The 72089-nt window shown below is 45.6% G+C and overlaps 2 protein-coding genes and 1 long non-coding RNA gene across 12 annotated transcripts in view; all 3 read right to left on the reverse strand.

Annotated features, from left to right (window-relative positions):
• Positions 1–4436: 4436 nt before the first annotated feature.
• On the reverse strand, positions 4437–47736 carry LOC139046634 (uncharacterized). 5 transcript variants are annotated; one of them, XM_070526262.1, is made up of 9 exons: positions 47153–47736; positions 46053–46305; positions 37177–37283; positions 25163–25334; positions 18666–19364; positions 17267–17457; positions 16224–16430; positions 8082–8271; positions 4437–6340 (listed from the first exon to the last, which is right to left on the reverse strand). In XM_070526262.1, exons 6-8 carry the CDS (start codon positions 17408–17410, stop codon positions 8242–8244), a joined length of 381 nt encoding a protein of 126 aa, XP_070382363.1. In that variant the 5' UTR covers positions 17411–17457; positions 18666–19364; positions 25163–25334; positions 37177–37283; positions 46053–46305; positions 47153–47736; the 3' UTR covers positions 4437–6340; positions 8082–8241. The 5 variants fall into 5 exon arrangements, 3 of the variants coding, with proteins under 3 accessions (XP_070382363.1, XP_070382364.1, XP_070382365.1); XR_011508776.1 differs by lacking the exons at positions 46053–46305; positions 47153–47736 and having other exon boundaries at positions 18666–18717; positions 19224–19364; positions 37177–37939; XM_070526263.1 differs by lacking the exon at positions 25163–25334 and having other exon boundaries at positions 18666–18717.
• A 3472-nt stretch (positions 47737–51208) lies between these two features.
• On the reverse strand, positions 51209–57339 carry LOC135921851 (uncharacterized). The gene is made up of 3 exons (XR_010570650.2): positions 56888–57339; positions 54483–54559; positions 51209–52016 (listed from the first exon to the last, which is right to left on the reverse strand). It is a non-coding gene; the product is annotated as an uncharacterized lncRNA (long non-coding RNA).
• A 2892-nt stretch (positions 57340–60231) lies between these two features.
• The window catches only part of LOC135921832 (phospholipid-transporting ATPase ABCA3-like), a 94835-nt gene continuing 82977 nt past the window's right edge, over positions 60232–72089 (reverse strand). For 3 of the 6 annotated variants that reach the window (XM_070526268.1, XM_065456182.1, XM_065456180.1), the window contains 4 exons: positions 70882–71240; positions 67535–67708; positions 65456–65675; positions 60232–60624 (listed from right to left, as the gene is read on the reverse strand). In XM_070526268.1, coding sequence (XP_070382369.1) covers positions 60370–60624; positions 65456–65675; positions 67535–67708; positions 70882–71240 — 1008 coding nt within the window. In that variant the 3' untranslated portion in view covers positions 60232–60369. Of the gene's footprint in view, positions 60625–63442; positions 63623–65455; positions 65676–67534; positions 67709–70881; positions 71241–72089 lie in introns of those variants that run through there. The other 3 variants (XR_010570641.1, XM_070526269.1, XM_065456183.1) reach the window with 3 other exon arrangements.

Consider the following 72089-nt stretch of genomic DNA (forward strand, 5'->3'; position numbering starts at 1 on the left):
TCCCGACCACTCGATGGCGAGGCTGTCCGTGCCCTGGCGAGCTCCAGTTCAAGGGCTAGGCTCTGGCGACGTTCCTGAGCCATCTTTAGTCTAAACTCCATCTCCCGCTCAGACAGAAAGGGCTCGCTTTCACCATCACTGCTACCCCTCTCCCTCTGACCATCCTCATCGTCCCTGTGGTTCTGCATCATGATTAGCTTCGAAGCCCCGCAGTGACTGAACAGTAAGAGGAAAGGAAACTCACGTTTCAGACGAGGATCACTGGTGGACGAGGGTCGAGGTTTTCCTGCGCCGCTCTCGCTCGGGCTGCTTCCTTGCTGTGGTTCAGTCGGCGCCTCGACGTCTTACTCGCTGAGGTGCGTCGCCTAGCGATGTCTCGCTGTTCGGCTACCTCCTCCAAGGCTTGAGCCAATTGCAGACACCGGAGGTGCTGCTAGCTCTTGGGATGCCTCTGGCAGATGTACCGCTGTCTTGATAGCGTTTAGCTGGTCTTCCGAACCTATCCTGCCGACTGCGCCAGTAAGAGTTCGATGCCAAAATGATCGATCGATTGGTTCGTTGAAATTCACCCCCACCGTCGGCGTCCGAGACGCACCGTCAGGGACGGTCTGCACAGGTGGCTCAATGGGTGACTTAGGTTCGAAAGGACAAAGCCGCTGCATTAACGAACGAACAACAGCTTGTATTTACAGATAAAATTACAAAGTTCGGTTACAAGATTGCATAGTTTCAACAGTACATCGGTTACAAATAGCTACACTGGTTTGGACCACATAGGGCGACCCTATTTCGGCAGAGCCGATGGTGCTTAGCACCGAAGCCAGGTCCAGAACTGCCCTTCGGAGCGCCGCGGCCGCATTTTGTAGACGCAACGCTCCGCCCACAATCTTTGCTGGCAAATTGCCGCCGGGTTGCGTCTCAACTGGACAATCCATTCACCAATCACTGCGTTCAGCAGAACTTGCGTGCGGGATTGGCCAGTCGAACAACCAAAAGTCAAAGAACATCTTTTTTTAGTACAGTTCACGGTGTAGAATCCTCACCCGAAATACACAATATACAACAACAAAGGGGTGAGGGTCATGCCAGCTGTACACATCGCAAGTTCTGAGCAACGGCTCTCGAGCACAGCCGGCGCAACAAGCACTGACCAACAAAATACATTCACAAAACCCAAAAGCATGGGAACGTCGGGACCATCTTTTCCAGTGCTCGAACACGTGCGCGACGCGACCGGATTCCAAGAACCCGCAGGCCATGCGGCGCCATAAACAAGCAATTGTTTGCAAGCCAAACTGTCACAGAGGAGCCCGGGATAATGGTCCACCCGCCGAGGTCGGCCTCGTGTCCGGGCCGTAAGCCGAAGAAGACGTTCCCACGGCGCCTCGGAACCGAGACAAAACCGCAGACTCTTTTGCGGCTCAAAGAATCCCTACGTCGGTCAGCGCGCGGTCCAAAGCCATAAAAGGCAATGAGGCTGGCGCGCCTGCTTAAGGCCGCGCTATCTCCGTTGCCCGCGGCCAGACCCGAACCAAGCACTCGACAAGGGCGCCGATGAGAGCACCGCGGAAGTCAGACGCGCCCGCCCGTTACGGCGTTTGACGCCCAGTCGGGGAGACCCCAGCTGGGAAGGAGTTTACCCCCGCCAGCCGGCCGCGCGCAAGGGAAACGCCTGTGGGGATTCCCAGGAAGCACAATGCGACGGGGGTCCGAAGCTCCCTTTTTTACTGTGATGCGCGACCGCTAATGTGGCGCTGATGGTCTTCTCCGCTCCCCGAACTGTGTGGCAGCCCTGGGTGCCGGCAGCGTGGTTACTCTGCTTGCTTGCAAGGCCCCGCTCTGGGTCAACCGTTGACAGCCATTACTCAAGTGTGGAAGGAATCTCGTCAAGACGCATGCCCCCTGCCCAGATGGCCCGCGCCGTCCGTTTGGGTTTGTTTTGCAGCCGCCCGTAGCGGGGCTTACAGACGGCTTCTTCGTGTCCCCGGGGACACGTATATGCCAAGAACAAGCGCCTTAGAGACACTTTAATTTTAGCCGGAAAAATGTTTTCATGGGCTATAGGCTTACCATTTTTTCAATTTTGAGGGGAAAATTATTTTTTGCCTAATCGTTCATTTATCGCGTTAGACGGCTTCTGCGTGTCTCCGGGGACTCGTATATGCGAAGAACCAGCGCCTTAGACACACTTTTATTTTAGCCGGAAAAATGATATTTTCATGGACTATAGGCTTACCATTTTTTCAATTTTGAGGGGAAAATTATTCTTTGCCTAACCATTCATTTATCGCGTTAGACGGCTTCTGCGTGTCCCCGGGGACACGTAAATGCCAAGAACCAGCGCATTAGAGACACTTTTATTTTAGCCGGAAAAATGATATTTTCATGGGCTATAGGCTTACCATTTTTTCAATTTTGAGGGGAAAATTATTCTTTGCCTAACCATTCATTTATCGCGTTAGACGGCTTCTGCGTGACCCCGGGGACACGTATATGCCAAGAACCAGCGCATTAGAGACACTTTCATTTTAGCCGGAAAAATGATATTTTCATGGGCTATAGGTTTACCATTTTTTGAATTTTGAGGGGAAAATTATTCTTTGCCTAATCGTTCATTTGTCGCGTTAGACGGCTTGCTGCAGGCGTGAAATCGGTGGAAGAGAGGATAGGTACGAGGCTACAATGCCCGAAAATGTTTCCTCTGGTCTAGCTTACGAAAGAGAAGCAAGGCGTTGAGTTTGTACGGAGATCTATACTGCAATGTTCCAAGCAAGACGGCGTAGTCTTCACGAGGAGTGTTGTAGCCTGCTAAAAAACTTACGCGGGAAATTTTTGAAAGCAAAGAACGGTCGCACAGTCACGGTAGGAATATTACCGCGGGGTATGTACTACTGATCAGCAAGGAGAAAGTAAGGGGTATTAAAAAATCGTAACGTGAGTAAGCGTTATGAAGCAGTGAAAAATGGACGTTGCTTGAAATCAATAATAAAACTTGGCATCGCACAAGCCAAGATGTGTGCACTAAAATATAAGCAAGATAATATCGGCAATTTGAAAGATTACTGAAAGCAATGGAGGAATCCTATACCGACTTAACAGCACGTAGAGCAGCCAGGCCACCCCCATTCGTAGTAGTAACGAACATTATGCAGTCTCTCCTATAGCGATGAAGTTCATCAGCCTTCTCCTTCAGCTTCGATTACAGCGACTGTTAAAACGGCAAAAACGGCCGGAGATGGCTTGCTTGAAAACTCTGCGGTGCCTATACGCGATGCCTATACGCGGTGCCTATACGCGATGCCTATACGCGATGCCTCACGACTTCTAGTGTACCACAGAACTGGAAGAATGCGAACACTAAATTGAATTTCGTTAGGTCTCCATTCGGGTGTATCAAAGATTTTGGGTCCATGAGTCTTGCTTTCAGCATCGTAGGAAACATTCACCAATTTCAAGTATATTAACGGCAACACTTCAGTCAAGCAAGAGAACAGGCTGCCTTCAGGAACAGACATTCCACAATGGATCACAGCCATATCCTCAATCAGGTAATCGAGAAATCTGCAGACTACGATCAACCCCTTCTTATAGATTTGGAGATGATGAAAACGAATACTCCACAAAAGGAGCAGAAAGTTACTTATCAAGAAGCGGGGCAAGGCAAAGAAAGGCAATCGCTCCAATGATGTGCACTGCATGCTTCGAACTATTATTGGAAGCTATTAAACTGGGAAGGCTTAAAATGGAGGATCAAGGGCGAATATCTCAGCAATTTATGATTTGCAGATGGCATCGCCCTGTTCAGTAACACTACGCATAAATTATGAAATGAAGCGGAAGTTGGAATCATTTAGCCCAAGACAGAGGTAATTGGAGATCGCAGAGAGAGAGACCTTAGTCCTACAACGGACATAAACAGGCTGATCACGATTAGGCTAAGATTAAGTACACATCTTGCCGTTTCAAGAGCAAAAAAAAAACCCAAATCTTGTATACCAAAGCACCACAACAATGTGCGCGGCCAAACTGCGAAACAGCCCTAACCTGTAAGCGTTGTATCATTAAGAGGTTCTCCGTTCCTGTACGGCGATTGCTTAGCCAACGGAAAATGCCAATAGTACGCGTACCCTTGCCGGCTACAGAATCATGACGCGCGTCTGAACAGGAGTCGGCGTATTCAGCCATCCAGCTGCATTGAATGATCTCCACGTGCGGCGCCTTCGAGTGCGATTTTCGCAAGGCACCTTGAAGTCGGGTGCCACTAAGATTCGTTGTCCGTTCATGAGGCCGCCCGTTGCTGAAGTTTTCCAATACTTACTTTGGACACTTTGCTGTTCGAAGCATCCAACGACACTGACAACAGTATTGGGGAGTATTTAATCCTGTAATGCCCAAACACAGTTGTACATCACAGAAAATTCACAGAATCTTTCCACCTTTATTTCTCGCCGTGGAGGGTACATTTGTACTAAACACACTATGTATGAGCGAAGGTAATTAACAATCAACATAAGAATTGAAATCTTAAGCTATTCAATAACTACAATGGGCTCCAGCCTAATACTGTCGCTACTTGTTTTTCCCTCGCGATAATTCGAACTTTGCCGCCTCAAACAGCGCAGTATACAGAAAGCGCGTTAGGCATTACAGGGTTAAAAAGCTCCTTAACCACCTTGGTGACTTGGTGAAAACACTATGCGGTTAACAAACACTCTTGCGAATATCTCAAATTTTCCACTGCTGTGCGGCGGGTGGAACTCGCAAACGTAGTGCGAGATCACCTTTTTCGCAAACGTGATTTTCAATAGAAACATTATTTTCACTGTTTTCGGGCTGCCCTATTTGGTCAAATAAAAGATATCTATACGCGGTCAGTAGCGGAACATCAACAAGGGTGCTTGAATGAGCGCGGTTTTTCCTCCTGCTACTGTCTATATTTATCGAACCAATTTAATAAAGAGGCTGAAGTAAGCGAAACAGTTCATTTTAACTTCAGAGAAATTACGTACTTCCGGCAAACGCTCGTGCAGGAATGCAACACTGGGCACACCGATTACCAGTGTTGTAGCCCTCGGGTCTCAATTTCTATGGGTATGGACACTCAACCAGCTTTCAAGTAAGCGAAACTCGGACAATCCGCTCCAGGCTGGTTGCCTCGGCAGACTTCGCTACACCAGCTTGACCAGCCGATAGTAACCACACTCACATTGCGCGTTTTACAACAGATCAATACTGCCCCGCCATCTTTCGTCTACGAACGCTGTTGGTAGTAAGAGTTGCGACGAATGCTGCACGTTTATTAGTTTGCGCCGTCAGTAACATGCAAACGATGCCGATTGGTGCTTCGGCGGCGGCAGCGTGGAAACTTGCTATACATTGCTCCCTTCCTTTTTCCGCTTCAGGCCTTCGTAACGGCGATGCGCAGCTGATGCTACTACGCGCAGCGGGCAACTTGGAACACTTAAACGTGCCCATTTAAACCCGGCCTGCCCTTACGCGGTAATACTTCATACTTAATAAATTTCCACGGTGAAACCAGCGCCAGAACAAACAATAGCTAGGGGGTAATTAGAGCAAGTTAGCCTTAGGTTAGGCTACGTCCCGTTCGGTGAAGAACGGACGTACAGCGAACGACAAGGACGGTAGAAGTGCGTTCCAAGGCGGAAGAAGGCGGGGCACTCGCGTCATGCTTAGACACTTTCCCGAAACTTCTAGTTTTCTGTTCCACCAGCTATCTATCCCAACTACGGCGTTCAACGAACATTCTACTGCTTGTCTTTCCTATGCCTTTACCTATTGGACAGCTAGGTAAGCCCCGGTCCTATAGGTGCTGTATTTCGATGATCTCTCCTCCCACTGCCCTACCTACAGCTCTCCTTAGACTAACCAGGACCTGCCTCTGCCAACACTAAATTAGTTCAGCTCACGGCACTTGACACGACAGTCATCGTGCATGTCACCGGCGTTACACGTCGTCATTGTCGTCTTCTGGCCTCATGGCCAGCGCTCTTTCCTGTGTCTGTGTGTGCGTGTGTGCGTATGCGTGTTCGTATGCGTGTGTGCGCGTATGCGTGTGCACGTGTGTGTGCGCGCACGTAACAACGCGTTGTCCATATTTGTGGGCAATGGTGCCAATGGCCACTTCATCGTGAACATAAACGTGGCCGCTTTTACACAGACTCCAGAGCTGACGTTTGAGCAGGACCACTCGAGGCTGGGTCAGCGGCTGTGCAGCGGACCACATACCAACTTGTTCCTGGTCGAGGGACAGTCGTTCGAAGTCCGTGGTGGAGACATGCTCGTCATAATCGCCACTTCCAGTGAGCACGCTGCTCCGCAACTGTAAAAAAAAGATTTGAGAGAGCTGGCAATTTCTTCCGGCACAAAACATATGGAGCGCCAACAGTAACGTAGGCCAAATGGAGACCAGACTGCAGGAGAGCATACACGCCGTGGAAAGCACGCTAGGCGAGATGGGACTCAACTGTTCGGCGGCAAAGTCGGGGCTTTTGGTCCTAAAACATCGGCTCAGGGGTCGAAGACCCAAGGGCTACGTCCCCGGGGAGGAACCCAAGATTATCTTACACTGTCACGACGGATCCGCTATCAAGCAGGTGGAAAAGATTGAAGTTTTAGACTTCCACATCGCTGCGGGAGGTACCAACCTGAATGCCATTCAACACATTTCAAACAAGACGGACCAAGTCATCAGGTTACTAAAGAGAATCAGCAACAGACACAGAGGCCTGGGTGAGGACAGCGCTCTAAGGCTAGTGCACGCCTTCGCTCGCTGTCACTTCACCTACGTGGCAGGTCTATTTAAATGGCCGCAGGCCGAGCTGAACAACCTAAACACTATGATGAGAAAGTTAGTGAAGACTACCCTTGGTATACCCATCAGCACCTCGAACGTGAAGCTCATGAACCTAGGCGTGAACGAGTCCAAGTAATGAATCGGCGGAGTATGAATTCCGATACAGAAACGAGTGCTTCTTATCTGCTCCGATTGCAAGGCTCACATTAAGCTAGCTGAAGGAGATGTTTCATACGCAGACCCGCAATTACGTACTGTTAACTTGAGGGCCTAAGTTTAGCCAATGGGCTTTAACTAGATTTTAATTGTGAACCACTATACCATCAGCATAAATACAAACCTGGTCAAAAAATAACCGAATTGAATTTCTGGTGAGGTAGGTACACGGAATATAATTGCTATGTAGCCTCTGTTTAAGCATGTAGCAATAGTCTCTAGTGTAGGTTTTGGTGTCTTAATTCAAATCGCATAAACAAATGCAGGTGAACTTGGGAACGGGACGATATGTCCGAGTATTTTCAGAATTGTTCATGTTTGAAACTACGCTGATGCTGCCCCCAATTGTTATTTACTTATTTCAGTACTAGCAAATTATTCCGAAGCTCAGGATTAGACCGAAAATGTTCAGCTCACCAATGAAAAGTAGTTTACAGCATGCGTTCGTTTCTAATCCGACTTTTTCACTTTTCTGTGCTGCGCTCTGTCGAATGCCGCTGGCAACGCTTTGGAAGGGTGCCGGGGCTTTCGTCCTTCGATTTGTGCAGCTGCACCCATGTTGAGTCTGCGTCGGTTAGGCGTTTCGTCGATCGCGGCTGGCTTCTTCATGGTAGCATTGTCGTACCTGGAAGCCACGTCGCAATCATCGACCACCGGATGAGCAAGCCTGAGCGCTCTCTCCTGCCAGCAATGCGGCCGTTGAAGGCGTGCCGAGTTCGGTCTGCGGACGCGGCTGCCTTAGAGTTTGTTGTCGCTGATTTCAGAAGTTGAAACTCGCTTTGTATAATTTTTACACATATTTTAGACCTCACGCATATTGAATAAGTCTTAGCGCGCAGCCTTGCGTGTCGGATTAGCCAAAGCGATGCATTTGTTTAGATTGACATCTACATCCACAGGTCGTTTATTGTTAGTGTGCAATGTAGAAACGGTGCATCGCTGACATGAAATGTGAAAATGTAGCAAAACGTACACATCTGCAAATATCAGCGGCCGAGCCAATTAAACAACATACTTTTGCACTTAGAAATGCTGAGCAAGAAGGTTCAACCTTGCTGGACATCCTGGCCAACCGACATCCAAAATGGAGCATCCGGCTGCGCGAGGACAACAGAGTGTGCTGCAGCCTTGCCAGTGGCATGAACACTGTGTCACGTACGTTGCTCGCAGCTGCTACATGTGGCTTGACACAAGCATGCTGCAGGAGATATTCACCTCGCTGCTAAAGAAGTCAGGTTGACCTGGGATGATGCCAAGGCAACAGTGAGAATGATGAGTTTATTGAATAATTGACCAGGCTAAACAGTTACAGCCCCATTAGAGAGCAATCAGGAGTAAGTTTGTGCCATTCATTCCTTTATTTCAATAAACAACGGATTACCACAGGGGTACTAATATGGCCTGCAAGCACTACAGCATGGGTCCATATAAAAGCTAGTGCGAAAGAGCCTTACCTTTAGGTTTGTCTTTGACATGACTGTCAAAACCTTTTGCAGTCGTTAGTAGTGTTATATAGCATAACCAGCATGAAACATTTGAAACAACTTTGCCCCTACAATACACCAGGTAATAGGTGCGACGGCTGTGGGCAGTCTATGAAAACGACCTATCCGCTGTTCTTTATACGACATCACTCAATGCGAAGCAAACCCCCGACCTCTGTGCAAAACTGACAGTGGCATTCCATGAAAATAAATGGCACCATATGTTGTCGCCTACTCTTAACTGCTAATAGCACTTCCCAATGCCTATTGGATTGAATTTGCGGGTGAAATGTCTACTGATGATGATGCCTGCTGCTGATGACACATTTAACTTCAGTGATGTTTATATCCTTCATGCAGATGTAGCCTTGCTAAACCAACCCATTTTTGACTGACGTCCTAAACTGATTTTGTCCAACAGGCCACCAAGGCGGGCATCGTCATCATGACGGTCCATCGACCCAACTATGACATCTTCACCATAACGACGCGAGGTGGATCGCCGTCTGCAGTAAACAGCCGTGTGGACCGGCACACTACTTTAATATACTGCCAACTGCGTTGGCGGATAGGCAAAGAAAGTTGACGGCAGCACATGCTCCCATAAAGCTAGGGCTAAAATTAAAGAATTAAATCTAGCTGGACGACTTTTATGGAAAGAATAATTCACAGACGGAGAAGTCAGATGACATACAATGTCACTCATTCATTCATGAGTGAATGTCATTCCCCCTCAAGAGAGAGAGCAAATGATAAAGGAAAGGTAGGGAGGTTAACTTGGACTGAGCCCGGTTGGCTACCCTACACTGGGGAAAGGAAAAAGGGGACGGAAAGATTAAAAGAAGAGAAAGTCTACTGGAGATATCGTTAGTACACATTTACTGACATTTCATTGCGTGATGAATAAACTTGTTTGTGTAAATTACATTGCGCTTTGACATCAGAAGCATATAGCCTTTAAAATAATCTCTCCGGTTGTCTTATAAAATCAAACGGCTCAGATTCAACGCATAGATCATTCCTCCTGGAAATAAATTTTATTGACAATGATTAACGCTATAAATTAACGATTTGCGTAAATTACTTTCCGCGTTAAAAGCAAAAGCCTATAAGAATTTAAATATTCTCTTCGCCTTATTTTATAACTTCTCACAGCTAAATTCAGTACATACATCATTCCACCAGCAAATGCCTTTTTAATAACAATTATTTACGTGACGAATAAACGATTCTGGGTAAGTTACTTTCCGCGTTAAAAGCAGAGGCCCATAACACTTGAGAATATTTTCTCCGCCGTGTTTGATAACTTCTAACAGCTCAGATTAAAAGCATAGATCATTCCACCAGCAAATGCACTTTTACTGACAATTACTTACTCGATAAAAAAAAACAAATTTCCATGAGTTACTTTCCACGTTAAAGCCAGAAGCCTATAGCCCTTATAGAATAATATCTCCGCTAACTTTAAAAGTTCAATCATCTCAGATTCAACACATAGATCATTCCCCAGGAAATAATCTATTACTGACAATTATTTACTCGATGAATAACCGAATTTCTGTAAATAACTATCTTCGTTAAAACAAGAAGCTAATAGCCCCTTAGAAGCTTTAAAACACGGTGGAGAGATTATTCTAACAGATGAGATTCAACGCATAGATCATTCCTACAGTAAATGCACTTTCACTGAAAATTACTTACGCGATAAAAAAAAACGAATTTGCAGAAACTACTTTCCGTGTTAAAAGCAGAATCCTATAGCTCTTTAGAATAAACTCTCCATTTGCTTTATAATTTCTAACAACTAAGATTGACAGCATAGATCATTCCCCATTAAATAAACATTTACTGATAATTACTTAGGCGACGAATAAACGAAATTGCATAAATTGGCTTCCCCTTAAGAAGCATACGTCTATAGCCTTTAGAATATTCCTTTATCACTTTTCCTAACAGCTCAGATTCAACGCATAAATTATTCCCACCTGAAATTCCCTTTTTCAAACAATTATTTAAGCGAAGAAAAAACGAATTTCCGCAAATTAGTTTCCCCGTTATGAGCAGAACCCATTAGCCCATTAGAATATTAGCGCCAATGTGTTTGTGTAACTATTCCTAACAGCTCAGATTCAACACATAGATAAATCCCACCTGAAAGTCAATTTCTGAGACAATTATTTACTCGACTAACAAACGAATTTCAACAAATAATTTGTCACGTAAAAAGGCGAAGCCTCTAGCCCTTCAGAATATTACCGAAACCACTTTATCACTTTCGCTAACAGCACCGAATCAACGCATAGATCATTCTCACCCTCAAGTCCCCTTATTCACACAATTATTTAGGCGATGAAAAAACGAATTTGCACAAATTAGTTTCCCGGCTAGGAAAATTAAAATTAAATTATGGGGTTTAACGTGCCAAAACCACTTTCTGATCACGAGGCACGCCGTAGTGGAGGACTCCGGAAATTTCGACTACCTGGGGTTCGTTAACGTGCACCTAAATATAAGTGCACGGGTGTTTTCGCATTTCGCCCCCATCGAAATGCGGCCGCCGTGGCCAGGATTCGATCCCGCGACCTGATGCTCAGCAGCCCAACACTATAGCCACTGAGCAACCACGGCGGGTTCCCCGTTAGGAGCAGCATGCGTTAGCCCTTTAGAATATTAGCGCCAATGTGTTCGATCGCTATTCCTAACAGCTCAGCTTCAACGCATAGATCGTTCCCATCTGAAAGTCACTTTTTGAGAAAATTGTTTACTCGACTAACAACCGAATTTCCACAGATAATTTGCCACGTAAAATGGGGAAGCCTCTAGCCCTATAGAATATTAACGCTACCTCTTTATCACTTTCGCTAACAGCACCGAATGAACGCATAGGTCATTCTCACCCTCAACTTCCCTTTTTCTGACATTTCAGCGATGAGTAAACGAATTTGCGAAAATTAGTTTCCCCGTTAGAAGCAGAACGCGTTAGCCCTTTAGAATATTAGCGCCACTGTGTTCTATCGCTTTTCCTAACAGCTCAGATTCAACGCATAGATCAACCCAACCTGAAAGTCACTTTCTGAGACAATTATTCACTCGACTAACAAAACGGATTTCCACAAATAATTTGAAACGTAAAAAGGGGAAGCCCCTAGCCCTATAGAATATTAACGCTACCTCTATCACTTTTCCTAACCACGCCGAATCAACGCATGGATCATTCTCACCCTCAAGTCCCCTTTTTCAGACAATTATGTAAGCGATGAGTAAACGAATTTGCTCAACTTAGTTTCCCCGTTAGAAGCCGAACGCGTTAGCCCTTTAGAATATTAGCGCCACTGTGTTCTATCGCTATTGCTAACAGCTCAGATTCAACGCATAGATCAATTCCACCCGAAAGCCACTTTCTGTGAAAATTATTTACTCGACTAACAAACGAATTTCCACAGATAATTTCCTACGTAAAAAGGAGAAGCCTCTAGCCCTTAAGAATATTAACGCCACCTCTTTATCACTTTCGCTAACAGCACCGAATCAACGCATAGATCATTTTCACCCTCAAGTCCCCCTCTTCAGACAAGTATTCAAGCGATGAAAAAACGAATTTGCGCAAATCAGTTTCCCCGTTAGGAGCAGAACGCGTTAGCCCTTTAGAATATTAGCGCCACTGTGTTCTATCGCTATTGCTAACAGCTCGGATTCAACGCATAGATCAATCCCACCTGAAAGTCACTTTCTGAGAAAATTATTTACTCGACTAACAAGCGAATTTCCACAAATAATTTGCCACGTAAAAAGGAGAAGCCTCTAGCCCTTTAGAATATTAACGCGACCTCTATCACTTTCGCTAACAGCACCGAAAAAACGTATAGATCATTCTCACCCTCAAGTCCCCTTTTTCAGACAATTATGTAAGAGATGAATAAACGAATTTGCGGAAATTAGTTTCCCCGTGAGAAGCAGAACGCGTTAGCGCTTTAGAATATTAGCGGCACTGTGCTCTATCGCTTTTCCTAACAGCTCAGATTCAACGCATAGATCAATCCCACCTGAAAGTCACTTTCTGAGACGGTTATTTACTCTACTAACGAACGAATTTCCACAAATAAATTGCCACGTAAAAAGGCGAAGCTTCTAGCCCTTTAGAATATTAACGCGACCTCTTTATCACTTTCGCTAACAGCACCGAATCAACGCATAGATCATTCACACACTCAAGTCCCCTATTTCAGACAATTATGTAAGCGATGAATAAACGAATTAGCGCAAATTAGTTTCCCCGTTAGAAGCAGAACGCGTTAGCTCTTTAGAATATTAGCGCCACTGTGTTCTATCGCTTTTCCTAACAGCTCAGATTCAACGCATAGATCAATCCCACCCGAAAGTCACTTTCTGAGACAATTATTTACTCGACTAACGAACACATTTCCACATATAATTTGCCACGTAAAAAGGGGAAGCCTCTAGCCCTTTAGAATATTAACGCGACCTCTTTATCACTTTCGCTAACAGCACCGAATGAACGCATAGATCATTCTCACCCTCAAGTCCCCTTTTTCAGACAATTATGGAAGCGATGAATAAACGAATTTGCGCAAATTAGTTTCCCACTTAGAAGCAGAACGCGTTAGCCCTTTAGAATATTAGCGCCCCTGTGTTACCCGCCGCGGTTGCTCAGTGGCTATGGTGTTAGGCTGCTGAGCACGAGGTCGCGGGATCGAATCCCGGCCACGGCGGCCGCATTTCGATGGGGGCGAAATGCGAAAACACCCGTGTACTTAGATTTAGGTGCACGTTAAAGAACCCCAGGTGGTCGAAATTTCCGGAGTCCCCCACTACGGCGTGCCTCATAATCAGAAAGTGGTTTTGGCACGTAAAACCCCAAAAAAAAAAAAAAGCGCCCCTGTGTTCTTTCGCTTTTCCTAACAGCTCAGATTCAACGCATAGATCATTCCTACCTTAATGTCACATTCTGAGACAATCATTTGCCCGACTGACAAACCGATCTGCACAAATAATTTGCCACGTAAAAAGGGGAAGCCTCTAGCCCTTTAGAATATCAACGCCACCTCTTTATCACTTTCGCTAACAGCACCGAATGAACGCATAGATCATTCTCACCCTCAACTCCCCTTTTTCAGACATTTCAGCGATGAGTAAACGAATTTGCGAAAATTAGTTTCCCACTTAGAAGCAGAACGCGTTAGCCCTTTAGAATATTAGCGCCACTGTGTTCTATCGCTTTTCCTAACAGCTCAGATTCAACGCATAGATCATTCCTACCTTAATGTCACATTCTGAGACAATCATTTGCCCGACTGAAAAACCAATCTGCACAAATAATTTGCCACGTAAAAAGGGGAAGCCTCTAGCCCTTTAGAATATCAACGCCACCTCTTTATCACTTTCGCTAACAGCACCGAATGAACGCATGGATCATTCTCACCCTCAACTCCCCTTTTTCAGACATTTCAGCGATGAGTAAACGAATTTGCGAAAATTAGTTTCCCACTTAGAAGCAGAACGCGTTAGCCCTTTAGAATATTAGCGCCACTGTGTTCTATCGCTTTTCCTAACAGCTCAGATTCAACGCATAGATCATTCCTACCTTAATGTCACATTCTGAGACAATCATTTGCCCGACTGACAAACCAATCTGCACAAATAATTTGCCACGTAAAAAGGGGAAGCCTCTAGCCCTTTAGAATATCAACGCCACCTCTATCACTTTCGCTAACAGCACCGAATGAACGCATAGATCATTCTCACCCTCAACTCCCCTTTTTCAGACATATCAGCCATGAGTAAACGAATTTGCGAAAATTAGTTTCCCCGTTAGAAGCAGAACGCATTAGCCCTTTGGAATATTAGCGCCACTGCGTTCCATCCCTTTTCCTCTAAGAGCCCAGATTCAACGCACAGATAATTCCCCACTGGAAGTGACTTTTTCTGACAATTATTTACGCACTGAATAAACGAATTTGCCCTAAATATTTGCCATGCTAAAAGCAGAAGTGTCCGGCCCTTTCGAATATTAGCGATACCGTGTTCTATCGCTTTTCCTAACAGCTCAGATTCAACGCATAGATCATTCCTACCTGAAAGTCCCTATCTGAGAAGTATTTAGGCGATGAATAATCAAATTTCCGCAAATTATTTCCAATTTTAAAAGTAGAATTCTCTACCCTTTATAGCCTTGGCGCCACCGTGTTTTATCACTTTCCCTAAATGCTCAGATTCAATGCATATATCATTCCCACCTGAAAGTAACTTTCTGAGACAATTATTTACGCGATGAATATACGGATTTCCGCAAATTATTTGCCATGTTAAAAGTAGAAGCTTCTAGCCCTTCAGAATTAAGGAGCGATCATGTTTTATCGTTTTCCTCTCAGCTCAGTTTGAATGCGTATTTCATTCCCCCACCAGATGCACTTTTTCAGACAATTGCTTACGCGATGAATAAACGTATTTGCGTAAATTTGTTTCCACGTTAAAAGCAGTAGCCTATAGGCTTTTAGTATAATCGCGCCACGATGTTTTATCACTACCCGCGACAGCTCAGATTCAACGCATATATTATTCAGCCTGCCAATGCACTTTTTTTACAATGATTTACGCGAGGAATAAACGAACTTTCGTGAATTTCTTTCCCCGTTAAAAGCAGAAATTTGTAGCCCATTAGAATATCCACTCCACTGTGTTGTTTCACTTTTCTGAACAGCTGATATTCAACGCATGGATGATTCCTCCTGTAAATCCACGTAGGGTGATTAAGTTATGCTAGCTAACGAAAGGTGAACGATATAACTAATGAACGATTGTACCCATGATACGTTGACTTAACGAATGATCGAACCAACACTTCGTTTGTCGATCCCGAACCCCGACATTTGACGAAAACAGTCGATACAAAGACTGCACCCATTCTGCAGTCTTTTACGTGCAAGAACCACGATATGATTATACAAGGCCTAGTGTCAAACTTCTGATTAATTCCGACCAGCTAAGGTTCTTTATGGTGAACTCTGCTCAGAAAGTGGCGTATTTGCACTTACCCCCAACGAAATCTAGCCATGGCCGCTGAGATTAGATCACGAGCTTTCGGGCTTAGGCACACGACGTCAAAGCCGCTGCACCACGATGGCGGTTTGTTCGAATCAAGAGCCACGGTAACGTCCTACGTAGACGAGCAGCCGTCGTATTCACTTTATGTTGACTTCAAATGAGAAGAACGAATTTCGTTCGGACAGTATGAGCTAAGGCTATTCCCTAGAACAGTTAAGCACTTGTACACTGAACCAGATTAACATTGTCAAAATGTCAGTCAGTGCGAAAGGAATCTGCGATATATGTGCTGGCTAAATGGCGCGTTCTTACGGAGAATGGCCGTGTTGAAATAGAAAGAAATAGCCATACTGAAACATCGCAAAAAGATTGATGTCAATATAGATGCTGAAGTCGAGGACGTTGACCCAACTTGATGTTTATTAAAGAATTTAGGATAGCGCGCGCGTGACCTTCTGATCAGCAGCAAACCAGGTCGCTAGAGGAGCTGGCCACCAGGCTCGTATGGTGGACAGCGACCTAGCAGGTAGCTAGGTCGCTGTCCAACAGTTACCAATCAGTACCGTATAGGGTGGGCATCAACGCAGCAGGTTGCTACCACAGTTGCTGATCAGTATCGTAGATTGAGCAACAATATACCAGGTTACCGGAACAGCTGGCCGCCAGATCTGCAGGGTGGGCAGCATGATACCACTTCGCTGGAACGGGAGGTCACCAGATCCGCAAAACGGGCAGCGAGACACCAGGCTGATGGACGAGCTGACCACCAGGTCCATAGGGCGGGCAGCAAGATAACAGTGCACTGGAACTGCTGGCCACCGGGCCCGCAGGCGAGGGACTAAGACAACAGGCCGCTAGAACAACCCAGTAACCCTAGTTAGCGTGAAGAAAAGTTCGTTCGTGAGCGCCACATATCTAAAGGCACATACGCAGTCACCCAAGATAGCGTGAATAAGTTCATTGCAGAGCGGCACACACTGTCACAAATTGAGTGACACAAGTTGGTCTGAAGCTTGGTCGCGAATCCTGTTCACTTAGCGCATCTTCCAGGTTGTCCTACACATCAGACCGTGGACTACTCGCTGACCCAAGGTTGAGTTAAAGAAGTCAGATAAGGATTAACAAGGTAAAAGACAGACAGACAAATCTATCACGAACAGAGTGAAGTTTCAGAAGGGCTTGCGCGTGAGCTAGTTGGTACGGGTCTTTCATTTTATACAGCGCAAAGCAGGTAAGCACTCTTGCGTGCAAGTACAGGCATAGACAAAGGTAAAACGGTAGCCTAGGCGAAAACCAGCCGCGATATCGGGGTTGCCTACATAACCGATTACTGAGTCGAGCGCGACATTTATATACAGGGAAATGGCCGAAACTAAACATAGGAACGAAGTCAGCAGAGTCGCTAATTTGGAAATGTTAACCCACCAACTAACCCAACCAGCAGTTCTTTATAAAGAAATTGCGATAGAAAGAAACAACCTTTTTACTCATGCGAGTCTATACCGCAAGCCCGATCTTTTGATCGGCACCAGACCATGTCGCCAGAATATCCGCCAGTCCCACAGGACAGGCAACAACAAACCAGGCTGCCTGCCAGGACTGCCATCCACTTGGTCCGTAAGGCGGGCAACAAGATACCAGACCGCTAAAAGACCTGGGTACCAGGCTAGCAGAGCGGGCAGCATGATACCAGGTAGCTAGAGCAGCTGGCCACCAGGTCCACAGCATGGGCAGTCACCAGGCCTCCAGAACAGAGGGTCACCAAGTCTGCAGTGCGGGCACCAAGACACCAGGCCGATAGAAGAGCTGACCAGCTGGCCCACAGGCTGGGCATCGAGATGTCTGTGCTCAATAACTGCTGGCCACCAGGTCACCAGGCCGCTAAAACAGCCCAGTGTTCATTGTTGGCGCTAAGAAAATTCATTCATGGGCGTCGTATACCCAGTGGAACATGCACAGTGACTCCAGATGGAGTTCATTGACGAGTGGCACATACAGGTCGCCAACTCAGGGACGCAGGTTGGTCTGAAAATTGGTAACGAAACTCGTTTCCTCAGCACAGCAGTTCAACGTTCTAGACTTTAGACCTTGTACTACTCCATGAACCATATAGGCGTGAAACATGCAAAATACAGATTAAGAAACTAACAGACAAACAAACATATCGCGAACTAGGTGAAGTTTCCAAAAATACAACCCACACTGATTGCAAGTTACAACTGTAATACACCGCAGTACACAGAACTAATATCGTTGCAGGCAGCGTTGTGCCGTTATCTTAGGCTATCAGTATTGAGTCAGTCGGCTCAATGAGCTACGACTCGTTACTTGAAAACGAACACGGGACCAACTCCGCCATCTCTTAGTTTTTGTGTTTTCGTTCGAAAATGTGCGGGTTCGATTAATACAACGGCCAATGGCAAACACGCATGGCAGTTTTATAACTTCGAACTGGCTTGCGTCGCTATCGACGTAATGTGCCTAATGTGCTTCCTTTTGCTGCATATCTAAGTTATGGTGTATGTTCCAAAACAACTCGGGGATTCTGAGGGACGTCTTAAAGGGGAGCTCCAGACTAATTTTTACAAACTGTATTAGAGAATACGACAGCAAAGCGAAGTCCATCGAGAAGACACCTTTCTGCGGGGGTGCTGGAGTGAAAATATAGCCACTGAAGTAGCGCACACGAATCATGTCTGAGAACTGAAAGTTCATTGGAAAGTTGAGTCAAATTCATACTGTGAACAACGAACGTGCTTTCAAGCTAATTTTCAATGAACATTGAATTGTTAGGCAACGCATTTCTTCCACTTGTACCATGTTCCTCATGCGATGCTTCACTGGGTCAGCTCAAGTGTACCCAGTTAGCATATTTTTAATCATAAGATTGGATAATCATAATTGTGACTGCACTAATTATGCTTTCTTTTTCTTTATTATAGCGTCTTCTTCACGCTACCTTCCTAAGCGTCATAAGAACCGTTGGCGTCCTCGAGTGTGGGTGAAATTGTTTTTACGCAGTTTCCTTTGCAGAGTGAAAGTATTCGGAAAGATTAGGACGCAAGAAGGCGCGTCTTCGATGCACTAACCTTGCTGCTGCGGCTGGTAGAGTCGGCCATCGTGCTGCTTCCCACGCTGGTCCTGGTGAGAATGCAGGAAAGGCCAGCAATGTCACTGCTTGACAGATGGGTCCACGACACAATCAGGTCGATCTCGTGCCGTTCGTTCGTGGTACCGATGAAATAAATAAAGAAGAAAACATTACACGCGTATGTGAGGAGCACACAGACAAAGGTGGGCAAAGGAAACCATGAGGTTCTACTCTGATCACTACGTCAAACGCCGCAGTGATCTACCCCAAAATTTCAGTCATCAAATGTCTTGGGTACTCCAAGAAGTGTAACTCAATATGCCATCAGTTCTTTTCGTTCTTTTTTATTTGTCGCGCAGAGAAAGACTTCGCTACTTGTACCAGGTTGCGCGTGACTGCGTCAGCTGCAACCTAGCGACGACAGGACAGAACGACAAGTCCTAAATGTGTCCGCCGTTGATAATATCTTTTTATTTTTCTGTTGGCATGTTGTAAATTTAGGTGTGTATTATGAAGCGACCAATTGTGGAGATAGTTCCACTTTCGCCAGACTCACACCCCGGACTCAATGATGTATACAGCCGACAGCACTCTTGACACCTCGCGATGATAGCCAGCTTCGCAGAGCGCCATAACCGCCCTCGGTCGTGTGCAGGAAACAGGCGAACCCGATCGAAGCACGCAAGGACAGCACCAGCTACGAACAAATGAATAATTATGAAAAAGTCACAAATATATGCTTTGTCTCATTAGAGAAAAAAGCAAAACGCACGAACAAAGCGCAATATAGCAGGTTGTGAAGAAGGGCCTAAGCTCCAATTCCGCAAAGGCCACGATACCGCGACTCCTGACAGGAGACAACCGAAGCCCTGCGATGCTAGCACATCGCAAACCGAAGCGCCGTAGTTTACCTCAAATATCTCTCTCATTTTATTTTATTGTTATGAATATGCAAGATTCGTGTGAGTCTCTAATTTCGACGATGACTGTGCGCCTGGAAGCTGGACGGCAACATATTCTTCTGACATATTGCATACGCTCATTCGACCTTGCTTAACAAACTTCGCACATTTGCTTACGTGATCCCCGATTGTCGAATATCAGAGTTCACCTTCCACCTATTCTACATTAAGGACTGCAGTGCTTGTGATAAGATTCGCTAAAAGGATCAAGTCGTGGCTATAATCCCGCGAGATTATTGGTGCCAAAATTATAACGTGCATATCATTACGCTATGCAATTCTTTTTCGATTATGGGAATTCGTAAGTGACGTAATGCATGACTGCTATGGTGTAGCTCAGCCGACAGATTAAGACGAAGGTTGAATATCAATGGACATTAAGGAAATGGGATAGCCTAACTGACTTTGATCATGGCAAGTAAATTTACAGCAAAGTAAAATCAGTTGGATCCCATACGGTACGCGTTGCGAAATCATAACTTACCGCTTGTTAGATATGGCGCCGTTTCCTGAGGCTACTTCGAGTTCCCCAAACCACTTCGAATCGCAGCACATTCCAGAGGAGCGGACGAGCCAACAAGTTTGTAAGCCGCGGTAGCTATTCTCTGCTTGACTCTTCCAGAAAGCGAGGGGATAGCACGGCATTGTTGGAAGTGAAGTGGGTGCCAAACCAAGACGGCGGTAATTCGCCGTGACAGCCAGACGTGCCGGGAAGGCCCAAGCGTACCTCTTCATCGCCTTTGAAGAAGACAATTGCTACCGCTGAGGGGCCGTAGCACCGGGAGCAGGTGAACCCTTGTAGAATGGAGCATGAGCGCCCCCCCTCCTTCTCCACCTTAGAAGAAGTGGATTGCGATTCTGCGAGGCAAGAGCGCAGGAAGATCAAGTGATCAAGAGAGGAGGACCAGGCGCCGACTCCCTTCGCCGGGTATGACACCATCGCACGGGCGCCTACCATTGGCGGAAAGTGGCGTCATCTGAGCGGACTCTCCCATTGGTCGAACATGACGTGTCTTCCAGTGCTCGAAGGGTTTATAAGAAGCCTTCCAGAGAGACCTGAGCATTCTGGGACAGTCCCTGATTCACTGATTCACCTCTCTCGAACTTCTTGCCGCGGGCCGCAGCGTCCGAGTTGCTGCTGGCCCGTAATGTCTGTACGAATGTTACTTGAGTCTCACCTCTCTGTATATAATGTAAAATAAACCCTCCCAAGTTTGGTTTTCATCCCGAAGTCCGTCCCTCCAACCCCTACACGCTATCCTTGAAAAGGGTATGGGCACCAAATATAAGGAGCATACTTGGGGATTAACTTGTGCGGAAAAATGTTAGGAATATTGTTCAGAGACAAGAAGAATGAGATGTGGATTAGTTAGCAGACATCGGGCAGCCAATGTATGCGTAAATATTAAGAGGAAAATGTGGAGCTGGACGGTCCACGTAACGCGTAGGGGAGATAACGGGAGGTGCATTAAAGTTTACAGACTGAGTGCCAAGGGAAGTGCAGTCCAGAACCGCAGGAGATTAGGTGGCGTGATAAAAATAGAAAGTTGGGGGCAGACTTCATATGCAATCAGCTGGCGCAAGTCAAAGGTTATGAAAATCTCTGGGAGAGTACATAAATAGGCTTATGGGGGGTGATGACGGCTATATTTTTTTCCTTGGGTATGGCTGCGGTCATGAAACATTTTTTATGTTGCAGTGCAGCTTCGCAAATATTGTTACTCTGCCTTTGGATCCGTTTGCTTGCTTATTTTATCATGTTAACCCTTAGTCAATGCTCCATGCAGAAGCCTGTAAGGTATGATGGATAAATAAATAAATAAATAAATAAATAAATAAATAAATAAATAAATAAATAAATAAATAAATAAATAAATAACACAATATTCAAAAGCTTTGCTGCATTTCAAACACTAAATCAAGTAGCTACACAGCGTCAAACATCAACGCAGCGATGTCACATGGTCAAACATTTTCTTATGCTTCGCGAGGGAAATATGGCGATAAAATGTGTATGCACAAAAAGGTATTACGCACGTCTAGTTACATTATGGACACTGTACCACAGTTTCTGGAGGTTCGGCCGAGAATTGACACGCCCAGTGGCGCATACACAGTGTCATATAATCAATCAAGTTCCCTAAGTGATCACTAAAATATAATGTGCCAATCATATCGACGTCTGTGAACTTCAAGGATACTTGAGTGCCTGTATTAGATGTTAAGGTGTTATGTAGGAATTTACTCCTAATCACTACTATCTTACTACTACCTTATTGGTGGTCAGCATGCAGAGGTTATATAAGCCTGTTTGATGGTGCCTGCACTCGACACACATACAGGTGATCATTCGTACGTTTTACAGAATTTCTAAAAAACTCTTGTGGAAGACGGCGTAATTTCATTCCGCCATCTGAAGTATTTCAAGAAGCTGACAATAATTTCACAAAAAACCGACGTACAATCAACTAATCGGCGAAAGTTCACGAAGATCAGTTTATGGCACATGTTGTGATTAGGTTGCAAGGCATATCCACTAGGAACCAATTCTGATGACGGCATGGGTTTCATCATCTGACACACGCGATATTTAAAAATTCTGCACAATATAATAATGATCACCCGATATAGTTTTCTATACATATATCCACAAATATGTCCGCCCGACCGACCGACTCAGCAGCAGCAGCCACGTTAAACCCGGGCGAGTGGGCAGTGGAAGATTCGCTTTAACATACATATTTAAATAATTGCGAAAGCTGAGAAATGTAAATATCAAAGGTGTTCCTTTTACACCGGTTAGGTACTTCAGGTTATGACTGATCGGCGGGTTGCCGCCTGCCTGCCCGCCTACTTATCTCGAAACCTAATTAATAACATCGTGCGAGTGTGTGTGCACATGAGTGTGCGCCCATCTGGCCTGCGTGCGAGAGAGAGAGAATAGGAAGGCAATGGTACGACGACGTCCGCACAACCTCAGGAATGAAAACGGCGTTGAAGCAGGACAAAAATGACGGCGACGCCGAAGGGTGACAGCGATAGTACAAACACTGCGACCATGCCACAAGGACTAACACTGCAAGACGACCACGCGGCCGACGCGGTCATGACGACAGCGACAAAGCTTGACTATGACGTCAACATGATGGCGATGACGACCACTTCAGCGGCTTAAAGAATACAGCACCGTAAAGGCTACAATGAGATACGGAAACGATTACCATGACGGCTTGACGACAATGACAAAGAAGATGACGATGACACCAACATGCTGAGCATGACAGCCACAAGATTACAAAGTCACGACGACATGATGACGATGCGATTGTGACTGCGACGTTGGTCGCACAAGTGCTTAACTGCTGTGGCAGGAAGAAAATGCAGAAATCATCGGCGATGATTATCAGCGTATAAATAGCCCGTACTAAGAACCTAACGAATGACTGAAGGAGCAAACTAACAAAAGAGTGAAGAAATGAACGAACGAAAGACTGCAGGAGCGAACTAACGAACGAACGAACCATTGACTGAATGATTGAAAAAAAAAAAACGAACGAACGAAATAAGAACGAACGTTTTCTTTGCCGAATCCGAAAATCAATCATCGACCACTGAACAACGACAAAAACGGTCGAAAGGGGAAAGAAAGCTATGTTCGTGTAAAAGTTGCAACCAGACGCATTCAACAGTGCACAAGGCCGTTGTCGACCCCTACCGCTGTTAAGCATCATCATAAATGACGACGGATGCGCTATTCATGCCTATGGTGGCCATTTTCTCCTCCCACAGATATTTAGTTATGCCACCGACGACATAGTCATCACCCCGTCATCATGTCACCGTCGTTGTGTCGCAATCTTGTTGCCGTCCTCAGAATGTCACGGACGCCTATTAGTAGAGGTAATGGTATTTTACTAATATTACTATTGTTATATTATTATAGGTTGGTAACAGAATGTAAGAAAATAACTCTGAGTATGAAACGACAGAGAAGTGAAAATGGAGTTGCCGGAAGCTACAAACAGACGTGAACACAAGACAGAAGGTCCATATTGAACACAAATGTTTCAAAAGTTGTCCACAAAGAAATGAGGAAACAAAATGTTATGCGGTACCCTGGCCTCACCAATAAAGCAGCCTGGCCACGTAAACTCGATCGTTCTAAATTCTTTTCTAGTGCTTTGACCTACGGCGAAGAATCCCTTCCTTCCCATAATGATACGATCGCTTTTCAGATATTCAGAGGCCTGAGGACGTAGGTTATACAGCAGAGGATACATGGTCCTCTGGGACCACCTTCGCAAAGCTTCAAAACCACGCTATATCAAGATTACGAGTGTCTCTAATACGACCCGAGTACATATGAATACGAATGTGTCGTACTTTTCACTGCATAACCCTGTCATTACCGTTCTACTCGAAAAGCAACACACATCACACTTGTCCTCGTCGCATCGATACACAGACATTAACACTGTGCACCCATCTGGTTTGGTGTTTGCCTTTCGGAATAGCTTCCGAACGCTGCGACGCACCAATATACGTATTGTGCGAGGAGAAGCCTATGCATCAATATTGCATGAATTTACTCATTGTATGAATAAAATTCAACGTCGCCGTTAGTTGTATAGCGTTTAATAAAAAAGCGTTGCTTCAAACAGATTTCAATATGAGCCTTGAAGATTATTATTATTATTGTTTTGCATGACCCACGTTTTTCAGCGTATTACCGATTCGAAATTTTTTCCCACCGATGGTGCCACGAAAGCAATCAGTAAGAAGGCGAAAGCTCGGCAGATATATAGCTCGGCAGATGTATAGCTTAGCTGCCCACAGTATTCCTTGAATTCACTATCAGTTTGGAATAGCGTTTCGTAATACGGAAGGAACAGGTTACTTTTTTTACGCGTCAACATCAAATTCAGCGACGTGCTGCACTGAACAAGAAGCTGCAGTGCATTTGACTATCCATTGATACGCCTACTTCACAGGTACCAAAAATGAAGCGCTTACAGCAAAAAGCAGCGTAATAGAACTTCGCATATAGTGGTTACACGAAAGGTTGATTGAGCGTAATTACGTCAAAACAGTTGCAAGCATTGTGCTCACCTCATCAACTGGGACAGGAAACTTGACTCGGCTACGAGTTCCCGAGCTGCCTGAACCAAGCCGAAAATTCCAATTCAAATTTGCGTGCAAAATCTAAGATATGATTATGAGGCACGGCGTAGTGCCAGACTCCGGTTTAGTTTCGACCACCCGGGGGTTTTCTAACGAGCGCTCAATGCCCACTACGCAGGTATTCGATGATGTTGATCTACGAACTCGTCCAACTTGACGTTTTTGTAAAGAAATTATGATAGAAATAAACAGACTTTTGCCTCATGCGAATCCTTAAGGCACGTGCATTCTTATGATAAGCGCTAGATCAAGCCGCTAGAACAGCTGATCACTAAGCCGGCAGGGTGGATAGAAAGATACCAGGTCTTTACAACAGCTGGCCATTAGGCCCGTAGAATTGACAGCAAGATACCACTTCGCAAGAACGGGTGGCACAAGGTTGACGGCAAGACAGCAGGCTGATAGAAGAGCTGGCCACTAAGTCCGCTGTACGGGCAGCAATACACAAGTAGGCAAGAACTGCTCGTCACCAGGTCTGCAGCGCGGGAACCAAGGCACCAGGCCACTTGAGCACCCCAGTCGCCCTAGTTGGCGTAAACAAAGATTATTGAAGAGCGGCGCATACGTAAAGGAATATGGACACTGACTAAAGATAACGTTAAACAAGTTTATTTAGCCTATAATAGTATAGTTCTATGTGAAGCTCAAATACCACCCGTCCATCACTGCCCCTGCAAAGGATGTTTACAGATACTAGCTTAACTGATTAATAAACGAATTTGCGCAAGTAAATTATAGGGGAAAGAACATCAGCCTATAATAGTGTAGTTCCATGCGAAGCTCAAATTCCACCCATCCATCACTGCCCCTGAAAAGCATGTTTACAGATACTAGCTTAACTGATTAATAAACGAATTTGCGCAAGTAAATTATAGGGGAAAGAACATCAGTCTATAATAGTGTAGTTCCATGTGAAGCTCAATTTCCACCCATCCATCACTTCCCCTGCAAAGCACGTTTACAGATACTAGCTTAACTGATTAATAAATGGATTTGCGCAATTATAGGGGAAAGAACATCAGCCAATAATAGTATAGTTCTATGTGAAGCTCAAATACCACCCATCCATCACTGCCCCTGCAAAGCATGTTTACAGATACTAGCTTAACTGATTATTAACAAATTTGCGCAAGTAAATTATAGGGGAAAGAACATTAGCCTATAATAGTATAGTTCTATGTGAAGCTCAAATACCACCCATCCATCACTTCCCCTGCAAAGCATGCTTACAGATAGTAGCTTAACTGATTAATAAACGAATTGGCGCAAGTAAGTTATAGCGGAAAGAACATCAGCCTATAATAGCATAGTTACATGTGAAGCTCAAATACCACCCACCATCACTTCCCCTGTAAATGCACGTTTACAGATACTTACTTGAATAATAAACGAATGTTCGCAATAACTGCCCACAATAGTATAGTTCTATGTGAAGCACAACTTCGACCTATTCATGACTCCCTCTGCAATTCGTTAGAGACACTAACTTGATTCATAAACAAGTTTGCGTAAATAACTTGTAGTGAAACAAAAATACATTAGCCTATACGGGTATGTAAGAACCTCAGCTCAGTCGAGTTAGCTCAGTGTTATGTAATAATAATAATAATAATAATAATAATGCCTTTATTTTCCATCTCAAGGATGTGGGAGGGGGAGAGAAAAAGCTACATATCCAGCTTGACGGGCTCTCGCCTCCCCGATACAATACATGATGTTTAGAAAAAAAAAGGCAAACAGTACAAGCATATCAGTACAGACAAAAAGGAATATTACAAATGACAATTTTTACAAAAATGTACAATTTCAGAAAACAAAGTGATGTGCATAATATGTCGTACATTTCAGACAGAAAGTGCCGCCCTTTCACTTATAAGTGAAACAAAATGACGCAAATCTTTTGACCGGGTGCGTTGGAGATTTAAATTGTAATGTTGGCACAGGTTTAAGAGATGTGGAAGAGTGTTTCTGAGCATATGTTGTCCGTAACCTGTTCTGAATGAATGTATGTGCCAAATATCGGTGTTTCTGGTTGCGTAGGCTAAATTTCTTTTCTGCAGTGATGCCAGTTGTGCATTGAACGAGACGTTATTTTTGACCTCTGTAATGTATTTAGTTATTAGGCGGTATGCGTACAGATCATGAATTGGCATTATGTTGTCTTTCATAAAGAGCGGTTTAGATGGGTGGTCATATGCTACATTGTATATTATCCTGAGCATTCTTTTCTGCTGAATGTGTAATTTTCGTAGATTCGCCAAGGATGTTCCCCCCCAGACCAAATGACAATAATTTAGATGCGAACAGAACAATGAATTGTGAAGGAGCAATTTTACTTTTATAGGGAGGATGTTCTTATGAGTGTAAATCGATCCGATGACACGTGACAGTTTGGATGCTACGTAGTTTGTGTGGTCATCCCACGTCATTTTCTCATTGAAAAGTACACCTAGTACTTTAAAGGAATTTACTATCTCTATTTTTAAATTATTAAGAATGATATCATCGTTAATAGGAACATCCTTGTTTTTTGGACGGTAAATAATGGCCTTTGTTTTGGAAGTGTTAATTTTTAGAGCGTTATATTTTGTCCACTTCTCAAGCTGCCTAAGTGCTGTATTTGCTTTCATGATCACGTTCGAGGCAGACGAGGCTGAAAAGAATAAGCTGGTGTCATCAGCATATATGACCATTTTCATTTCTCTGTCTATCTGTGTTATGTCATTCACGTATATATTAAAAAGAAACGGGCCCATTATGCTGCCTTGCGGTACGCCGGAAGAGAGAGTTTTAACATTGGATCGGTGACCGTTTATTTCAACATACTGTTGTCGACTTCCGAGATAGCTGCTCAAAAGCATCAATGACGTTCCTCTAAAGCCATATACTTGAAGCTTTTTTAAAAGTAACTTGTGGTTCAGGTGGTCAAAAGCCTTCGAAAAATCTACATATACACCTAATGCTAAATTCCTGTCATCAAGTGATTTTAGAATGTATTCTTTTTGTTCTAATAGAGCGAGTTCGGTGGACCGGTGTTTCCGAAAACCAAATTGTGAAGGTGTCAGTATATTATGCTTACTACAAAAGTTATTCATCCGGGTCAAAATTACTTTCTCAAGCCCTTTCGAGAAAACGGGTAGTATTGACAAAGGCCTATAGTTTGCAAAGTCATTCTTGTCACCTTTCTTATAAACAACTGCTACTCTTGCAATCTGCATTTGCCGAGGAAAGACACCATTTGCCAGACAAAGGTTAAATATATGGGTGAGACTCGGTGCTATTACATCCATAACATATTTCACAGGTTTCACCTTAATACCGTCTTTGTCACAACTCCCGGAATTATTTAATGAAAAAAATACGGTCATTACTTCGGTCTGAGTGACAGGATTTAGGAAACATGTCTGATTCATGGTACAATTTATGTAGTCCAGAGCCATCACATCATAATCACTTCTCTGGAGATCAATAAAAAAATCATTAAACGCATCAGCCAACTTCCTGCCTGACAATTCTTCATTTTCCCGACTAATTTTTATAACTTGGTTTGATAGAGAGGGAGGATGAAGCACACTTTTTAACTTTTTCCACGTCACGTCAGTCCTAGAGGTTGAGTTAAAAAAGAAATTGCAATAATACTCGTCTCTAGCGGTTCTGATATCTTTCGTTAGTTTATTACGAAGGCATTTGTATGTTTTAAAGAGATCAGAATCGCGAGTTTTCAGGAACTTCTTATACATCCTATCCTTCGCTTGAATTCTAGTAAGTAGATTTGGCGTTATCCAGGGTTTGCGTATTTTTTTGACTGCGTAAGGTACTTGTAAGGAAATGATGCATTATATAATTTCACAAAGCTACTCAAGAATAAGTTATATGCATGATCTGCTTCTGTTTCGCACAGCACATTGCTCCAATCAAAATTATTGACTCTTTGTCTGAAAAGTTCTAAGTTTTTAGGTGTTATTTCTTGGAACTGAATACGCTGTGTGCTCTTTGGGCGTGCGTGGTTGTTTTCAAGGTACATGTATATGGCATTGTGATCGCTAACATCACTGCATATTACTCCGGCTTTGCAAGAAGGTGTGTAGTTATTTGTTATAAATAGGTCAAGTAGTGTTACAGATGTAGCAGTAATTCGGGTGGGGGAACTGATAACATTTGAGCATCCAAAGGACAGAATGAGCTGCTCCATTTCTCTTTTAGCGGGAGTATCAGTAAGCATGTTGATATTGAAATCTCCGCCCATTATAATAGTGTACTTATTATCACCGACAAAAGCCAGTAAAGACTCCAGAAAAATAAACCAGTGAAGCTCAAATTCGACCCAGCCATCACTCCCCCTGCAAATGCCCGCTTAGAGACACTAACTTACTTGATTAATGAACGAATTTCCGTAAATAAGTTATAATGGAAGAAATCCTCAGCCTATAATAGTATAGTTCTATGTGAAGCTCAAATTCCCCCAATTCATGAATCACCGCGCAAAGCATGTTCACAGATACTTACTTGATTGATAAAGGAACTTGCGCAAATATATTATAGCGGACAAAAACGCCAGTCTACAGTAGTATGGTTCTATGTGAAGATCAAGTTCGACCCATCCATCACTCCCCCTGCAAATGCTTACACACACTAACTTGATTCATAAACGAATTTGCGCAAATAACTTATAGCGAAAAAAAAATTACCGACGATTACGTTACTTCCTAATGCGAAATTTGAGCGCAGCAAATAAGCTGTTTCACCTTTTCGATAGATTGAGGCAAAGAAATCGAGAACACATGTATGCGCTATCACAGAATTTTTTTTTTATTTTTCACACGTATTCCTTTAACAAAGACTCCACTAACAGTTCTTGACAGCCATGAAGGAAGCTTTGTGGTCGGAGAAATAGACTGATATATGTTCTACTTGGTACACCAATGCTTGATTCTCAAAGACGAGATCTATACAAGTGCCTCGCGAGGTTGTCACAGCCGTGGGACGCGTTACGAGCGAGAGGAACGGGATGTTCTCCCGCATAAGTGTTAGGAAATTGCTGTTTGTCTTTATGTCAACATTAAAGTCCCCCACTACTAACATCGGTGTGGATCGATGGACGGTTAATGCGAGTTGCAGGAAGTGCACGACGTCTTTCGTGAGTGCGGTAGCGGACTCACGAAAGCGGTATCAGTCGGTCGCTGCTAGCGCTGGGGGGATGAAAGGGGGGCGGAGCTGGTTACGAGGCCGACGATAACGCCGACGACGACGCGAAACCCAGGAACGGACGCCAAAGAGCCATTTGTGTAGCCAGCCCTCCTCCACAGTCTCTCCTCCTCCCTTCCATCATCCTCCCTCGCCCGGAGAGCCGACAGCGCGCATGCGCGGCGGCGGAGCATATTCGTCGGCGAGCTGGTTACGAGGCCGACGACAACGCCGACGACGACGCCGACGACGACGCGAAACCCAGGAACGGACGCCAAAGAGCCATTTGTGTAGCCAGCCCTCCTCCACAGTCTCTCCTCCTCCCTTCCATCATCCTCCCTCGCCCGGAGAGCCGACAGCGCGCATGCGCGGCGGCGGAGCATATTCGTCGGCGAGCTGGTTACGAGGCCGACGACAACGCCGACGACGACGCCGACGACGACGCGAAACCCAGGAACGGACGCCAAAGAGCCATTTGTGTAGCCAGCCCTCCTCCACAGTCTCTCCTCCTCCCTTCCATCATCCTCCCTCGCCCGGAGAGCCGACAGCGCGCATGCGCGGCGGCGGAGCAGCAGATTCGTCGGCGAGCTGGTTACGAGGCCGACGACAACGCCGACGACGACGCGAAACCCAGGAACGGACGCCAAAGAGCCATTTGTGTAGCCAGCCCTCCTCCACAGTCTCTCCTCCTCCCTTCCATCATCCTCCCTCGCCCGGAGAGCCGACAGCGCGCATGCGCGGCGGCGGAGCAGATTCGTCGGCGAGCTGGTTACGAGGCTGACGACAACGCTGACGACGACGCCGACGACGACGCGAAACCCAGGAACGGACGCCAAAGAGCCATTTGTGTAGCCAGCCCTCCTCCACAGTCTCTCCTCCTCCCTTCCATCATCCTCCCTCGCCCGGAGAGCCGACAGCGCGCATGCGCGGCGGCGGAGCAGCAGATTCGTCGGCGAGCTGGTTACGAGGCCGACGACAACGCCGACGACGACGACAACGCCGACGACGACGCGAAACCCAGGAACGGACGCCAAAGAGCCATTTGTGTAGCCAGCCCTCCTCCACAGTCTCTCCTCCTCCCTTCCATCATCCTCCCTCGCCCGGAGAGCCGACAGCGCGCATGCGCGGCGGCGGAGCAGATTCGTCGGCGAGCTGGTTACGAGGCCGACGACAACGCCGACGACGACGCCGACGACGACGCCGACGACGACGCGAAACCCAGGAACGGACGCCAAAGAGCCATTTGTGTAGCCAGCCCTCCTCCACAGTCTCTCCTCCTCCCTTCCATCATCCTCCCTCGCCCGGAGAGCCGACAGCGCGCATGCGCGGCGGCGGAGCAGCAGATTCGTCGGCGAGCTGGTTACGAGGCCGACGACAACGCCGACGACGACGACAACGCCGACGACGACGCGAAACCCAGGAACGGACGTCAAAGAGCTGCGCTCTAAAAAACATCAGCTATGTTAGAACCTCAGCTCGATTGTGTTAGCGCAGTCCTTTGTGAAGCTCAAATTCGGGAGACTGTGGTAATATGCCGCCAACTGTGTTGGCGAATATGCAAAGAAAGCTGACCACCTCACTGGATCACAGACGCAGATGAGGCTACTGCTGTGATTAAACGACCAAATCACGTTGCACCAGGTTTACAAAAAGCCTCCATGTCATCAGACTTTTATATCTTAATGGGATTCATAGCAGCCCTCTTTCTTCTTCCTTACTCCGGTGGCGATCACATCGACTGGCCGCATGCTGTACCACGGCAAGCGACGGGACCTGCTTCAGTACTTCTCCTACCGGGGCATACTTTGTCCGACTTTCAGGAATCCCTCTTTTCGGGCACAGCAGTGGCAGTGGACGGCACGCAGCATCGCTTCTCACGCATTTGCTTTGCCACTGTTGCAGAAATACAACGTGCGGCCGTCAATCCAGCTGTTACGCCATCGTGGCGATAATTTGGACCACCGCCCCGATTTCAGCTGCTACCACGTGACGGACCTGAGGACGACGGACGTAAAAAGGACAGGCGGATCCTCGATTCTTCGCTTTTCGGGCACAGCAGTGGCAGTGGACGGCGCGCAGCATCGCTTCTCACGCATTTGCTTTGCCACTGTTGCAGGTTGGTGTTATTTTGCTACGAACTCGTTCTTAACCTCCTGGCGTTCCCTGCTGCTGCTGTGCCTATAGTTAATCATTGTCCACTGTTATTATGACTGAATGTATTATGACTGAACTGTAATGCAGACATTCGGCCCGATGAAATACCCCTTGTGTGTACAGTTTGTAAATATTCATACCATGTTGGTAAATGTTCTGGGATTACTGGGTCTGCTTTTCGCAGTAAAGGCGATTCCTTGAAAAATTCTTGGAAGTGCGCAACATGTCAAACAAATGAAAAAAGGGGCGGTGCCTCATCCAATATGTCTGAAAGCCAAAGACTTGAATGTAAGCTGAACCAACTCAATGCAAATGTATTATCACTTCTTCCACTTGTGGCCAAAGTGGACGCCTTGTCCGAGGCTGTCAAAGGCATCAGTGGCATTGAGGCATCTATCTAAATGCTTTCTGACAAGTATGACGAAATACTTAAGAAGACTGACAGTCAGGGTACTGAAATTGCGGCCTTGAGGAAGCGTGTTGAACATTTGGAGTCTGAAACTTCTCCAAATGCCCTCGAAGTGAAAGCTCAGTTAAATGAATTGGAGCAGTACAGTCGCCGACAAAACATCGAGATTCACGGTATGCAAAAAGAAGAGAATGAAAACCTTCTTGATAAGATGAACTGTCTGGCACGTACGCTCGAGCTTCCGGAGCTATCAGACTCTGACCTTGATTCCCTTCATCGGCTGCATCCGCGTGCTGGTAAAAAACCTGTAGTGATAGCTCGCTTCCGATCTGTCATGTTGAAGGAACGGTGAATGCAAAGTCGCTCACGTCTTCGGGAGAAAGCACCAGACTTGCGAATTTTTGATAATCTAACTGCGATGAACAAAAGGCTTTTGTGGCTAGCGCAAACGAAGGGAAAAGAAATGAAGTACTGCTTCGTGTGGCAAAAGAATGGTCATGTTTTCGCACGAAAGAATAGCGGTGACAGTGTCATTCGAATGTGCCAAGTGACCTCGCGAACATGGTTTAATGTTAACGCTTCCGGCATTGTTTGATAAACTTTATGCTTTCCCATGGCGGTTTCATGTTCTAAGTCTTATCTCGATTTCGTTTCTTTTCGCGATTTTGCTTCTGAGGAGAGTAAGCATTCGAAGTTCTTTTCCTTTTATCATTTAAACGCGCAGAGTTTACGGAACAAAGAGGACCAATTAAACACATTCTTAATGTCCTTAGGCTTTGAGTTCGATATTTTGGCCTTTACGGAAACTTGGTACAATACCACTGAAGATGCAATCGAAATCAATGGTTACAAACCTGAATGCTTGAGCAGGTGTAGTAAGAAAGGGGGTGGGGGTTGCTTTATACATAAAAAACGCTATTCATCATGAAGTAATGGCTGAACACTGTGCTATGTTGTCCAACTACGAACTTCTTTTTGTCAGATGTAGAACTTTCATAATTGGGGTTGTTTATAGGCCTCCCGCTGGGTCTCTGGTTGAATTTTTCCGTCGGTTTGAAACATTGCTTGATTCTCTGTCGTCACTGAAAATGCCTGTTGTAATTTTGGGTGACTTTAACATTGATTTGTTGCAACCTGCTAACACATCAGTGAATGATTTTGTCGACCTGTTATCAAGGTATGGCTTTTCAAACAATATTGCTCTGCCTACTCGCATCTCTGCATCCAGTGAAACCTTGATTGATTTGTGCCTGACTAATCATGATGAAAGTGGCGTGAAAGCGGGAGTGCTTGTATGTGCAATCAGTGATCATTTACCTTTGTTCTGCTTCATTCCTAAGCGCACCTTTCCACAGGTTACCATAGAAAACTCGACAAAAACTACGCGGATGATAACCAATCGCGCGATTGATAACTTCCGTCAAAATATTGCATCTGTAAACTGGAATGAAATTTTAGATAAAAATAAATATGATTCAAACCTTTTATACAACAGTTTTCTCGAGAAAATTATTGAAATTTACGAGCATTCTTTTCCTTTGGTAACTGTTAGAAAGTTTAAGAAAGCGAGGAAACCCTGGATTACCTACGACTTAGTCAAGAGAATGAAAGCACGAGATAAGCTCTTCAGCAACTTCCTGAAATATAAGGACGCAGAAATTTTTAAGCAATATAAAAAGGTCAGGAACAGGCTAAATGCCGACATAAAAAAGTCACGTGTTGATTACTACGCTAACAAATTTACGGACATTCTTTATGATCCTAAGAAAACTTGGCGAATTTTAAAGGACCTATTACGGCACACAAAAAATAGCATTCCCCAGGAACTTACGTACGGCGATAGAGTGCTAAGTGGTAAACCCCTCGCAGAAGTATTCAATCAGCAGTTCTTGTACGTGCTTTGGCTCCTTTGACTCAGAAGTTAGCAACAACTTTAAGGACTATATTAACACCAGTTTGCAAAATACTATGTATCTTCGTCCTGTTACACCTACAGAAATAGCACACATTATTAGCAATTTAAAGAACAGCTCTTCTTGTGGTTATGACGGTATTAAAATAGCACCAATTAAAGCAGTCGCGGATTTATTATGCAGTGTTCTTTGTGACAAAACAAATATTGTGTTTTCTACAGGCACATTTCCGGATAACATGAAAATTGCTAGGATCGTCGTCTTGCATAAAGGTGGCGCAACTGATTGCATCACTAATTACCGGCTGATATCAATACTTCCAGTTTTTTCAAAAATTATTGAAAAAGCCTTAAATTCTAGAATAACTGGACACATGCAAAAGCATAACCTTATATCCCCGAATCAGTATGGCTTTCAAAGGGGTAAATCCACTGAATCTGCGTTACTTGAAATACGTGATTAATTGTTACCAATATAGAAAACCAACAATACACAATAGGCTTATTTTTAGACTTCAATAAAGCATTTGATTCAATTAAACATGACATACTTTTTTCTAAATTACCCTTTTATGGAATTAGAGGCATTGCTTTAGACTTACTGCGTAGCTATCTATCACACCGCTCCCAATTTGTGGAAATCAACAGCATAAAATCAGATTTAGCAGACATTAGGTACGGCGTCCCGCAGGGTTTTATTATAGGTCCTACGATTTTCCTTCTCTATATCAATGATATCGTGGCAATACCAGGAACACCCGACATTGTATTATATGCCGACGATACAAACGTTTTTTTTCTCCTCTGATAACATCTCTACTCTAATTCCTCTTATTAACAACTGGTTAAATTCCCTTTCAGTGTGGCTATCGGCTAATCAGTTGAGCCTAAATGTTAAAAAAACAAAGTATATTGTTTTTACTCCTATTAACAAACCAGTTAAGTTCGCGTCTTCTTTAATATTTCAATCGCAACCACTTGAAAGGGTTTCCCAGTACAAGTTCTTGGGTGTACTCTTCCATGAAAATCTACGGTGGGCGCATCACGTAAGTTATATTAAACGTAGCATAGCACAATTAATTGGTATGCTCAATAAGCATCGCAAGCTGTTACCTTTAAAACTTAAACGTCAGTCATACTTTTCTACTATCCAGTCTAGACTCCACTATTGTCTACTTATCTGGGGCGTCACTTCTAAGGCTAACTTGGAAACTCTGTTCCGAATGCAGAAGAAGTGTGTTCGTATTATTAATAACCTATCGATGTACGAACATACCTCTCAGTACTTTCACCAGGACAGTATTTTGAGTGTCGCTAGCCTATATAAACAAAAGTTATCCGAAAAAGCTTTTTTAGAATTCATAAGTAATCGTGAGAACTTTTATTCTATATATACTAATAACACAACTAACTACACCTTAAGAGCTACGAACTTTATTATGGTAAAAACTAGAACAAACTACGGCAATCAGCTTTTACAGTGGCAGATTCCTAATTTACTTAATGATGAGCACGCTTTATTTGATATCATGCAAGATTCCTCAACCATTTCAATATTCAGAAAGAAATCAAAACTGTATTTTTCCAACAAATGACACCTATTTTTTGTAATTTATTTCCTGTTTTTTCGACTGATATGCAATTTCATGCGTTGCAAGACTTTTTTGTTCCCATGTGGCTTTTTGGCCTTCCTGTATCTTTCTGTACGCACTTTATTTCTTCATTTTCATTATTTATACTTATTGTGTTGCAATGATTTCTTGTATGTATAATTGTATCATTCGTATATATAAGTATGTATATGTGTGTATTATGTGTATATATGTATATATTTTTTGCACTGTTGTCTGCTGTGCTCGTGGCGCCAGGGGCCTAGTCAGCCGTGTATAGTCTCGCCTTTTGCTCCGGCGCCATGAAAATCTTGTATTGTCAAAATTGTAATAAACTTCAAACTTCAAACTACAACAGGACGCCTACGTTGGTTCCCGCTATTATGTGCCTCTGAAAACCACCGCCACTGAAAGCAAATGGCGCACCAGTCACAAGGAGTTTTTGCACCAACTTTGAACGAGCACGCTGGGCGCCTCCTATCCTTTGAGGACGATCATAACACCCACCGTAATTCCTCACATTCACTATTTTGCTTGTATTTTAATCTTGCTGAGGGTGTGTGAGTGCAATATTACAAAACTGAAGCAAATACGAATCAAATAGTGTCAAAAGCGAAACGGATTGAATATCGAAAATTTTTTAATAGTTCTCGAACGACGAACTGCCGTACTCTCCATGAATATAAAGAGGTCTTCACATCCCAGCATACTCGAAACAATACCGAAATTTCTGTGATTATAATGCAAATTTCGAAGTAAAGCTTATTAAAAGCACAAATGACGGAATGGGAGCCGATAAGCAGTTTATTCGCACGTTTAGGACTGATTGATCAGTGCGAACTATAGCACTCTAGCCAGAGAAAAAAAAAGCGAGCGATAGCGGGACGAAACGACAAAACACATTAAAAAGGATGAATTTTTAAAAAAATTGATGCATAACGGTCTTTGCAGTGTACCTTGCACACCGCAGTTGACCTTGTGACGCTAGGCTGCCCGAATATAGAGCTACCGAAATAATTTTACAGGCAATTACAGGCCGTGCAGAGCGAGATGTATTGGAAAAATTACGACGCAAGAAAACTTCTCGATGAGCTCACCTTGTTGCTCTGACTCGCACAGATGCCCCCGGTGCTGCCTCCCACGCTTCACCTGGTGACGAAGCCGCAAAGTGCACAACACGACCGGGCCCATGTCGTGCCGGTCGCTCTCGGCAGCGATGGACGAAAGCAAACAAAAGAAAACGTGGTTTGCGTATGAGACAGGAACGGGAAAAATATTTCATGATACGAGACACTGGGTTGCTAGCCTAGTCACCATCAAACTCGAACTTGTTCTCAGATTCCGCCATCCCCTTTCTTTTAATTGCGGTAACATTTATATAGACACGACATGAGCATTATTACTATCGCTGGCACAAATGCACCTATGTAGAAACTAACTCATACGGTTAATAAACTCATTTGCGCAAGTTACTTATAGAGCAAAATACAAGCATTTAGCCCGTTAGAACCTACGCTACGTCACGCTGACTCAGTTCTCTGTAACGCTCAAACTCAACGCATCCATCACGCCCCCTACAAATGCACGTGTGCAGACACGTAAATGATAGATAAATCAATTCTCAGAAGAAACACCAGCCTACAGCATGTCAGAACCTCAGCGACGTCGTGTTAACCCACTTCACCGTAAAGCTTAAATTCGAACCATCCATCACTGCCACTGCAGATGCGCGTATACAAACTTGCACCAATATTAAACGAATATGCGAAGTACGTCATCGCGGAAAGAACGTATGTATACAGCCCGATAGAACGTCTGCGCTGTCGGAATTACTTATATATAATGCTCAAATTTCACACATATTTCGCTCCCGCTGCACAGCTACCTGCACGATTATCAAGCGAATTTCAAGAAATTAGAGTTGTCGCGGAAAACTGCAACCAGCTCATTTGTGGTAAATCGCCTCCATGAAAAGCTGAATCTCGACGTATCCATCACTCCTCCTGCAAACACACCTACGCAGTTACTAAATTACATGACTATTATATAAATTTGCAAAAATTACTAATCTCGGAAAAAGAAATAGAGCCCAACAGAATCTCAGCCACGTCGTCTGACCCAAATCTCTAAAAACCTCAACTTCGACGCATCTATCACTCCCCCTGCAAAAGCCCGCATGCTTACACTAACATCCCTTAATATTAAACGAATATGCAGACATTTCTGTTCGAGGAAAGAACATCAGTCTATACCCAATAGAAGCTCTGCGTAATCGTGCTAACTTATTTTTCTCTGAAGGTGAAACTTGATGCATCCATCCCACCGCTTGAACGCACGCACAAAGGCAATAAATATATGATTATGAAGCGATTTTGCGCAAATTACATATTGCGGAAAACGCATAAGCATATAGCATGTTAGAACCTCAGCTCAGTCGTGTTGGCTCAGTTTTATGTGATGCTCAAATTCGATCCATCCATCACCACCCCTGCAAATGCACGCTTAAGTACACTAACTTAATTGATTAATGAACGAATTTCCGTAAATAAGTTATAATGGAAGAAATCATCAGCCTATAATAGAATAGTTCTATGTGAAGCTCAAGCTCCCCCCATTCATGAATCCCCCCGCAAAGCATGTTCACAGATACTTACTTGATTGATAAAGGAACTTGCGCAAATATATTATAGCGGACAAAAACGCCAGCCTGCAATAGTATAGTTCTATGTGAAGATCAAGTTCGACCTATCCATCACTCCCCCTGCAAATTCTTACACACACTAACGTGTTAAAGCATGTTAAAGCAATAGCATGTTAAAGCCTCAGCTCAGTCGTGTTGGCTCAGTTTTATGTGATGCTCAAATTCGATCCATCCATCACCACCCCTGCAAATGCACGCTTAAGTACCACTAACTTATTTGATTATTGAACGAAATCACCCAAATAAATTATAGCGGAAGAACGCATTAGCCTCTAAATGTAAAGTTCTACGTGAAGCTCAAATACGAGCCATCCATAATTCCCCTTGGTAACGACCGCTTACAGGCACTATCTTACTTCATTAGTAAACGAATTCGTACAAATAAAGTGTAGCGGCAAAAAAACATCAGCCTATAATAGTACAGTTCCATGTGAAGCTCAAGTTCCACCAATTCATCGCTCCCCCAGCAAATTCCCCCTTAGAACCACTTACTTCATTAATAAACCAGTTTGGGCAAATAACTAACAGTGGACAAAAACCCTAGCAAAGCATGTTTAAAGATACTAACTTATTTGATAAATTAACAAATTTGCGCAAACTAATTCTACCGGACAAAAACACGAGCCTACAATAGAATGGTTCTATGTGAAGTTAAATTCCACCCATCCATCACTGCTCAAGCAAATGCACGCTTACAGACAGTAATTTACTTTATTTATAAAGGAAATTGCGCAAATAAATTATAGAGAGAAAAAACACCAGCCAATAATAGTACGTTAGAACCTTAGCTCAGTCGTGTTAGCTCAGTTCTATGTGAAGCTCAAATTCGAGCCATCCATCACTGCTCCTACAAATGCACGCTTACACAGAGTAACATACTTGATTAATGAAGGAATTTGCGCAAATAACTTAAAACGGAAGAAAACATCAGCGTATAATAGTATAGTTAGTTCTATGTGAAGCTCTAATTCAACCCATCCAACACTTCCCCAGCAAATCTCCCGCTCACAGACAAACTTACTTGATTAATAAATTATTTCCGCAAATAAGCTATAGCGGAAAAAACATCAGCCTATAATAGTATGTTAGAACCTGCCCACATTGGTGTAAGCTGAGATCTGAGTCACGCTCAAATTCGATCTATCCATTACTGATCCTGCAAATGCCCGTTTGCAGACACAAACTTGCTTGATTTAAAACCAATTTGCGAAAAAAAATTATAGCGCAAAAAACATCAGTTTATATTATTATGTTACAACCTATGCTCAGTAGTGTTAGCTCAGATCCATGTCACGCTCAAATTCGATCCATCAATCACTGCCCCTGCAAATGCACGCTTACAGACACTTTCTTGATTAATGAAGGAATATGCGCAAATAATTTAAAACGGTAGAAAACATCAGCCTATTATAGTATAGTTCTATGTGACGCTCAAGTTCCACACATCCATCACTAGCCCTGCAAATTCCCGCTCACAGAGAAAATTACTTGATTAATAAACGAACTTGCGCAAATACCTTATAGAGGAAAAAACATCAGCTTATAATAGCATGCAAGAAGCTCAGCTCAAGAGCTTTAGCTAAATTCTATGTGAAGCTCAATCTCTATTCATCAATCACTCCCCCTGCAAATGCACGTTTAAACACACTAACATACTTGGTTAATAAACGAATTCGCGGAAAAACTTAATAGAGGAAATAACACCAGCCTTTAAGACTATGTTAGAACCGCAGTTGAGTCGTGTTAGCACAGTTCGGTGTGATGCTCAAATTCAAACCCATCCATCACTGCCCCTGCAAATGCCCGCTTATAGACACTAAGTTACTTGAATAATAAACGAATTTGCGTAAATGAATTATAGAAGTAAAACATCAGCCTTTAATGGTATGTTAGTACATCAGCTCAATTGTGTTAGCTCCGTTCTAAGCTCGGGGTACTCCTGTTCACCCAGTTCTCTGACAGGTTCACACTGGACGCTTACTTCACTACTACAATCTCACGAATACTGTCACTTATTTATATGATTTGTAGGCGAGTTTCCTCAACGTAGCTATAGCGGAAAAAACGCCAGCCCGTCGACAGTACATCAAGGCACTCGAATTGACAGAATTTCCTGAAAAGCGAAACTTCCACGCATACATCACTCTCCCTCACAATCTACGTATCCAGACACTGATTTGCACAGTTGATGAACGAATTTACCCAAATTACTTTTCGGAAAAAAAAATGATCAGCCTATACCCCTCTTAGACGCTCAGCATACTCCTATTTGCTAAATTCCCCGAAAGGCTCAAACTGAACGCTCACTTCATTTCTCCTGAAATTGCACGAATACTGCCACTAACATATGTGATTGGTAAATGAATTTGTTCAACTTAGTGTTAGCGGAAAAAGCGCCATCATGTAGACAGTTAGTGTCTCACTGCATTCCTATTGACTGAATTCTCTGAAAAGCTCAAATTCCACACATACATCAATCTCCCTGGAAAGGTACGAATGCTGACACTAACTTGCCTAACGGATAAACGAATGTGCCTAAATTACTGTTCGAAGAGAAAAAATCTTCCTATAGCACCCTTAGAAGCTCAGCATACTTCTGCTCCCTTAATTTCCTGAAAGGCCCAAACTGGACGCTTACTTCATTACTCCTGCAATTGCAGAAATACTGCCAGTAACTTATAGGATTCGTAAAGGAATTTGCTCAAAAAAGTTATAACGGGAAAAACGACAGCCTTTAGACATTTAGTACCTCACAGCATTCCTTTTGCCTGAATTCTCTGAAAAGCTCGAATTCTAGGCATACATCACTCTCCGTGCAAATGCATGTGTATTGACAATACCTTGCCTAAGTGATAAAAGAATATGCCCAAATTACTTTTCGCAGAAAAAAATCAGCCTATAGCCCCCTTAGATGCTAAGCGCACTCCAGCTCACTCAATTCTCAAAAAGGCTCAATCTGGACGCTTACATCGCTATTCCTGCAGCTCCACGTATACTGACACTAACTTATATGAGTAGTAAACAAATTTGCTCAACTTAGTTATAGCGGAAAAAACTTCAGCCTATAGACAGTACTTCACCGCATTCCTATTGACAATTCTTTGAAAAGCGCGAAACCGACGCATGCATCACGCTTCCTGCAAATGTACGTATATTGACACTAAGTTGCCTAAGTGATAAACCAACTTGCCCAAATTCCTTCTCCCAGAAATAAAACTCGGCCTATAGTCCTTATAGAAGCTCAGGTACTCCTGTTCACACAATTCTCTGAAAGGCTACACTAAACGCTAATTTCATTATTCCTGCAACTGCACGAATACTGACACTAAATTCTACAATTAGAAAACGAATTTGATCAAACTATTTGTAGCGGTAAAAATGCCAACCTATGGACAGTACCTCACCGCATTCCTATTGACTGAATTCTCTGAAAAGCTCAAATTCCGCACATACATCACTCTCCCTGGAAAGGTACGTGTAGTGACGCTAACTTGCCTAATTCATAAATTTAAAAATTATTTTTCGTAGAAAAATTATCACCCTATATAACCCTTAGTACCTCAGCTATCTACCGTTCACTCATTTATCGGAAAGGCTTAAACTGCACGCTTCCTTCCCTACTGCTGCAATTGCACAAATACTACCACTAACTTATATCATCAGTAAACGAATTTGCTAAAGTTGTAGCGCAAGAAACGCCAGCCAGTACAATTACTACTTCACAGCATTCCTATTCACTGAATTCTCCGAAAAGCTCAATTTCGATGCATACATCACTCTCCCTGTAAATGTACATGTACTGACACTAACTTGGCTAATTGATAAACAAATTTCCAAATTACTTTTCGCAGAAAAAATATCACCCTATAGCGCTCCTAGAAGCTCAGCTAACTCCTGTTCACTCAATTCTCTGAAATGCTCAAACTGGATGGTTACTTCATTTTTCCTGCAATTGCACGAATACTGCCACTAATTTATAGGACTAGTAAATGAATTTGCTCCACTTAGTGGTAGCGGAAAAAACGCCAGCCTGTTGACAGTTAGTACCTCACCGCATTCCTATTGACTGAATTCTCTCCGAAGCTCCAATTCGACGGATACATTACTCTCCTTACAAATGTACGTGTACTGACACTGACTTGAATGATTGATAAACGTATTTGTTAAAATTATTTTTTCAGAAAAGCAATATCACCCTATTGCCCTTAGAAGCTCAGTTAACCCCTTTTCACTCAATTCTCTGAAAGGCTTAAACTGGACGCTTACGTCATTACTTGTTCAATTGCACGAATACTGCTACTAAATTATATGATTAGTAAACGAATCGCTTAACAAAAATATTGCGGGGAAAACGCCAGCCTATAGACAATTAGTACCTCACCGCATTCATATTGACTGAATTCTCTGAAAAGCTCAATTTCGACGCATTCATCACTCTCCATGCTAATATACGTGTACTGAAACATATTTGCCTAATTGACAGGCAAATTTGCCCAAATTACTTTTCGCAGAAAAAAATACCCTATAGCGCCCTTAGAAGCTCAGGTAACTCCTGTTCACTCAATTCTATGAAATGCTCAAACTGGACGCTTACTTAATTACTCCTGCTATTCCACAAATATTGCCACTAAGTTATATGATGAGCAAACGAATTTGCTCAAATAAGTTCTAGTGCAAAACACGCCAGCCTGCAGACCATTACAACCTCATCACATTCATATTGACTGAATTCTCCGAAAAGCTCAAATTCGACGCTTACATCACTCTCCCTGCAAATGTACGTATACTGACAATGACTTGAATAATTGCTAAACGAATTTGCCCTAATCACTTTTCGCAGAAAAAAATATCACCCTACAGTGCCCTTAGAAGCTCAGGTAATTCCTGTTCACTCAATTATCTGAAAGGCTCAAACTGAACGCTTAATATTACTTATGCAGTTGCACGAATACTGCCACTAACCTATATGATTAGTAAACGATTTTGCTCAAGTAAGCTATAGCACAAAACAAGCCAAGCTGTAGACTGTGAGTAGCTCACCACATTCCTATTGACTGAATTCTCTGAAATGCTCAATTTCGACGCATACATGCTTCCCTGCAAAATTTACGTATTCTGAAACTAACTTGCCTAATTGCTAAACGAATTTGCCCTAATCACTTTTCGCAGAAAAAAATATCACCCTACAGTGCCCTTAGAAGCTCAGGTAATTCCTGTTCACTCAATTATCTGAAAGGCTCAAACTGAACGCTTATTTTTACTTATGCAGTTGCACGAATACTGCCACTAACCTATATGATTAGTAAACGATTTTGCTCAAGTAAGCTATAGCACAAAACAAGCCAAGCTGTAGACTGTGAGTAGCTCACCACATTCCTATTGACTGAATTCTCTGAAATGCTCAATTTCGACGCATACATGCTTCCCTGCAAAATTTACGTATTCTGAAACTAACTTGCCTAATTGATAAACGAATTTGCCCTAATTACTTTTTTCAGAAAAACGATATCACCCTATTGCCCTTAGAAACTCAGAAAACTCCTGTTCACTGAATTCTCTGAAAGGCTCTAACTGCACGCTTATTTAATTACTCCTGCACTTGCACGAATACTGCCACTAACTTATATGAATAGTAAACGAATGTGCTCAAGTAAGGTATAGCGCAAAAAGAAAAACGCCAGCCCGTAGACAATTACTACTTCACAGCATTCCTACTGGCTGAATTCTCTGAAAAGCTCAATTTCGACGCATACATCACTCTCCCTGTAAATGTACGTGTACTGGCGCTAACTTGCCTAATTGATAAACAATTTTGCCCAAATTACTTTTCCCAGAAAAAAAATATCACCCTATAGGGCGTTTAGAAGCTCAGGTAACTCCTGTTGACTCCATTCTCTGAAATACTCAAACTGGACGCTAACTTCATTACTGCGGCCATTGCATGAATACTGCCACTAACATATAAAATTATTAACGGAATTTGCTCAAGTAAGTTACAGCGCAAAAAACGCCAACCTGTAGGCTGTTAGTACCTCCCCACATTCCTATTGACTGAATTCTCCGAACAGCTCAAATTCGATGGATACATTACTCTCCCTGCAAATGTACGTATACTGACACTGACTGGAATAATTGATAAACGAATTGGCCCAAATGACTTTTTTTCAGAATAGTAATATCACCATATTTCCGTTAGAAGCTCAGGTAACTCCTCTTCACTCTAATCTCTGAAAGGCTTAAACTGCACGCTTACTTCATTATTTCTTCAACTGCACGAATACTTCCACTAACCTATATGATTAGTAAACGAATTTGCTCAAGTTATGGTGCGAAACACGCCAGCCTGTAAACTGTTAGTGCCTCACCACATTCCTATCGACTGAATTTTCTGAGAAGCTCACATTCGACGCATACATCGCTCTCCCTGCAAATGTAAGTATACTGACACTGACTTGAATAATTGATAAACGAATTTCCCCAAATTACATTTCGCAGAAAAACATCACCCTATTGCCCTTAGAAGCTCAGGTAACTCTTGTTCACTCAATTCTCTGAAAGGCTCGAACTGGACGCTGACTGCAGTTCCCCTGCAAATGCACGTATCCTATCACTAAATCGCTAAAAAAGGGGCGTTGGCTTTAATTAATAAGCATAAGTGAAATTGGCCAGCGGCAAGTTTCAAACAGAGGATCCCTAGCCCAACAGCTCTTTTTATTTAGCTGACGTTTACTTCAGTTCATACAGCCACCACATCTATGATTCGTATACTTCGCGTAATATTATTTTTGAATCGCATTCCTTGATTTGTTCGCCCTTTTTTATTCTTTATTGATACACTTTTCCGCTGAGCTTGAAGGCGTTACATTAGGGGCTCACAAGCTTGGAAAAAAAATCTTCATACACACTACATGTTTGCTCAGACGTCTGACGCTTATGACAAAACTGTTATAATTTTTTCAATGAACTTTCGATTCTGACTCAACGCACGTCTGCTATTTTATTTTTCCTCGAGCGATACTTCGCTGAATAAGTTACAATTGACCCAGACTGCATTTTTTTTCTGTGGTACCATAAAGAGGTGGCATAATTGTCGATGCGCTAACGATAACCACTTATTAGTGTTTTTTTACGCTTTATTGCTGAGGGTTATAAGGAATGTTTGTTTACTTAAGTTTATTGAGCGTAAAATAATTTTTTTACGTAATTACCTCTGTAGAGCGAAAGGCTACTGAAAGATCAAGACGCAAGAAGACACGTCTTCGATGCGCTCACCTCGCTGGCCTAGCTAGTAGAGTCGGTCACCGTGGGGCCTCCCACGCCGGTTCCGGTGACGATGCACGAAACGCCAGCATCGCCTTCGCTTGAGGGATGGGTGCCCGCCTTGACCAGTTCGATCTCTTCCCGTTCGCTCACGGCACCGTTGAAAAAGAAGAGACATGACACGGGTATGTGAGAAACACGGTGAAAGAAATGAGGAAGCGATGCCTTCGGGTTCTGTTCTGGACACCGTAGCCGCAGCCATGACCTATTGAAGAAAAATATAAGGACATTAGGAGACTCATTAGGTCATCCGGCTCTTCTAATTTCAGTTAGTATACTCAGCTTGGCCCGAGTTGGTTAGGCATATAGACGAGCGCTCTCATTTCAGTTAGAAAGGCATCGACACTTCTGGCGTTCGCCTCGACTATGACTGCGTCAGGTACAACCTAGTTATGAAAACGACAGGACAGCAAACCCCGTTTGTGCCGGCCACCGCTAGCGTGCCTTCTATTTTTTCGTCACCTTGCAAAAGCAGGCGTGTATTCTGTGGTTACCACTTATGGAGATAGTTTCGCGAGATTTCGCGAGACTCGGCGCCGGACTCAATTATGTATACGGCCGGCACTGTTCTTTGCCTTGCGTGAAGATAGTCAGCTTGTCAAAGTGCCAGAAAGTATCTCGGTCGCGTACAAAAAAACAGACGAACGCAAGCGAAACACACAAACACAGCGCCTAGGTCCGACAAATGGATAATTCCGTAAAAAGCAAAAATAATCTGCCTCATCAGAGCGAAAAAGCAAAACACAGGAACAAAGCGCAATATGGTAGCTTGCGTGGAAGGACCTAGGCCCAGATTCCGTAAAGGCCATGATACCGCAATTCCTGACGGAAGACAACCGAACGCATGGGATGCTAACACATAACAATCACAACCGCCATAGCCTTTCGCCTGAAGTACAGCTTTCGCCTTCGCTAATATTACGAATATGCAGGCTGTGAGTTTCATTTATTCATTTGAAAACCACCCCGGAAGATCTTTCGTTTTGCCCTAAGTCTGTTTTGACAAGGATATCGCTTTTTTTTCATAACGACTGCAGAAAAATTGCTCTTACCCCTCGTCCGCTGAGAAAGAAAAAAATTTTCGTCCTGCTGTTCCTCCCCGAGACGGCACACCACACAGCACGCCTTGCGCACTTTCTTCAGTTTTTCTAACATTGCCGGAACGTTCACGGCTTCCCAGCTGCGAGCTCACGGCCCAAAGGGCCTTAGTGCAGCACGCTAGTGTGGTAGCTAGGCTCAGTGGAGACCTGGAATAGGGGCCCACCCTTGCTGGAAGAGGCTCCAAGTCGCCGGCGCCCAAGACGACCGAGACCTCGAGACGCTAAATCCTTGAAGGAACCAAAATAAAGTTTCTCTCTCTCTCTCTCACGGGCAGGCAAATAATTTTTAACCGCAGAACATACGAAAAATATCGGACATAAGCACGCAGTCACAGCAGCAAAGTACTGGTGGGGTCCCCTGTTGGAAGAACCACGCGTGCGCGTTGCTCATGCTAAGCGCAGCGTCATGCACAGGAATCGGCGAGAAGTCGGCGCATGCGCATAACGGCGCGCGTCGTCTGCTGCCAAACCACCCCCTTCGCTTCGCCAACGCGCGGCGTTCACCCTCGCGTCTTGAGCCGCAGTTGCGATGAACGTGACTTGCCAGCCGTTTAGATGCTAAGGGCGTAGAAATGATTGACCTTTCAGAACCCTCTTAGGGGCGTGAAACTTTATGAGCCAGAAGCTTCGCGTTCGCACGTTATCACACGACAGACCCAAACGCCAAATCGTTTCGTGTATGGAGCCTGACGAATGACTAAGCGAAACGAGTCACACTACAGTTCATTTTCGGCACTCTTGCGCACAGCATGATTCGGTGACGTCTGGCTACGCCATGCTACGTCTGTCGAGTTGCTCCGAGATACAAAAAGCCGCGTACAGCCGGCATTGTTGAATCACAAACGTGAATATATAGCCTAAGGCATTCAAGGGTACCGCCATGTATGGCTCTTCCGTAATGCCACTGAGGGATCGACAATTGCATATATAAGCGAACTGAGCAATTTGCGGTATATTGTCGACGGTGTTGTGAACGTTTCCGAACGCGCAATACTCGCTCGAAACGCAGCAAAACCACGTTATCTCGCGCGTCCAAAAATACCGTGTGAAACAAAATAGCTCTGGTGCTTATTGACATTCTACACCCATGCTGTCGACACGAGTGTACTTATGTGCTCTCTATGTCTTCTGCCGGGCAGCGAACGAAATTACATGTTTCTTGGTTAAGTGGTGGACTCTTGACTGCAGGGTAGGGCGACCGCGTGTGAAGAAAGCGACGAGGTGGTTCTGCGGCAGACGACATGCGGCGCGCGCTGCTCCCTTTGTTACAGCGCAAGTTTGACACGGACAGCAGAAGGCACATCTGACACACACAGCGCTGTGTGTCTCAGATGTGCCTTCTGTTGTCCGTGTCAAGCGTGCGCTGTAACAAAATAAGATATGCCGTACCAACAAGCCCCTATTACTATCCGCAGCGCTGCTCCTGCGTCGCTTCGCGCATGCGCTTTTGTTCTCGTCGTTTCCTGCACGGAGCGCTGCGCGGAACATGAGCCACGTGCTCGCTTGTTCCCTCCAACAGTAGACCGACCCACATGTGCGCTCTTTCTGAACGCGAACACGGGATCACGTGGTGTTGTCTACTGCAAACGCAGTTAGAGGGGCCCCCTCAACAAGCCTGGCCATATTGAGCTGAAAAGCGCAGTTCAGTGAAAAGCGCCAAGTTCTACAGCTCTGTGCGCCGCCGAAAGAGTCGAGTTCAAACCAAACACCGTCTGCCCTTCTTGCGGGCCCCGCCCCCCGAACCAACAGGAGAGTCTACGTATGTCGCGCAAGCGCGCCTACCTAAATGTCAGAGCTGTGACGTCGCTCATAGGGGCACATCCGTGACAGAATTCTTCAAGGCAACAGCACTTGTTTAATCTGTTGCTTCAGTAGACCAATGAACGTTAGTAGTAAAACCTACAAGCCCAATTCGTGGGTCCTTGTTTTACTGCGTACCTCTGCAAGAGATGTACAGTACTTCCGTGTCGTCTGCTTGTTTCTTCCCTTGCCGTGGAGTCGCGCGCGCGGTCAGCTGAACTTAAAACCCCTCAATTTTCCAAAAGTAGCGCCATTCTTAGATCTTTCCGCCACCCCGCTCACCCAGGCGCTTCCTCCTCCACTCCTCCTGTCGCCCCAGCCTCCTCCGCTTCCCCATTGGCCAATCTGTGTCACGTGAAAGCGGGCCCCGCGCTTTTGTATATTTTTTTCTGTCCGGCGCAGAGCAGGCGCCGCGCTTTTGTATATCTTTTCTTTCCAGCGCGCTGCGACCCCCAATCTTGGGCCTGCGACCCCCATTTTTGGGCCTCCGCGACGAAGTACGGCAGGCGGTTTGAAGGAGCGCGGTAGTTTTATACAATGTGTTAGGGCCGAGTGCTTAATTGCGATGCCGTGCTGCTGCGCCTACGGTTGCCACAACAGACCCAGTGACGGCAAAAAGCTTTTTGTTTTACCATCCGCCGGGCGCAACGCAAAACGAAGAAAAGTGTGGATTCACAAGATCGGGCGGGCTGACTTCGAGCAAGTGGCAAAGAACGCGCGGCTTTGTTAAGTGACACGGCTCCTCCAACCTCTTCTTTTGACGCCCGTGTCAAAACGGGCCCGTGTCCAGTGCATTGGGGGTGCGTTAAAGAACCCCAGCTGCAAAAAAAATTATTCCAGAGCCCCCATTATGGCGTGCCTTATGAGATCGTGGTGTTGGGATGTAAAACCCAAGAATCAACTTTTCTTCTGTCTTGTGTGCCTTGACTGTTCCAGTTAACGCAACACTGCTTCCTTGGGAAAACTTACAACGCAAAAGAATACAGACGCACGTAGTATACAGAGATAAAATTAGCACTTCAACAAAAGTGTTGCTGGTGCCAATGAGGGAGGGGGATAATTATTTTCTGAACCTCTTTCCAGTTGTCCCATCAAGTTCCTTCTTTCTTTTCTATCAAATTCTAACCATTTGCACTGTAATAAATAAATAACGATTTCATATGCTGGTAAGTTGTTAAAATTATCTATACCGCCTATGTGTGAAAACGTTGCTCATGGCCACCACAACCTGTGCATGAGCTACGTACATCTGTTAAAGGCGCGGAACAGAAACGGCCCTGCTGCCAGGCATTGCTGACCGCAGACAGTCGGAATCTCTCACGCGCCGGCCGAACAAAAGCATCCTGCAGGTACGTAAATTAACCTACGAAACCACGTGCACATACTTTCGCGCTGTCAAAACCTGAAACTCTGGTAATTACTCGCGTGTCTGAGCACACCGCGTGCTTGTGTCGTGTTTCAGCAACACGAACTTTCAACGTGCGCGCGCTTTACGCCTTAAATACGCCTTGAATAATGGTGCTTTTCTCTATTTCTTCCGCAAATCCGACACGACATTCTTAAGGCCAGTTACCGACTGACAAAGCAAGATCTAGATTGAAAAAACTGCTCCGCAGGACTCGAACGAACTTTTCCGCGGATTTCCTCCCGTAGCGTGTTAGACGTCGTCTGCTACGGCAGGCCCACTGCCGGCGGCGCCACCGTCGAGGCCGCGCCGAGCGGAGGAGAGAAGTGAATGGCGCTACTTTGGGAGATTGAGGGGCTTTAGCTGAACTGGGATTTTCCACCGTGTTCGAGCGCTCGTTCATGCTGCGATATTATTCACGCGATATAATCCTACACTAGCATAACAAAACCTAAATTATTGGCCTGCGGCACTGCAATATTTCTATCTCGGCTATTAATGAACCAATTTTAAAAGTTCTTGCTGTAGATCGCTCCCCAGAGGGCACGTAATTTCGATCGCATAACCGAAGTCTAACTAAAGCTTGTCTGCTATCTATAGTTTTTTTTTCCCCTCGGTGGTGATCGCATGACTAACCGAAATTCGGATGCGTCCATTTCAAACGGTGCGTTCCTAATGCTTCGCGTTACCTTTATTACCTGGAAATCCTTACGTAATTTCTTTCTCTCCCGAGTTCTTGGTCACGCATTGCACAAAACAGGCTATGAAACAAACGTTCAACCTTTTTATTTCACGCACTTTTCGCAAAATATTGAACACTTGGTGAAGTAACAGCCGCAAACTGCAATTATTCGGCGTTGGATTTTTGTTAATATTTTGTCATGTCCCCTTTCGCAGTGATAACCACCGACATCCTAGATTTTATTGAAGGGTTCAGGGCAGGCACAACGTTGCTGGAACACAAAATCAGTATTCGAGAAAGCGGCGTGAGCGTAAGGGAGGAGTACAATCACGATCAATTTGAAGGTGATCGCTCGAGCGGCGACCAAAACTAGGAGCAGCGCCACGTTACGTCATCACCGTCGGTCGAGAGGGAAGCATCAGATAGCTCCCCTCTCTCTCTTTTGGTGTTCCCTGAAAAGCTGTAACTCCCGTCACCGTTCACGGTATAACCTGCGAATTCATTTCGATTGCGTTATGAGCTTTTGCACAGAGCCGTCATTGTTTGCCAAGATATGCATGAGGAAGCGACGCACACAGATCACTGCATTGAAAGGGAAACAAACACAAAAATGTGGCGAGTTGGTCTTGGGGGTGGTGGTTGCAGCCTGGAAGAGCATAATAGGGGAAGAAGGCTGCGCAATTTTTATCTTCGCAGTTCCGAAATCGGCCGCAATGCTGCTTGGAAGGCCCGCCAGTCGATGCTCGCGCGATCGCCTTCAAATTGATCGCGACTGTACGTTGCCCTAAATTTCGCTACAGTGGCGCTGCGGAGTAAGAGCGCCCTCGACGAGTTGTAGATGTCGGAGACCATGCCTTGACACCGCGTCCCACAGGTTCACGCAGGTGCGTCCCATCGCTGCGACTCCCTGCACGTCGGCTGGCTCGTAACTGCATGGAAATCGCATTATTGAGTCCTTCGCAGAAAATGATGACCGTTTGGAAGAAGTTCTTACCGAGTGTCCCCCCGCTGCTCGCCACACCCACACGCGTTGGTTTAGGCGTGCTGAAAAAAAGGTCGACTCGTCCGGGAAGAAAACTCGGCCACAGTCACCGGAAGTCCACCAGGCGTGCGCTTCGGCGAATTGCAGTCGCGACGCCTGGCTCGAAGCACGTGAGGACGGGCTTTATGCGCAGCCACAGAACTTCGCAGTCCAGAACTCCCGAGACTTCGCCGCATGGTAACGTCCGGCAGTTCTCGCACTTGCCGCGTGGACTATAACTGGTTATGTCCACGACTGCAGCCACCACAAGCACGTCCGCCTAAGAGGAAGCTTTAGCTCGGGCCCAACTCCGACGCGGCCTTTTCAAATACATGTAAAACGCGAAAACGTTTTTCTGGGATATCCCCTGTACCGATTTTAATGAAATTTGTTGCAAATAGGAGAGAAAGTTAAATTCTAGTGACTGTTGGAAGCGGAATTTCGATTTAGGGCTTGAATTTTGTTAAAAAGACTCAAATATTCGACTGTATGAAAAAAATAGAAGCACGAAGTTTACAAATTCATAGCTATGCATCAAGAACAGATATCGCGGTTCTATAAACGGTATCCGTTAGGTCATTCAAAGCGGACAAACTCGATATGTCATTTTCATCTTACGTGAATTTGTTACGTCGTGTACAACGGTTCTGCAAAAGCTGTGTTTCCATATTGTTCAAATTCTTTATATTCATGTGTAACATATCAATTTTGTCCGCTTTAGATGTACTATGCGATGCAATTCACAGAATTGTATTATTTTTGTTGTTGAGTTACAAAGTGTCAAACTTCATAGTTTCGTTTTTGAAAATTTTCGATTTTGCCAATTTTTAATAAAAAATTGACAACCTAACTAAAAAATTCGAAACCAACAGTCACTAGATCTTAAGTTTTTCTTGTACATACAACAAACCTCGTGAAATTTTGTGCCGTGGTTGCCGAGAAAAACGAATTCTTTTACATGTATTTAGATAGGAGCACCCGAGCTAAAGCTTCCTTTTAATCCGTCGTTGCACTTGGTCAACGCCTATGTGGAGCGTCGGAAATGCCGCCTTGCTTGCTGAATGCTTGGATAATGCTATTCACTTCGGATAACCACTTGTGCGGCCTCTGCAACAGGGCACTGGTGAAGTGCTGAGAATATCCCTTGAGCGAATGTCAGAATACGTCCGACCTCTCTTCTGCAGGAAGACGGGTCACGGCGAGCTTGGACAGCTGCTGTGAGCATACCTTCCTCGAAGACAGGATGTTGCTGTTACAATACGCCTACAAGCGCCGGAAGTAACGTGGTAACAGCCCAGCTAGAGAACAAAGAGTGATCTTGGAGATCGTCTGCAAATGATAACATAGTTTCGAGTTTATTCATACAACGCGTGGAACGTAATTGCGTGTTCAGCACTGTTGCCGCTCCGGAAGCGTACGGCTTCTTTATTGCGTAACGCGTGCAGGAGAGGAGGGCACGCACGTGCTTGCGTGACGCAATGCACTCGAAGGTGTAATTCTCGCACGGCGGACGCACGGCGCATGCGCACAGCTTTCTCGGTGCCGTCGCTAAACTGCGCTGGCAGTATACGGAAAGCCACGCCCTCCCGCGTTCACGCTCAAAAATATCGCTAAGGCGAAAAATACGCCGAGCGGCTCCATTGTTTTCCGAATGCCTCTGATTACAAGTGTCCCCCGATTCTCTGTGCATCCACACGTGATCAGGATTCTGCCCTTGGAACGCCTCACACGTCGCCTTCATACCCGTGACATCGCTACGCAGACGTCACATTGTGCACACACCTGATTTCGTGTTTGCTATTCCTAATATCTTCTGAACAGTGCAGAACACGAGTCTAAAAATTGCACGAACTGAATGTTGTGTATAAGTACTGCTTGAATTTGCTCATTGCATAGAATGGCATTAAAAAAATTGTAGGCAGTCGCAGTTATGTAACAGTTTAATATAAAGCTTCGCTTAAAGTCGATTCGAACATATTCCCTGGATCTGCATAAAATTTCTGCGCAATGTACTGTTCTTGGTCTACCCCTGGTTCAGCAAGCTTTCCGCCAATGGTGACACGGCAAAAAAACGAGCAAGAACAGGGCTAAATGCAAAGATACCGACAATACGCCTTGAACGCACTCTTAGCAAATTTTGAATTCCGTCGCGGAATGCGTAACGAACAGGTTATGTTTTCAACGCGACGACATCAAACTCGGTGAAGTGCAGCACTGATCTGGCAAGTGTGGTGTACTTATCAAACGGCTGATACACCCTACTTCAAAAGCATTTTACAGTATAAATCAGCCGAAGGTGCATATCGCATAGCTGCTACACCGAAAAGTTCATTCAGCGTAATTATTTCAAATCCACAGAAAGAATTGCGCTCACCTTGTCTCTTGGGAAGCGGAACTTGGCCCGGCTATTCGTCCCCCCGCTTTTCGAACCATGAGCCACACGGGGAATTCCTACGTGCAAGAGTAGCGAGCATTCTTTCGGTCAAATTGTGGCGCCGTCGAAAAGGCTGCGGCCTGACGGCAGAAGCTAAAGTTATCCGAGAAAACGCGCGAATCTTATTGCGCTCAATCGCAACAGACGAATGGCAAAATGGCAGCCAACGCTAAAGCAAGCCGCGATGTCAGTGCAGTCTACGTCACCTGTTACGGCTGCAAAGGCAACGTTTAAGCACGAGGAAAGGGCTGAAGTTATACAGCGTAAAAGGAGCGAACTTTTTTTTAACACATCGACATCAAGTTCAGTAAAATGCTGCACTAGACTGGTAGCTGTATGGATTTAAGTTATGGGGTTTTACGTGCCAAAACCACTTTCTGATTATGAGGCACGCCGTAGTGGAGGACTCCGGGAATTTCGACCACCTAGGGTTCTTTAACGTGCACCTAAATCTAAGCACACGGGTGTTTTCGCATTTCACCCCCATCGAAATGAGGCCGCCGTGGCCGGGATTCGATCCCGCGACCTCGTGCTCATCAGCCCAACACCATAGCTAGCTGTATGGATTTCGTCTAATGCTTGATAAGCCTTCTTCGCGAGCAGGAGAAAAGTGTTTTACAGCAAAAAGAAGGAGCGCGATGCATTCAGCATGGCTGCTAGGCGACACATTCATCGCGCGGAATTACTCCCACACACTTGTAAGAATTGGTCTCACCTCGTCTGCTGGGAAACAACTTGGCCCGCCTGTTCGTCGCTTTTTCTCGAAACATGTGCCACCGGAATGTCGTACAAAAAATGAGTAGCCATCACTCAGTGGTCCTTTCAAAAAAGAGGCTCGAGTGTCGGCCCGACGCCAGGAGAGCACGCCATGCACGAGAGTAGGTGGGCGCTATCGCGCGCAATCACATGCGCCTACATACGACAAAATGGGCAGCCAAGAGCAAAGCAAGCCGTGGTACCGGTGCAGGCTACATCGCTCGCCATCGCCACGAAGGCCACGTTCAAACGCAGATAGCTCGCCGAAATAAAATGACACGAAATAAACGATGACAAAGACGCTGATTTGGACGAGGTTAGCCTACCAAGTCCGCCAACTTGTCATGACGATGAAGGAATCCAGATAGAGGGAGAGGAGGAAACAAACTTCTGCTGCCTGCGGTTTTTAAGCGTGTGCAAGACCTTTCGATTAGCAGCAGAAAGAAAGACGTAGACCTTATCTGTTCTTTGCAGTACGTACAACAGTCTTTGGGAAAGGGAACACGCAAGTGCCTGGCAAATTGCCCGGTGGATAACATGCGAAACTTAAAAAAAGAAAGAACGCCGTTCCGTATTTGACTAGCACCCCCGTACATGGGTGATGATTAGTGGTTCATTATACTATTTTGACAGTTCTTGCGTAATTCTGTTTGAGCGCACTTATTTATACTAAGGTGTCCTGTTTTGCATTCTCACACTGGTACAGCGCAACAGGAAAGGAACAAGCCAAGCAGGCCAGAAGAAGAAACCTCTTGGATGTTATGTCGGCGCAAAAACACACTCCCGCGCCACCATTCTTGGCAATTACTCGTCGCGTTTTCTACGAGCGTGACTACCGAAGGAATGTATATGTTGCGGGGCCCTAGGAGGCGTCACAAACTTGTCTCCCTATGATTCAGTTCACGCGAAACTGCGTCACACGGCCCAGCTCCTTTTCGTTAACTTCGTCGCAACGCCGGGCGCGGCCACTGTGCTTCAAGAGTACCCCAAAAACAACGAGATTAATTACAATTATGTTGGGTGTCAGAGAAAGCGCCAAAACTTATCCCAGTAAGATTCAGTACACGCCAAACTGTCACCACGGCCGAGATTTTTTTTTTTTTTGCTAAATGTGTCACAACAGGCGCAGCGAACGGGCCTCAACAGTATCCCAAGAAGGAAAGGATTTACGATAATGTTGGGAATAAAATAATGCGTTACGAACTTCTCCCAGAAAGATTCAGTATACACCCGAAACTGCGTCACACGGCCCAGTTGCTTTTCGCGGAGGCGGCCACTATGCCTCAAGAGTACCCCAAAATATAACGAACTTACAATTATGTTGGGGGTAAGAACTTGTACAAGTAAGATTGAGTACACGCGAAAGTACTGGCCGCGGCCACTGTGCTTCAAGGGTATACCAAAAAGTAACGACATTAGTTATAACAATGTGGGACTCGCAGAAAAAGTCGCCAACATCGACCAGTACGAGTCTAACTGAATTGCGCCAGGACGGCTGAGCTATTCTTCGCTAACCACGTCACAAATCTCGGTTCCCTGCCGTAAAAGCCTAAATTGCTTGAAATGCATTGCCCAACAAAATTTCTCACCTTGCCGTAGCCCAATATAGCAGCAGTGCCGTGTCGAACTGCAGAAGGAACGCAATACGCCGGGAGCCCAACCGACAGACGACATACAAACGAGTCCTGTCGCTGAACAGACGAACTTCACACATGCAGCCGGCCTCGCTCGCTTCGGTAGCCTCTCTGGCGCATGACGTGTGCATCTGGCGCGTCTGGCGTGCCGTTATCGTGTTGCTAGGTGACGCAAGAAATATAAGACGCGAAGGTTCATTTCCACACAAATCTTTTCAGTTTCAGCGGGAAAGAGTAAAAAAAAGCAACGTCTGCAAGTTTATTTCACATTATTTTTTCCAACGGTCGCGTCAGCTGAGGGATGGGGTGAACACTAGGCGTGATGCGTTTCCTCTAGCCAATTTTAGCCGAGCGTCTATAGTTTACTGGGACATTATTCTAGTGCACTATACGAGTGTCCCCTCTTGATTTTTTTCTATGGTGTATCCTGAAAGGGATCTGCAGACGGCTGATACCTTTGGGCATGCTCACACCAGCCTTTTGACAGCGAGTGTCCGCGCTCATCGAGTGTGATTTGTCCATTTTCGCTTGTCTGCGCTGACACCGCGCTTGTTAATTCAGTTAGCAAGCGAGTGTTTCCAACTTTATACGGCCGATAAACCTACTATGCGTACTTCGTATAGCTGACTACTAATTTGCTATCGCAATCGATGCTTCGCCTTTAGGGCGAAACTGCGACTTTTTTTTTATCGCATTGACATAGCGCGTGTGTGCTACACGCCGACAGGAGCCCAAAGAGAAGCACGAAGGGGCACATTTCATGCGATAACTAAAATTGCGATCGCCTTCGACGCAATCGCTGTCGGCCACTGCCCAAAGCGGCCGCTTAAGACTCTTATACACTCTTAAAACGGTTGCACCCTTTGGGGTGTATATTTGTCCCTCAACAATAATCGTCATCCGCCTTGCTTGCGTTTCCGTTCTTGAAAACTCGGCTCTCGCTACTTTCCTGTCGAGAAGCTGCGTCACACTAATAACGCGCATGCCGTTCTTGACTGGAAAGTACCGGGCTCGCAGCGTTAAAGAAAGGAAACGCGGGCAAGACCGATGACGATTATTGTTGTGGGACAAGATAAGCCCCAAAGGGTGTAAATTTTTTTAAGAGTGTAAGGGCGCGTACGCAATAATGTTTAACATTTGACCCATGCGAGCCGCGATACAACTCGAGCAGGTTGACCACGGCAGAACCAGACCTGTCGGTGTCGCCGCATAGCCCAACACTTCGCATGAGGACATCTACGTCGGAAATAGAATTCATTATTCACTCCAGAGAGAGAGAGAGAGAGAGCGAACAAGTCAAGTGAGTGATTGTAATAAACGCTGGAAGGTTTTCGAGCTTTCGGGGATTTCTACACAGCTTAGAAACGCGCGAAGATAATGTTTTGCTGTTGGGCGTCACGCGATTTGTACAACTGATAACGTGTGCCTTACAGTAGTGCAATAGGTGGCAAGGAGAAGGAAATTCACTGGCAGACGACAGAATACTGAACAGAGAGGCGACATTATAATAGAGTTTGCGAGGGCGTAAGATAGGTGTGGGAAAGAATGCTCCAAAAGCCAAGGGAATTCATGCTTGCCAACGCCTTAGCAATGGCCTTGCTCAACATTTTAAAAGCAAAAAGAAAACAGACGATGCACCACCTATGCGGGTGGCGTTGTCAGTACACAAATGATCCAATAGAGCCACTGCATCCTATTTATTTACGAAACAGTCGCAAACATCTGGTAGGGGGCCACGGTTAGAATTGCACGCCGGCCGATCGCGGGGTGTGCGTGAAAACTTTTATTGTAATGAGGTCCGGAGGCTCGACTTTTTAAGCCAAGGCGGGCCGCTCCCACGTTGGCACTGTCAGGCCAACCCCTTCAGCGACATCATGGGCCCTCTGGACGGCCCTCAGTTGGTGTTCAAACAATGGACTTAGAATCCTTTCTTCCCACTGTGTCCATTCTTCAGCGAGGTTGGGGAGAGTCGCGGAACACCCCGCCAGCAGATGTCTGATTCCAATGATGCCGATAGCGGTGGATAAACCGTGAATTCACGAGTTCTCTCACGCAGGCAACGCATGACACTCGTGCAAAGACGGAACTGGCCGATCATTGCTAGACAAAAGGACACGTGCTTGATTTTAATAATGTGAAAAGACTGGCACGGCAGCAGCGACAGGGCCCGGGAAAGTTTGTGGAATCGTGGTTTATCCGGTGTAATCGGTCGGCCATGCTATGCTACAACCATGGACCCCTGCCAGATGTTTACGGCTGCTTCGTAGATAAATAGGATGCATTCGCTCTATTGAGCCATTTGTGTACTGACCACCCGCATAGGTGGCGAAACATCCACGGTTTTTTTTTTTACATTGACTAAAGCCAGTGCAAAGGTACAAGATAGGTACGGATAACGCAGAAGGGGATGACTGGAGTTCGCTGTCAAGCGCCTTTGTCATTCAGAGGCAAGTACTGTCACTCAGTTTTATTTTCCAGAACAAACTTAACTGGAAGGACACCCGGGTGCACAAAGCTGTCGCAGCAGCTTTGGCGAAAGCCCTGGGTGATATAGCACATATTATGCCACCGACTCCCCTAGCGACCTAATCGAAACTAAAGGCATTTCGGGTACTTGATGTGCGATGAAGAATGCGCAAGGTTGAATTCCTTTATTTAAGCAAATCTGCACCTGGTGTTCTGCGTCATGTTTGTCACCATTACCAACCAGGCACCCCAGACATACTAAAAACCGTGCCTCAACTTCAGAACTCCAAGACCAACTTTGTACCGTCCAGCGAGCCAAGGAAGCCGCACGGGAGCAGCAGCTCCCAGTGGCCATTTAGGCGGCCCCAGGCCCGGGCCTCCCAATCGCCGGATTCCAAATAAAGTTATCACACCACACAACTTCACATTTCGCAGTAACAGATACATTCAGCGTTTGTTTCTACCCGCTACAATGATTGAGAGTGCCATCCCTCAGTGCCCTCACCGCATCTACAAATTCACATTGGCACTTTGTCGTTTTTTCTTCATTGTGCTTATTATTGTACACAACACATGTGTAACAACAGCACCTTGCGGGTTTCCGCAGAACTACTACGTCAAACACTTGCCTTTGCTTCATGTTGTCGATAAATTCGACTTCGCCCTGCCATCTGCTAGCCGCCTGGTTAGCTCAGATGGTAGAGCGGCTGCCCCGGAAAGGCGGTGGTCCCGGGTTCGAGTCCCGGACCAGGACGAATTTTTCTTCAACTATGAGGCTTTTCTTTCGAGGAACCCGTATGGGTTTCCTTTGTAGTAATTGCTACAAACGGGTGGATGTCCGATTTTCCCTTTATTCAACACATGTAACATGCATTTGTAATTGCGTTAACTTTATGCTCTCCAGCACGGCTCTCGAGTCCACAGTGCATACTGGAGGTTCGGCGAGAGCAGCCAGAAAAGGAGGGCCGCTTTTATTTCCCCTTCTGGTCGTCCTCGCCGGGCACCGGGGGGTTCTCCACGCTGGACGGCATGCCGCTCAACTTCGCGCCGGTCCGCGCGCCCGAGAAGAGGATCTGGCGCCGCGAGAGGCCGACGTAGATCTGCTCGAGCGTCATGTCGCTCGCGGAGAACTCGGGCAGCTTCTCGGCCTCCTTCAGGGCCACGAGCGTCGCGAACAGCTCGCCCCATCTGGTGTACGACTTGCCCACGTAGAACAGCATCGTGCCCTGCGAGAAAAAGGCCGCCGCGCTCGACGTTTTCGTGTTCGCGCCGTTTCAAGCCTATGCAAATGGGCTGTATGGTTTCCTGCGCTTTGTCACGAAATCTTGTGTTGTTCGATGCTATGTAATATTCGTTGATTTATTTGAACTCTTTGTGCATGACTGACCGCCATCCTGCTGTTTTGCCAACTGTAAGGGGGTCGGGACCTCGTCAAGCTGCTCAAGCTTTCAGTCCCGTACTCCTCCTATTCCAAGGGAAATAAAGTTGATTGATTGATTGATTGATTGATTTATTGATCGATTGATCGATTGATTGATTGATTGATTGATTGATTGATTGATTGATTGATTGATTGATTGATTGATTGATTGATTGATTTCCCTCACGGCAGGCACATATCAACCAAACGAAATAAAATGTTTGTATCCCTCGTTTCGCATTTGCGTCACTCCCCCTCGACTACGTGCACGTGTATTGCTGAAATGTTCCAATCCATTGTTCGTTGCATAGTTTCGTTCGTATTGCTCGTTTCCCTCGTGCCATTTTAAATAACTTGCGCGCCTACTGCTTCTGGACTCATCATTATCATAATTGACCTATTTCTCTATGGCCACTGTAGGACGAAGGCCTCTCGAAACGATCTCCAATTACCCTTTTCATTGTGCTGGGCAAGACGGGGGTAACTTAGACTCGCCTGTCTCGTAATCGACCAGTTCCGCCCACACATAGGACATGTCATGGATATATAATGCCTCCCTGGCAGTTTTGCTTTGTGACATCCTCCTGTCGCACCTTTCATACCAATGCACTTCCGTATACTTATGTCGTGATAAATAACTTCAAATTTAGTGATGCAGCATCGGTGGATGCAGCGTCGTTAAGTGAATAGAGCGATCACGATGCAATACGTGATTTTGCCGTCTGTAGTTAATAAACACATAAGGGAAGGTTAACACTTTTAAAAACAACCTCACGAAGTGGTACTCTTTAACGACCTTGTTCGTTGTCCCTCGTGACGTCACCAAGAGCTACCACAGGAAAAAAAAACATACGATGCTTTAGAAGGCCTGGAAGCCATGTGCAGTATACCCAATTTCCTTTCTGGTCCATCCCCGTTATGATTTCTGGATATTACAGCTGCTAGAAACGCTTCGCTGTGTGCCTAATGAAAACTGGTTGGAAGCACATGTTGGAGGTACTGATAAGCGTCATCCTAAACACTGGAAGGAGCTCCTATTACCAACACTGATCGCGACCGCGTCTATAAGCTTCCCATCGAGCACTGCCGTGACTTACACTAAGAACTACCGTTTTGTACACACTAACGGGCCACGTTGCACTGCCTTTTTGTTGGCAAAAGAACTGCCGTTTTCATTTTGCGCTAATTCGGCACATTTTCTTTCTTTCTTCTGCCACCGCTGCCGGAAATAAGCAAAATCTAACTTTCGTCTGCATAAACCCTCGCTATCACAAGATCATCGGCACATGAAACAGTTCATTGTGGGTGATTATTTCAGTAAAAACGGGTTGCTCTGCAAGAGCTGCAAAAGTCGGGCGAGTCGCAAAACGTCGTACGCTGAAACAAAGCTACGTTCGATGGGGTCGACATCCGCCGTGGTGACTTAGCGGCGATGGCCTTGAGTTCATAAATACCGAGGTCGCGGGATCAAATCCCAGCCATGGCGGCCCCAATTCGAGTAGGGCAAAATACAATACCGCCCGTATACCGCACATTGGGTGCAAATTACACAACCACAGCTGGTCAAAATTAAACGGGAGTCCCCCCGGGAGTAAAGAAACAGAGAAGAATCCGGCAACTGAGAAGCCATCGCCATATCGACGCCATATCGACGCCATATCACATCGAATGACACGTCCGGGTGGAAACGTGCAAAGCGGTTGAGAACGGGAAAAGGAGCACGCAAGGCATTGCTCGTCTACCAGCTGCTCCTGGGACAAAACCAGAGGGCGCGCTAAAGTTATCTTCCAATCGCGCAGTTCGGCCGCGAGACCAAGGCCTTTCGCAACATTTTCCAAGATCAAGGGGCTTTGGCGTCTCCCGCGTACGTTGCACCAAGCTTTCTGGTGTGTATTTCCCGCTTCGTATTTCGTGTCAGTTCGAGTCTCACGCCACTCCACTAGATGTAATCCGGTATTCAAGAGCTTTGAATTTAGCGAAGTCTCTAATAAAGCGGTTTTGTTATAACGAAGGCCTCCTCTACATTTATGTACGTCGGGACTGAAAGAAGTATACATGGCTACAACACATATTCACAACATTTTACAGTTCTAAGTAAAAGGGGAAGAAAGTCGCAGTTCTGCCCTAGAGGCGAAGCAGTGATCGCGCTAGCAAATTAGTAGACAACGATGCGAAGCAAGGATATTAGTTTTACCGGCCGTAAATACTTGTAGACATTCGCTTACTAGCTAAATTAAGAAGCATGGCATCACGCGCGCACAAGCAAACATGAACGCGTCTCACTCGATGACCGCGGAAACTCGCTGGCAAAACGCTGGAGTGAGGAAGCTCGGCAGCAGGAGCGAGCGAATTGACCTTCGTGCTGCCTCTCGCTTCGACGCGAACTAAGCGGCGAGAACACAGCGCACACGAAGCTATCTGCCCTCTGTGCGCCTATAGGCCTAGGTTCTGTCCCCATCGCAGATCGCTCTTAAGATGGGGCCCGAGCGACCGCGCGAATCTGTGCCGTACGCAGCCACTGCCGGAGTAGAACGTCCGCCGGAGTAGAACGGCCACCGGAGTAGAACATCAACCGGAGTAGAACGTCCGCCGGAGTAGAACGCCCACCGGACTAGAACGCCCACCTGACTAGAACGCCCACCGGAATAGAACTTCCGCCGGAGTAGAACGCCCATCGGAGTAGAACATCAACCGGTGTAGAACACCCATCGGAGTAGAACGTCCACTAGAGTAGAACATCCACTGGAGTAGAACGTCCACCGGAGTAGAACGCCCACCGGAGTAGAACGCCCACCGGAATAGAACTGCAAGAGGTCCGTGGTTCGAATCCCGGTGCCGTCAAGATTCCACCAGATTAAAAAAAATCCGCGTGTTGATAAAATTGCACAAACAGGCCTGGAGTGTGGCCTGATCTGGTGACCAGAACCGGTAACGCACTCCCTCACCAGAGCAGGATTGGCCACCCTGGTGCAGTACTTGGCCATAACCTCCTATATGAACACAATAATGAAAGAGGACGCCAAAGACTTGAAAAATTATATACCGATCAGCTTACTGTCCGTTGCCTACAAACCATTTACTAAGGTAATCGCAAATAAAATCAGGAGCACCTTAGACTTCTGTCAAGCAAAGCACCAGGCAGGATTCCGTAAAGGCTACTTAACAACAGATCATATTCACACTATCAATCAGGTGACAGAGAAATGTGCGGAATATAACCAACCCTTATATATAGCTTTCATTGATTACGAGAAAGCGTTTGATTCTGTCGAACCCTCAGCAGGCATTACGGAATCAGGGTGTAGACGAGCCGTATGTAAAAATACTGAAAGATATCTATAGCGGCTCCACAGCCACCGTAGTCCTCCATAAAGCAAGCAACAAAATCCCAATAAAGAAAGGCGTCAGGCAGGGAGATACGATATCTCCAATGCTATTCACAGCGTGTTTACAGGAGGTATTCAGAGACCTGGATTGGGAAGAATTGAGGATAAAAGTTAATGGAGAATAACCTAGTAACTTGCGATTCGCTGATGATATTGCCTTGCTTAGTAACTCAGGGGACCAATTGCAATGCATGCTCACTGACCTGGAGAGGCAAAGCAGAAAAGTGGGTCTAAAAATTAATCTGCAGAAAACTAAAGTAATGCTTAACAGTCTCCGAAGAGAACAGCAATTTACAATAGGCAGCGAGGCACTAGAAGTCGTAAGGGAATACATCTACTTAGGGCAGGCAGTGACGGCGGATCCGGATCATGAGACGGAAATAATCAGAAGAATAAGAATGGGCTGGGGCGCATTTGGCAGGCATTCTCAGATCATGAACAGCAGGTTGCCATTATCCCTCAAGAGAAAAGTATATAATAGCTGTTTCTTACCAGTACTCACCTACGGGGCAGAAACCTGGAGGCTTACGAAAAGGGTTCTACTCAAATTGAGGACGACGCAACGAGCTATGGAAAGAAGAATGATAGGTGTAATGTTAAGGGATAAGAAAAGAGCAGATTGGGTGAGGGAACAAACGCGAGTTAATGACGTCTTAGTTTAAATCAAGAAAAAAGAAACGGGCATGGGCAGGACATGTAATGAGGAGGGAAGATAACCGATGGTCATTAAGGGTTACGGACTGGATTCCAAGGGAAGGGAAGCATAGTAGTGGGCGGCAGAAAGTTAGGTGGGCGGATGAGATTACGAAGTTTGCAGGGACGACATGGCCACAATTAGTACATGAACGGGGTAGTTGGAGAAGTATGGGAGAGGCCTTTGCCCTGCAGTGGGCGTAACCAGGCTGATGATGATGATGAGACCGCCCATCGGAGTAGAACGTCCGCAAGCCCCCCCTTCCTTCGGTGCCTTGCGTGCGACGAAAGACGGCACTCTTCCTCCCCACTTTCCTCCCTTGCGCGCGCGCGACTGAGCTGACATCGCCGGCTCATTCTCGTACGCGTTCACTAGCACATACAGCAACGGCGGGCGGGGAACAATTGTTATCGCCCTCGGACTTTATACGGAACATCGCGGCGACGCCAACCGAGACGGCAGAAATGTTCCTGGAGTGTCCATATAATTCCAATAGCAATAAAGAAATGGTGCTGTGGGGAGGGAGTTGTACAGGTGCGGAACTCCGGTGGCTTTACCCTATAGCTGTACATGTAGGTGCACTGGTGAAGCTCCATCATCGCAAAATAGATACGGTTGATCAGGGTGACGCTGTTGCGCTTCTCGGCAGGCAGCTTGAAGGCGACGCTGTAGCAGCGCCCGTACTTCTGGTCCATCTGCAACCCGTCGCCCATAGCCTCAACCTTGCCCGATTCCATGACGGCCACACGGTCGCAGAGCAGCTCGAAGTGGGACATGCTGGGTACGCGCGTGAGACAGAGTGCGGCATTAGGAAGCGCCGACAATAGAAAGATAGTCTCGCGCGCTATAGTAACGCTGCGTGCGTGAAGGTCTCGCGCGATCGAAATGCACGTGCAAGGAACGTAATGAAACTTCTCACGTCTCGCGCACGCACACCAGGTACCGGGTGTTCTTACCCATTTCTTTTTTTTTATGGCAGCAAATAAAAAAATATATGCCTGTGCCAGGGGGAACAATTTTAAACTTTGAGCTAAATACACTATGAGGCGTCCCCTACATCTAACGAAGAATAAAAATGGCTAATTGAATAATTAATATACTTACATTAATTCACTATTTAATTAATTCCTGTACAGCATGTATTTCAATCTACCAATTACAGCTCGTGGTTTCGCAAAGCGATGTGTCCACTTGGAATTAATTTTCAAAGTGCCCGACGAAATCCATTGGCCTTGCAGTTACTCGAGCTAGAATGCATAAAACAGCGTTTTCATAAACAGAATAAGTCGAACAACAGGGCATTCTTACCGCAAAATTAAAGGGGCATACCTCGATACCGGTTATATCCCGATAATTTGTTCCAAGTCTATATGCCTTGCAGTCTCATTATCTATACAAAGATGTGCCGTAAAGTATTTCATACAGACGTTAATGATAGTGTAATTATGTTGTTCATTAAATTAGGCATTTTGATTTCTCATAGAAGTAACGGCCGCCTCATCGAGTAATTTAGCTCAAAGGTTAGAAATGTGGTATCTGCCACATGCAATTTTAAAAATTTTGATGTGCTGCCACCGACAAGCGCGTGGAAGCGCATCAAAGCAAGCGTGCGCATGCGCATGTCAGGCCTGAAGGCGTGGCCACATGTCGTCTGCTATAATTTCTGGCCGCGCCAAACCTGTGTTACGTTCCCGAAACTCCCTTTTCACTAGCACACCGCTGTCGCGGGAAGCCAGCCCTGTGTTTGGGCACAGCATTCAAGAGGCCGGCTATTTCACCAACTACATAGATGTCAAGTTTTTCGTCGCGGAAAATCATCTTCGTTCCATCTGGTTACCTCCGGGTGTTTGCAAGAGAATCAAATCTATTTCGATCAAGAAAGCCGTCTGGTGGAGTCGATGCAGTCCATACACGTCGGGGCACGGAGCCAGTTGTCACTGCGCATGCGCAGGTTTGCTACGACGCGCGGCCGCGCTGGCTGCACCGGCGTTCCCGATTGCGCTGCCACGCGCTCGCGTGTTCACGCTAGGTGTGTTCACCCCTGTACACGAAAGACAGTGCGTGCGGCTAAGCTCACGAGAAGCTTTTTGTCGAGTCTTTGTTCTCGAGAGGACGTCGATTTCGTCCAATAGCAATGGTAGGAAACAACGATCACAAGTAACGCCGCGAGGCAATTGGCAGCTTGACACAAATACGCAATTGGCACATTTAACGAGAGTGTGGCACCGAGTTCGGTTCATCTTGGACGAACATGGCTGTGGCAGCGTTCACGCCCACCCAAAGATGGCGCGGATGGAAACGCGGTTTTAATTTACTTTATTGCGTAAGGAACGAGATGCGGAAGCAACCAATGTATATTTGCGAAAACTCCAGGCACAAATTTTCGCCTATGCGAAACTATGCGAAACTTCAGCGTCAGAGGCAACTCTTCGCTAATTATGGTGCGAGGCTGCTTGACCTGACAAGAAAGTCTAGCGAGAAATGTTTCTTTTTTTCCTCTTCCGGTTGTTGCAGGACTGCTCTGCTGTAGCGAAAGTGCTCGGCAGGTGGTTGGAATCGAAAACGTACGGCGATTTCGCCCCCCTCCATCAAGAAGTTACGCTCGGCGCAGACTGCAGAACACGTCAAATGCTTGCCGGTACGAGGTCAGGATGAACGCCATGGCCTGGCTGTCCTTGAGGCGCTGCAGCATGCGGATGATCTCGTTGCGATAGAGCGGCTCCACGTCCGAGCACGGCTCGTCCACCAGCAACACGGGAGGGACGCCGATGGCCGCACAAGCGATGAGCAGCATCTTGAGCTCACCACGACTGGGCGGAACGGGAGCGCAGCAAAAAAAAAGGGGGGGGGGGAGAAAAGCAAACGTAAGTATACTACCGGGAGAGGAAACTAGAAACTATTTGTATCCATTTACAGAATCCACCACGGCGATTAACAGGGCAGTTTACACTCGTGTCATTCGCCTCCCGTGCAGGGTACATCGGGAATGCATGACAGCTAAGGGGGCAGGATGTTGCACGACTGTGCCCACAAGCCGTTGTGGACAGAATGAGAGTGCCTAAATCAGTTGCGTGTCCACTTTCGCCCATCGGCCGCTGTGAAAGCGTTTGCGGAGTGTATACACACAACTTCTTGCCTTCGCCTCCCCCAACCTCCCAGGTAAGCACGATCAGTTTCACGGTGATCTGTTTCCGCACATCTGGCGGAAACAAATTGGGGTGCCCCTCGCACGTTTACCCTCGCGAAATGCCTCGGCAGAGGATAGAGGGATATACTGATTTATGAAGTGGCTCAATTTCAAGAGCTCTTGTTGTCCTTGAATAATACGACTTTTTTTTTTTCAATAAGACGCGAGCTGACATAGACACCGTGGTGAGTACGCATAGTTCTCGCCTTACTGTCAGTTCGTTTTGCATTAGGGCAATGCAAGAGGGAGGGAGGGAGGGAGGGAGGGAGGGAGGGAGGGAGGGAGGGAGGGAGGGAGGGAGGGAGGGAGAGAGAGAGAGTTACCTTGTTAAATGTAACCAGATTCTTATTTCTAGCTCCGGATAAACGGAAGTAAATATATTACTGGAAACTAAACTAAGCGACCAATCTCAGCGGTATCGAGACATGCGTTGCTGTTTGCGCCTTTCCTGCTTTTCGGTTTTTATCGACGGTTCTCCCCATCCTCGTGCCAAGGCGGCATTTGCTGGCTCCATGGTGAGTGGGACCCCATCGTGGTCGTGCGGCTGGCTGTGGTTTCTTTGTGTTGGTCGGCGAGTCACGAGTTTTCTTAGCGTTGCCGATGGAGGCACGACAAACGTCCGTACAATGCGCTCACGCTGGAGACGAAGGTCAGAGTTATCGACGACTTCCATACGGAAGAATTTTGTAAATGGTCCCCTTCGACAATGTATTGATCGTTGCCGCAACACACCAGCGTGGCTCAATGGGCGGCTCATTCGAAAATTATGTTTCACATGATGAACCTAGTTTCAGCGAGTTTTTGTTAGCACCGTCATGTGGTCACTACTTTCTAACATGAGCATTTAGGACATTTAGTCGGCACTTAGTGCTGCATTATAGCGGTGTTTTGGCCCTGACCAAAACACTGCTATGGAACAGCTGTGAAGTTGGGATAAGTGCAATAAATGCGTTCGTTAATCGAAGAAAGCACTCTCTCGCCGTTGCTAAAATAAACTTGCTGACACTTGGCCAATCTCTTGAAATATAATTTGTTTTAATGTTCCAGAATGAGTTACGCTATTCATTGCGGTGAAGGCAACAGATTTTCGAGAGGGCAGTGTCCAAAATTCCTGTGCATGAACAGTGGTTGGTTCCCTGAAACGGCTATTGTTGTCAATAAATATTTTTTGAAACATGTTTTGTGCTGCTCGCTGTTGTCAGTGGCTGCACACACGTCGATACATTGTAGAAAAAAAAGCTTTGTAACGAGATATGCTGTACATAGTATCTCCTGACGGCAATAAAATATCTGCCTTTTTCAAACCAACTTCTTGTGTATCCTTGAGCTCTAAATCACAGTACTGACAAACGGAATTTACCTCCCTGGTCCCTTAGTGTCCTGTTTCAAGAGAACCTACTGTATATATTGCGCAGGAAAAGGTGTGCGCTGACAAATTTCAGCGTGTAGTGAGCTGCTTTCCATCTACATATTCATTTTAATTGACCCCCCCCCCCTTGAGACCGGGGCCATCCTTGTGCCTCAGGGGTTTTTGGCAGCTAAGGCAGCGCGAGCATGAGGGCCAGTTCACAGATATTTTTGTCTTCAAACTTCGCCCATCTTCCTAAGAAAGCAATGGCAAATTTCTCAATCATTACTGTTGCCTAAAATAATGCCTATGAGCTGCCACGCGACTTTTCTCAGCGCGTTAAGGAAGATCTTTACAGAACAGAAAAACAATTTGGCACTGTAATTGCAGCGCACCAAATAGAATCCACTTCAGAGAACACAGTTACTTCAAATTACTCTCGTCTTTCTGCTTTCCAAAAACAACCTGATTTAGTTTCAAACGCTAAAGATAAAGATAAAGCCAGTGGGAAACGGTAACTAGACGTCAACAACACGCAATATGCTTTCAGAACGAACACGTGCTAAAATCACAGAAACAAAAAACGCATTCACTGCCTGAGATTTTCTTTGCGTTTGAACAAGCGCAGCGTCAAATTTACTTATAATTTATAGCGAAGGCTACATATACAGTTCTACAGGGCGCGGCACAACCCTCAGGGGCGAACGGATCCCTCCTACACGTCCCGGCATCACCCATCTGCACTCGTTACCCGCAGTGGCTGCTTAGTGGCTATGGTGTTGGGCTGCTAAGCACGAGGTCGCGGGATCGAATCCCGGCCACGGCGGCCGCATTTCGATGCGGCCGATATGCGAAAACACCCGTGCACTTACTTCGATTTAGGTGCACGTTAAAGAACTTCGCCCGTCCCCCGAACCATCCATGACTGGAACGCCCTGCCTGAAAACGTTCTTCAAAGCTCAACCCTGTCGTCCTTTGTGCACGCTCTCATTAATCTATGACCCGAAACGTTCTCCAGGATCTCTGTCCTATTCCATATACTATGTAATACAGATCATATCGTGTTAAGGGCACCCTTATTTTTTGTGTGTGCATAAGCCATTGTGCAAATATGTGCTGTATTGCAGAATTTTTTGATATTGTCGTTTATTGTTCTTTCTTCTTTTTTGCATTGTAACAAGATGACGCTTTGCTTGTTTACACCCTTTCTTGCTTTCTTTCTTTCTTTCTTTTTACCTTTCTTTTTCTTTTTTTCTTTCTTGTGTTTCACATGTTATTAGGTTGTTAAACCCTTTATATATATCCCACTCCTGCCTAGGGCCTAGGTTGCACCACCTAGGCCTAGGGCCTAGGTGGTCCAAGATTTCTGGAGTACCCCGCTACGGCGTGCCTCCACAATCAGATCGTGGTTTTGACACGTAGAACTCTATAATTTAATGTTTTTTCACCTGCACTCGTTGGCCATCTGGTCCTCGTGGAGCTTTCCCGTGAGCGTCAGTATGCTCGTCACCGCCTGGCGCCTCCTGGCGACGCCCCGCAGCCTGGCCACGGTGTCCAGCAGCTCGCCCACGGTCAGCGCCGGCATGCTGTCCTTGGGGACGCGGTCGACCACGTAGCCGATGCCCCGCTGCCAGCCGCGGACGTCGGTGACCATCGACAGCAGGGGCGTGTGCGCGTCGCCGTCGGTCGGCACCCGAACGCCGACCAGGGTCTGCAGCAGCATGCTCTTGCCGCAGCCGTTGATGCCGACGACGCCGACGCACTCGTCTTTCTTCAGGGCGAGGCTCACGCCGTCCACGAGTTTCACCTGGTCGCCGCGTGGCGGAGTCGAAAAAAAAAAAACGAGGCACGTGACCGTCGAGGCGGAGAAGAGTGGGAAACTTCGCGCACACGGTACATTTTACGTAAGATTGTATTGTATTGGATTTTATGGCGCATAAGCAACTAAGGCTTATGCGCCAACTAAGGCTATGCGCCAAACACATGGTATAATTTATTTCAAAAAATTGGGTATCCTCAGCGAAGGTCCTTGTCCGGACAAGGACTCCGAGGAGCCCAACAAACCAAATGAAGACATCAGCCTTCTCCTCAGGACTGAGAAAATGGGTGAGGTGCATCATAAGATGCGTGAAAAAACTGGGTAATAATTTTTAGAATTAGTAGTTCTGTGATATATGTCGTTTAGGATCGCTGCGTCTTTCAAAAAACTAAAAACAGATGAAGTTCCTACAAATGGATAGACTTTTAGCGTGTCAGCTATTCCGGTAAACCGGGGCGGTTTGGGCGGATTACCGGATGGTCGGGGGCGTAAACGTGAGCGGCCATATTGGTGGCGCCAGCTGGTGGCGCAGAGCTCAACCACCTAAACACAGAGCCAATTACTATATTCTTCTTAGCTGGGGTGTAAGTTTTCGACAGCGGCCTAATTGTGTTGACAATTACGCCGCTGCCGAAAATTTGCGCTAGCAGCGAAGCAGAATAAAGTAGGTTACTGCAATTTTAGCTCCGTGTTTGTCTGTTTGAGCTCAACAACACCAGGCGGCTGCACCGCTCCGGCCGCGCGCGTTTACTCCCTCGGCCATCCGGTAATCCGCCCAAATCGCCCCGGTTTGCCGGAATAGCGGACACGCTAAACGTCTCTAATATGCCTGAAAGA

Source organism: Dermacentor albipictus, chromosome 9 (genome assembly GCF_038994185.2).
Source record: "Dermacentor albipictus isolate Rhodes 1998 colony chromosome 9, USDA_Dalb.pri_finalv2, whole genome shotgun sequence".
Lineage (NCBI taxonomy): Eukaryota > Metazoa > Arthropoda > Arachnida > Ixodida > Ixodidae > Dermacentor > Dermacentor albipictus.

Coding starts and splice junctions, on each gene's coding strand:
- LOC139046634 (XM_070526262.1), bottom strand. CDS start 17,410: ATGCCCAGCCTGTGGGCCAGCTGGTCAGCTCTTCTATCGGCCTGGTGT. Junction 16,431..17,266: donor CCAGCTGCTCTAGCTACCTG/GTATCATGCTGC, acceptor GGGTTGTTCTAG/CGGCCTGTTGTCTTAGTCCC. Junction 8,272..16,223: donor TCTGGCGGCCAGCTGTTCCG/GTAACCTGGTAT, acceptor GCATCATCCCAG/GTCAACCTGACTTCTTTAGC.